The sequence below is a fragment of the Castanea sativa genome, chromosome 11 (genome assembly GCF_040712315.1).
Source record: "Castanea sativa cultivar Marrone di Chiusa Pesio chromosome 11, ASM4071231v1".
Taxonomy (NCBI): Eukaryota; Viridiplantae; Streptophyta; class Magnoliopsida; order Fagales; family Fagaceae; genus Castanea; species Castanea sativa.
This window is the reverse complement of record NC_134023.1, coordinates 1,443,402-1,515,490: the sequence shown is the minus strand read 5'-3', so window position 1 is coordinate 1,515,490 and position 72,089 is coordinate 1,443,402. Positions and strand designations below refer to the sequence as shown.

At 33.4% G+C, this 72,089-nt stretch overlaps 5 protein-coding genes and 1 pseudogene across 6 annotated transcripts; 5 read left to right on the top strand and 1 right to left on the bottom strand.

Moving 5' to 3' along the window:
• The first annotated feature begins 9,276 nt into the window (after nt 1-9,276).
• On the top strand, nt 9,277-12,384 carry LOC142615534 (putative serine/threonine-protein kinase PIX13). Its single transcript, XM_075788271.1, has 5 exons — nt 9,277-9,301; nt 9,391-10,109; nt 10,708-10,843; nt 10,964-11,106; nt 11,383-12,384. Exons 1-5 carry the CDS (start codon nt 9,277-9,279, stop codon nt 11,569-11,571), a joined length of 1,212 nt encoding a protein of 403 aa, XP_075644386.1. The 3' UTR covers nt 11,572-12,384.
• An 11,839-nt stretch (nt 12,385-24,223) lies between these two features.
• On the top strand, nt 24,224-28,580 carry LOC142618079 (uncharacterized). The gene is made up of 3 exons (XM_075791046.1): nt 24,224-24,507; nt 27,827-27,889; nt 27,998-28,580. The coding sequence occupies exons 1-3, from the start codon at nt 24,483-24,485 to the stop codon at nt 28,564-28,566; spliced, it is 657 nt and encodes a 218-aa protein (XP_075647161.1). The 5' UTR covers nt 24,224-24,482; the 3' UTR covers nt 28,567-28,580.
• Nucleotides 28,581-29,409: 829 nt separating this feature from the next.
• LOC142615532 (calmodulin-binding receptor-like cytoplasmic kinase 2) lies at nt 29,410-32,672 on the top strand. Its single transcript, XM_075788269.1, has 7 exons — nt 29,410-29,425; nt 29,510-29,830; nt 30,661-30,905; nt 31,037-31,205; nt 31,289-31,378; nt 31,500-31,801; nt 32,067-32,672. The coding sequence occupies exons 1-7, from the start codon at nt 29,410-29,412 to the stop codon at nt 32,319-32,321; spliced, it is 1,398 nt and encodes a 465-aa protein (XP_075644384.1). The 3' UTR covers nt 32,322-32,672.
• A 564-nt stretch (nt 32,673-33,236) lies between these two features.
• Nucleotides 33,237-39,248, bottom strand: LOC142615156 (uncharacterized). 2 transcript variants are annotated; one of them, XR_012840674.1, is made up of 5 exons: nt 38,920-39,248; nt 38,647-38,820; nt 36,753-36,923; nt 33,652-33,708; nt 33,237-33,559 (listed from the first exon to the last, which is right to left on the bottom strand). XR_012840674.1 is itself a non-coding variant. In XM_075787859.1 (5 exons), exons 2-5 carry the CDS (start codon nt 38,770-38,772, stop codon nt 33,440-33,442), a joined length of 441 nt encoding a protein of 146 aa, XP_075643974.1. In that variant the 5' UTR covers nt 38,773-38,820; nt 38,920-39,248; the 3' UTR covers nt 33,237-33,439. The 2 variants fall into 2 exon arrangements, 1 of the variants encoding a protein (XP_075643974.1); XM_075787859.1 differs by having other exon boundaries at nt 36,753-36,890.
• Nucleotides 39,249-50,808: 11,560 nt separating this feature from the next.
• LOC142615530 (serine/threonine-protein kinase-like protein CCR4) lies at nt 50,809-51,570 on the top strand. The gene has a single exon (XM_075788265.1). The coding sequence runs from the start codon at nt 50,809-50,811 to the stop codon at nt 51,568-51,570; it is 762 nt and encodes a 253-aa protein (XP_075644380.1).
• Nucleotides 51,571-56,985: 5,415 nt separating this feature from the next.
• On the top strand, nt 56,986-60,276 carry LOC142617992 (uncharacterized; annotated as a pseudogene).
• Nucleotides 60,277-72,089: the final 11,813 nt, after the last annotated feature.

Genomic DNA, 72,089 nt, shown 5'->3' with positions numbered 1-72,089 from the left:
CATCAAGACTTCATAATTGGGGGAAGATGACGATCGGAGTGACTACTAAAGTTCGATTAGTTCAATGCCCCGAATGTCGGCAAGTTCTGCCAGAGTTGGCAGACTTTCCTTTATATCAACTAGAAGGTTGCCCGCGCGTTGCGCGGATAATGCTGTAAACTTTTATATAAAATGGTTTTTGAAATTTTTGTACATATATTATAACATAAATGGTGGATATTTTCATTGCTAAGATCACCTGCAATTATAGTAGAAATTTCAGAGCATGTAGGCATCTTTTGTTGTCTACCATCAGTTGATCGTAAAACAATTAATTGCAAGCATATATTATGTATATCAAACTCCTTGAACTTGTCCCTTGTCATACGAAATGTCTAACTAAGGCATTGACCCTATGAAGCATCTTCAGTTGATCGTAAACCAATTAATTGCAAGCATACATTATGCATATCAAACTCCTTGAACCTATCTATTGTCATACGAAATGTCTAACTAAGGCATTGACCCTAAGAAGCATCTTCAATAATATTTTAAATATAGTAGTGCTAAGGTTGCATAGTGATTCATGTCTAGGCAAAGCAACAAACACACTTTGATATTTAACAATAAATAAATAAAGCAAGTAGTTTCAATGATGGTTGAGGTAGACATGATTCAACATATTTAACAATTTTTTAACCACCGCACACCCTTGGTGCGATACTCACTCCACAAGTATAAGTACTTATGGGGTGTGGGAGGCAAGGGTCGGGGTTCAAGTCTCTAGGAGGGACCTTCACACACATATACACTTAGATTAGGCTAGAATAGAAATTCTATCTTTTATAAAAAAATAAATAAAATAAATAAAACAATTTTTTAACAAAGGTGTACCAATATAATATATTTAACAATTTTTTAATACCATTTTGAGTTTATATAGATTCTAGGCTAACCTTCAAATAATGGAGACACCACATAATTTTTTTCTACCCACTTAGTTCTTAATTTGTACATTTAGGGTTCTATTGTTTCTTTCTTTGTTCTTATTTTTAACAATTGAGTTTCTATCATTTAGTAGGACATAGAATATGTGTAGATTGTGGTGATTATTTTAAAAACTTGCTACCAAATAATACTTAACCCCTCAATAGGTAAAAGAAAATTATTCACCTAAAAATAATAACTTCTTTCTTACCCGTAGCTAATTTAATTTGTTTCACTTATGTCAATTAGGCTAGAATAGAAATTCTATCTTCTATAAAAAAATAAATAAATAAATAAAACAATTTTTTAACAAAGGTGTACCAGTATAATATATTTAACAATTTTTTAATACCATTTTGAGTTTATATAGATTCTAGGCTAACCTTCAAATAATGGAGACACCACATAATTTTTTTCTGCCCACTTAGTTCTTAATTTGTACCTTTAGGGTTCTATTGTTTCTTTCTTTGTTCTTATTTTTGACAATTGAGTTTCTATCATATAGTAGGACATAGAATATGTGTAGATTGTGGTGATTATTTTAAAATTTTGATACCAAATAATACTTAACCCTCAATAGGTAAAAGAAAATTATTCACCTAAAAATAATAACTTATTTCTTACCCGTAGCTAATTTAATTTGTTTCACTTATGTCAATTATATAGGCTGCTACATCATACAACCAAATAAAAATTATAAATTTTCTGTCAAGCATTTTATCAAATACTATGGATTCAAAATAAAATATATGATTACTCTTGGGCTCTTTGCACTTTGAATCCCACAAAAGTTTTGCCTCCATTGGCGCTTTGAATGTGACCCAATCCATAGAGATACATGTATTTGTGCTCCGACTACATGTGGCTTGGAGGAGCTTGATTTATTGATTAAGCTTCTTCCTCATTGATCTTTCTACCTGCCCAACAAAACCAAATTAGTTACTCAACCTGTCTTTGCCTTAGGGTCTAAATATTACTCAATTTAACTAATTTTCTTAATCACATCCTCATGTAACATATTTAAATCACTCACCAAAAGCCAAATCATAAATTACAAAAACAGTATGGCTCAGTAAAAATCTCAGCCAGTAAACAGTTCAAATGAAAAGAAACAAACCACCATCTAGTTCGATTATCAAAAACCCATTACCAAACAACAACAAAGAATGAACAAATTGAGTATTAGTATTTTGTACCTCTTAGATATTGAAGAAGGGTTTGATAAATTAGGGGCTGGTGGCATTTTCTCCTTGTGTTTAGTGACTTTAGTCCCCGGCCAAAACATGGTAAAGTTGAAGCTTCAATCTACCCGAGTCTATCTTCCCTTAAACATTGCAAACCGTAAACTTAGTATCCCAAATAAAATATTGAAAAAAAAAATTGAAAGAAAGAAACAAAGAGAGAGAGTTGGCAATATTTATTTATTTACAGACACTAAGAAATGAGCTTTTATCCATGAACTCAAAGAGGAATCGTTGATCCATCAATATATAATTTTCAAAAGAAATAGGTACAATAGTGTGCGTTTAATTGAAAGGGGAAGTGAAAGAGTTTTTTGTTTGTGTTTTTGCTAGAAGAAATGAAGAGTTAAGAAAGAGAATGAATGAAATTTAAAAATTTTAAGATGGGTTTGATCTCAACAAAAATTACTTGGAAAGTATAATATTATTGTAAAGGTGTAATAGTGCAAAGCTTGGTCTCACTTTGCCAGGTGCTTATACATATTGTGCATTTAAATTTGAACGGGGAAGTGAAAGTTTTTTATTTGTCCGGAAGAAGTGAATAGTTTTTTTTTTTTTATGGAAAGAAGTGAAGAGTTAGGAGAGAGGAAGAAGTGAATTGATTTTTGATGAAGCAATAAGTGCTAAACATAAAAGCTACATTGTTTTAATTTTTGAAGTTGGAAAACATTATTTCATAATAAAGAGGATTGCAAAGAACTCATATAGAGTGCCACATGGCAGAACCTTATGCACTCTCACATGAGGTCTCTGCTTTTATATATATATTGATGTGGCGGATGTGGCACAATTCTCCAAGGTAATAATCTACGAAATGTAAGATCAATTTCGACAAACTCTAAGAATGTAGATTGGTTTTATAATTGTCATGATTCATGAAACAGATGCATGGATTAGAAATCAGAAATTTAGTTTTATTACATTGGGAAATTTCTAGAACTGGTGGCCGTAAGTTGTAACCCTCCACTATCTCAATGGCGTGCAAATTTTTTTTTTTTTTTTTCTCAAATGAAAATAAGTTAACAGACATTTTTAATATAAAAGATAAAAATAGTGGACCACTGGACCCTTTACCACTAGTGCTGACTTTTGATGACAATTATTACTTATCCATAAGTTTGAAGTCACGACTTACATTTTATATGGATTTTAGAGTTGTGTATTAATTTCTTCTAATCCTCTTCCCGCATGCAGCAAAAATTCGAAAAAGTGATCCAAAAAGCATAGATTCTGGCTTACATGAAACAGATGCTGCTCAGACAAATGAAGTGGATCTTGTTGTTGAAGATAAAGAATCCAACAGCTCTAACAAAGAAATTCTTACTTCCTTGGGAGAATGTTCCCTGGACCAAAACAATGAGAGGGATCAAAAACAATCGGGGGATTGCATCAGCGAGCAGCTTGGAGGTATAAATTTATCAAATGAAGATCAAAATGATGAGAGGAATCAAAGCCAGTCTGAGGATTGTTATGGTGAGCAACTTGGGGGTGTAAACTTATCCCATAACTACCAAAGCAGTGACATTGATAAAATTGAATCATGTGACAACTCAGACCCTGGTAGTCTAATTCGTGAAGAAACAAGTACATCACTAGTGGAGGATTCATTCCTCCCATCAACCAGGCCTCTAGTCGTCAGATATGGAATGGAACAAATACAATTCCAGACTTCACTAAGGAGCTTCCCATTTTATCACTCTTCCCAACTGACAAGTCTGGCATTGATGCCAATCCAGAATCCAAGGAAACACCTCCAAGATTCAATCATTATTCCAATTCCATTGTGTCATTATTCCCACCTGCTACTTCTCCAAATCCTTCCATACTCTCCTCATTTCCGCAAGTATTTCCACCACCTAATGGACAAGCAGCTCTTTCCATTCCGTTACACTTCCCACCTACCATGTCTGATACTAGTTCAGAATCTAACGAAACACCTAATGGACAAACAACTCTTTCCATTCCATTACACTTCCCACCCACCATGTCTGATACTAGTTCAGAATCTAATTAAACATTTAATGGAAAACAAATCTTTCCAACCCATTACTCTTTCCTGCCTACGAGTCTGAGACAGAGACAGATGATAGTACTAATTCAGAATCTAATGAAACATTTCGCACTATTACCTCAAGACAGATGGTAGTAAAAGGTAGTCACTGGCAGCCGTTATTAAAACAAATGATGCCACAAGCCCAGATGTCCTGCAATATGCAACAAGCACAAGCAGCCCAGACAACTAATACCACCTCCTCTGCACCTTCTGCAAGTGGGTATAGTCATCAAAGAAACCTCCGTGAACAGCTGCAGCTGCTGCAGCATCAACAGATGCAGGTGCTGCGGCAGATGCTGCAGCAGCAGCTGAAGATTCAAATCCCTGCTGATGATTCAAATCCAGAAGTCGTTTGAGAGTTCTAAGCAACAAGCACAAGCAGCACAGTCAACTAATATCACGTCCTCAAATGGGATGTGGTCGTTCAATACCCTAGGCATACTTACTAACATCAGCACTTCTGATCCTCCAAGCAGGGATGGCCAAACATAAAGGTGAACTGACCCGAAACTTTTGGGTATTATCCGACATATCATGAGTAAAAACAATCGGGTGGGTCAGGTTTGGGTAAAAACCATATGCAACTACTTTGGTTGTGGCAGTAATTTCTGGGTTGTTGCTGGTGATTTGGTGGCTACATTTGATCATGTTGTGGGTTTGTGGTGTGTGGATCTCTCTCTCATTTTCTTTTTCCTTTGCTTATTGGCCAAATCTTTCCCATCTTCTTTCTTCTGTCCTTTTCTCTCTCATCTTTTTTGAAAAGGTATTTGGTATCAAATGTTATTATCTTAGCAGTATCAAAATTCAATAAATATAAGACATGTCAGCAAAAAATAACTAACCTACTAATAATTGAAAGACATGTGTAGTGGATAGTTATTTTGTACATATGTCTCTCGTTTATTGGATTTTGATATGAATGTAGTATCATTTGATATAAAATACATTTTCCATCTTTCTTTCCATGAATTAATGACTAGATTTGGGTTTGGCCAAATTTTTGTGGTGAATTTAGTGCGGTTGGGTAATTGGGTTAATTCAAGAGAAAAAAATATAATACATCTATCAATTAATAATTATATCATGTGCATATGTAATAAAAATCAACAATAAGATATGAGAAATTTACATGCTATAAATTATATTATTCAAGAGCCTCACAAGAAATTTGGATTCTCTCCTAGCAAGTTAAGATTAACAATAGCTTTTTTTTTTTTTTTTTTTTTCCCCTCTTCTCACACCCTTTGCAAGTGTTGCCTTGATAATATTTATAATATTCAGAAAGGATATGACCAGCCATAAAATCTTTTCTATCATAATAACAATTTATGTAGCAGATATGTTACATTCATTAATAAATAACTTCATTAATTAGATTCATTAATGAAGAAGTTCATTAACGTGTCATTACTTTTGTAACTCCATACTAACGCATTGTTTCATCTATCGTTTATATCTAGCATCACTATAATGACAACACCTCTTATACGACACAAGTGCATGAATCTCATTATGGAAGGACTATAGATATTATTATGTACTAACAATTGAAAGACTAACCCTTATTGTCTTTCATAGTCTGAGCAATTTTAACTTACACCTCCTTTCCATCATGGTCAAATAATGTACCTATAGGAATAGGCTACATCATGATGGATATGGTCAAGTCAAGGACTATAACAAAATGATTCATAATCTTAGGGTCTGTTTGAGATCCACTTATTTTGTTGAAACTGAAAACTTTTGTTAAAAGTAAAAAATTTAGTACAGTAGGACTCATGAATAGTACCAAAAAATTCAGTAAGGCTCATAAATAGTAGTAAAAATAAGCTAAGTAGTAAAATAAGTTGGCAAAAAATAAGCTATCGAAATGCAACCTTAGTCTACAAAATCAAGTAGACATATATCAATATACCAATATTTTGCACCATAAAAATATTGCAAAATTTCACAAGAAATTTTGAATAATAAATTATTGATAATAAAGACATCATAAAATATCATGTTGGGCCATATTATTCTAACACAAAATACCCCTAAAATGTTGAAGATGGCCCAAATACTACGAAAAACTCAAAAATGAATAAGTAAAAAATGTGAAATATTCACTCACACACACATCACCCTAGTGTCACACATTTCAAATACATACCACATATTTTGCCAATAAAACTTCCAATGGTTCGTGTAAGTGGGTCTCGAATGCTAAGGGTTTGGTAGAAACTCACAACCTGTAACAATAAGCATAACATTAATGTTTTTACCTTCTTCTTTTTTTATGCTGACATTAAAACCAAGGCAAAAATACATTTTTTGGTCTCTATGTTTTGACTTGAATTCCATTTTGGTCACTACTTTATAATTTTACTGCATTTAGTTCATAAAATAAAAAAGCGTTCTAGTTTTGGTCCTTACTGTTATCTTACAAATAGAAATAATCTATGTGGCATTTAAAAACTTCCATGTCAGACCATAATTAGTATTTTTTTTTTCTCTTGAACCAAATAAAATAAGAAATTTTTTTTAGATAAATAACATTCACAAATCAAAAACAATAATTGTAACAAAAAAAACTAATGCTATTATACATAATAATTACTAAGAAAATTCAATGATACTACATACTAGTCTAAAACTTATAAAAATATAAAGGAAAAATGGTTAATACCTTTTCATATTTTTGAAAGACGCCATATAATATTGCTTCCACAATATGCGAAAGATTCAATTCTTTTATACTAGCAATGTTGAGGGGTTCTACAACCAGCGGCATTTTGAACTACAAAACTTGTCCGACAAAATCCCTAATAGTTTCATTTTGTTCCAAATGTTAAGAGGTTATTAAATTGGACAATTGAAAATTGGTGGACAAAATGTTGATATCCCCAGACCGCATTGGGTATGTTGTAATTTACCTTATAAAGATGCAAGTGAAATGACATTGCTCACCCTCTAAATAACATTGCTTATCCTCTAAAACGTCGCACTCTAAAATGCGAAAAATGATCCAAATACTGCTAAAACCTCAAAAAAGAGTAAGTAAAAAGATTAAAAGACTCACACACACATCACCCTAGTGCCATTCATTTCAAATACATACCACATCTTTCTCCAAGAAGACTTCCAAGGTTTCTAGCAAGTGAGATCTAAATGCCAAAAGAACCGGTATCCACAAAACCGATAGAAACAACTTGTAAAAATAACCATAACCATAACATTTTATATTTTATATATTTTTTAATGTTAACACTAAAGCCAAATCTCCACCTAACAATATATTGATGTGCTTTATACAACTCTTATAACATATTCAGCAACATATCCAATGAATTTTTAGACACAGGCAAATAGTTTTAACAACATCCAAAGTTTGTATCAAATATTTTTGGAAATCATAGTTGCTTGAATTAAAATTTTTTTGAAATATCTGTCATCATCCAAGTCTACAAATTTGTTAATGGACTTCATAATTCTCTCTTGGGCCTTCCCTTTTAAAAGTTTCTTTGCCTTTTGGATTAAATGACAACTATTTATTTGCCTTTGCATTTGCTAGTTCTCTCTTTGAAGTTGAGCAATGACCATAGTTGAGTCATCTCTAGATGACTCAACTTAATGTGTTTTTGAAACTTTTAACCCTTTCACATATAGCTTTGACTATAGTGAAAAGTTATTTATTGTTAGATTGAGTTCCATGGAAAGTTGATTCTGAAGGGAAGTGGAAGATTTTTTATGGGTTTCAAATAACTTGTGAGCATGAAAGAGTGGTACAAGAATTGGGGATTTTTTAATATTGTTATTTTCATAGCATTAATTGTTGAATGTTTTTTTTATCTACCCTAAAAGTTGCAACCTTCAAAAGATCTCTTTCGGGAAGAGTACACGTATATATTGTTTCTTAGTCTATTGGAATAATTGAAATATTTATTTGAATTTCTGTGTATTTGAGGTAGTGGGATGTTATAAGTCCTTCGAACTAGTAGTGTCTCTCATTTTAAACAAGTTCAAGCATATGTTGAAAATATGCTTACAATTAATAAAATGGAAAAGAAAAAATATCTATTATATATCACGTCACTTTTGGCACTTGATTTGTTGGCGCTTGAACCTTCCTATCATGTATCATTCATAGCCTAGTTTTATTGTCAATATTCAGTATTTTTTGTGGTACATTTGTTTAAAATGTATGAATTGGTGGAGGCAGACCATTTTCTACTCAATTTGTTTTTGTTTTTGTTTTTTTTTTTTTTTTTTTTTTTTTTTTTTTTTTTTTTTTTTTTGTGTGCAAGATAGTAAAAAGATGTAAATATTCTAATAAGTTAACCAAAAAAGGCTAATCCAAACCACTTGCACACGAGCATTATGTCATGATAGTGATAGTAAACTTTTTGTTACCAATATGAAACTTAATAGGAACAAACTCATAATCAATTAATTAGTAGCAACTGATAGTATATAAATAATTGTAAACTTGTAATAATCAGTTAATTGGGAAAAGCTAGCAGAGCTTACGAACTTGGGAAAATTAAATCCCGTGGACCTAGCTAGCAGAGCTTATGAACTTGGGCTGATTCAGTACATGGGAAAAGTCAAGGATAAGCCCCATGAAAGCTCAGTGCCTAACTCAATCCAAATGAGCATTAGGACCACAAGACCAATTGTTGAGATAGATTTGCTAAGACCCACAAAGAACTCAGAACAATCCAAATGATGTAAGGCCCTATTGTATAGCAATTAAGCCATAGCAAGATATGAAAACTGTCGGGAAGTAGATGAGCGGAAGACTCAAAGTCACAGTTTTGACAAATAGAGCTACCAAACGCACTTTGTCGCTACTAAAAAACTGTTTAGCGCAAGGAAACTACCTCTTCTGGAAAGTGAACTTGGCCGTTGGTCTAGTCAGTCAAGCGGAAAGGAACGCGAAAGTCCATGAGAAAGTATCTTCGCTGAAGCTTCCAAATTTTTCATACGTAATTCTTTCGCTCTCAATCTCCCAAATTTTTTCTGTCCAATACCAGTATGAGGAAGCATCAAGTTGATTCAGGTAAGTTTCAAAAATTTGAGTCAGACAAGAAAATTGTAGTGACTGAATACTATATAATTTCAACTTTAAACATTTCTGTATTTCGTAATTTTTGGTTGCAAAATTTGTTGCCAACAACTCGGACGGTGGTAGTACTGTAAGGGAAGAAAGAAGTGAATTACTAGTAGAGTACTCTGTTTTCCCATCAGCCAACTCAGAGTCCGGCAGTTTTAGCTTGACAAGGAATGGAACAAATCCAGACTCCCCTATTTCCATTCCATCAATCTTCCCAGCCATTAACACAGATAGTGAAAATGATGGCAGTTCAGAATCCAACGAAACATCTCCAACGTTCTCTCATAATTCCAATTCCGTAGTGTCATTCTTCCCACCAGCCTGGTCTGCAACAGACAGTCCCGAAAATTATGAGATAATAATTACAAATCCTTCCATTCCATTAATATTCCCACCCACCATTTCTGAGACTGAGACCGACAATAGTTGTTCAGAGTCTAACGAATCACCTCGTGCACAATTCTCTTGTTCCATAGTGTCACTATTCCCACCAGCCAGGTCTCAATCAGACAGTAGTAGCTCCAAAAATGATGAAATAATACTTGGTCAGATCTCGCCCACCCCAAACTTGAGGATCTTCAGTTTTACAGAATTAAAGGTTGCAACCAAGAATTTTAGACCTGATACAGTACTTGGTGAAGGAGGATTTGGGCAGGTCTTTAAGGGTTTGCTCAAGGATAAATGGCAATCCAAGAGTGGAAATTGGATGGTAATTGCTGTCAAAAAATTGAGCCCCGAGAGCGTGGAGTGGCAGGTAATTCTACCCAACTTGCTAGGGAAGAATATATAGTTGTGAAGTTTATGTGTTTTGAATTCCTTTAGAGTGGACATTGCAAACAATCCCATATTTCATGATGATAACTAAATTGAACCCTTTGATATATTATATCCAAAAAAAAAACCTTGGATATGTTATATTGCTGTGTCTTAAAGAAAAAAAAAATTGCAGAGAAAAAAAAAAAAAAAGAGAGGAAATAATGTACCCAGTTGTGATTTGGTTTACTTTGGCTGAACTGCAGCTTCCTCATTGCTACTAAGTCTGGGGTAGACAATGCTATTCTGGTTAAGAATGATTAGTGCAAATGGTGCCTAACATAACTAAATTTAGTGGAGATCAAGGCTTTATAGACAATTAATTAACTGATGTTGTGAATGCTTGTTCTTTATTAAATTTAGCCACAGTTCTTGTTTTTCTAAACCCCCCCCCCCCCCCCACACACACACACACACACACACACACACACATGCATTATTTGGAGTTTGGTTAGATGTTTCACTAATTTGATTTTTAACATTACATTCAAACAATTTTAAATATGTATGCTTATCTCAGTGCTAATTTATTGGTGTAGTCAGAGGTGAATTTCTTAGGAAGGCTCTCTCATCCTAACCTAATCAGGCTGTTAGGCTACTGCTGGGAGAACAGAGAGTTACTCCTCATTTATGAATACATGCAAAATGGCAGCCTAGAAAACCATCTTTTTGGAAGTAAGAGCTTAAAACATAATTGAATTCTATTACTTTCCATATGTGCAGGGAATGTGCTGTGAATGTGATTCAAATATAAAAGTTCATTTGGTTCACCATACACATCTTTTATTTATGCAGAGTGGTCAGCTGTTCAGCCACTTCCATGGGATATACGGCTTAAGATTGCAATTGGAGCAGCTCGGGGCCTGGCATTTTTGCACACATCTGATATAAAAATTATTTATGGAGATTTTAAGGCCTCCAATATACTGCTGGATGGGGTGAATTTCTATTGAAAAGTGAATAGCTATCAAACTACAAGAGATACACTAAGGAATGAAATATTGCTACTGTCCCTAGCCCATTGATTATTATATCATCTTTTCATCTTGTTCACATTTTCAACCTTTATGTACACCCATTTTTCCCTTTGTGAACCCACCTCTCACAATTGATCCACCACGTCATGGAATTAAGGAGTTTAAAAATTCCTTGCTCACAAAAAGAATGTCTCACAAATAAATTTTGAACTTGTCTAACTTTTGGTTTTATTGCAGTCCTATACTGCCAAGATATCAGACTTTGGCTTGGCAAAGTTGGGTCCATCAGCTAGTCAATCACATGTGACAACACAAGCAATGGGAACGTATGGTTATGCAGCTCTAGGGTATGTTCCCACAGGTATTATTTCTGCCAAAACTTTTGGACTTTTGGTGCTCTTAAGGCCAAATGAGGGTGAGGCTTAAGCTTGACCTAAATTTTGGCAAACATCAGCTACTTAACCCTGAATGTCTTAAAAGCTGTGCCTTGCCAATATGTTATGCTGATTATACAGGGCCTCTGTTCGTCAAGAGCGACGTGTATGGTTTTGGTGTTGTTTTAGTTGAGCTACTAACAGGTTTACCGGCACTTGATACAAATCATCCAAGTCGGAAACATAATCTGGTGGATTGGATCAAACCATATCTATCAGAAATAAGAAAGTTGAAACAAATCATGGACCCCCGGTTGGAGGGAAAATATCCACCCAAGGCTGCATTCCATATATCTCAGCTTGCTCTAAAGTGCCTTGCAGCTGAACCTAAGCTCCGAGCATCAATGAAAGAAGTTTTAGAAAAATTGGAATGGTTTGAAGATGCCAGTCAAAGACCAAGGGAGCCTAGAAATTATGCTAGTCATCCTATGGTTCATTGACAATGCCAGCAGCCTTTGCACCATCATCCTCCACTTCATCCTAGACTGGATGGAAATCCAGCCTACCAAAATTCATCCCGAGTAAGGTGACTTTGATACATCTGCTACATGCAAGCATAATTCTTCGCTTGTATGCTGATTGTTACTCATGAAAAACAACAATTCCCACTTTATTTTTTAACTTTCATTAATGTGATCTTTTGTAAGTTACAATGAGTATTATTATTTTACTGGTGACTTGTATGTACTGAATGAGTATTTAGCTGCGGGATTGTAATTGTATAGAAGGTCTGGTGAGTTGTGCTTAACAGCTTAAGGATGTGTTACAAAGTTATTAGCTTTGTTCCCGAAGCCTACATATTATATATTGGGATCCATTAGTTTGAATATGAAGAATTCTTTCTGCTCAAGTTTCTCATTCTGGTGAGTTTTGACATTTTATAGCTTGTAATTATTAAAGTAGTGAAGAAAAGAAACTTGATTAGCATCATCTTATCAGTAATGTGAAAAATATACTTGTATGTTTATATAATCTTTTCAATGTTTTCATACAACCATGTGGAGGATTGAGGAGCAGTGTTGTGCTTGTGGACCTTTTTGGTTCTGGTGACGATTCATTTTTGTCAAAGAGACATCAAGATCTCATTCTTTCTGAGTGCATGTCATGCATCTGAATTTTTAGTTGATAAACTAGTAAAACCCATCTGATATCACAGCTCCCGTGTTTAAATTGAAGAGCATCACAGGGTAGTTTTATTTAATGGATTCTTATATCGGATAGAGGTGTGTTAATTTCTTATACGCTATCAGCAATAGAATGGGTTAAACAATTCAAAGAACCCAATACAGGGAATGCAAATTGAGGTTGCATTTGGATTTGAGGATTTAAAAAAAAATTGCTACTATAATTCAACAGCACATAAAAGATTTGAGTTTAGAACATTTTTCTCAAACAAAAGCACTAGTGAGTTGTGATATTATGGATTTAAAACGCCATTATACACCTACCTATTTTAAATTCTAAATTTGTATTTCTATATATATAAGCTAAAACGTAACATTTAATATTGTGTTAAGCTATGATTTTTCTTATAACATTAGTGTTGTCTTATTCCATGATAAAAAGTGTTGTAATTGCATAAATTTGTTTCCTTGCATTTTTGTGAGATTTTATTTTATTGGATTTAGTATTAAATTGGTGAAGACACAAGCTTAATTGAAGATCAAGTGGATTTCGCGAGAAGTTTGCAAGAAGCTAACCCACAAAGTAGCCACGTGAGAAGCATAGGACTGGAAACTAAAGAGTCGTGCCAAGCTGTCAGTTTCACGAGTGTTTTGTAGGTAAGGTCTTCTCACGAGATACTTGTGAAACATTCTTCCTAGAGGATTTTTAAGTGTGACTTTTTTACGCTTTATCCATACTATGTATACCCTTATTACCCACAGAAATTGTAAGGAGGTCATTCAGAAAGAAAAACCCTAGATAGGTTTTTTACAATACACACACCCATCTTTTAGAAAGAGAGAGCTACTTATCCTTAGTGAGAAATCATTCTAGCCTCTTCTCATTCCCCCTCCCATTGTCATACCTTGAAAGGAGATTTGTATCCAAACACAATCCACACATTTTCAAAGTGTAGAGAGTGTTTTGGAGCTTGGGAAGCTTTTGGGATTTGCCAAAAGAAGCCGGTGAGGCTGTGAATGCAATCAGGCGTATTACAGGATTCGGAGAGCTAAAGAAGACAAGGCTTCGAGAAGTCAGTTGATAGCAAGAGCTTAGAGGGCTCAAGTACATGGGGTAGACTAGGCTTGGAGGGTCTTTTGTTATTCGTGTACTCTAACTTTTTTTTCTAGTAGATCGATTACCGCTTGGAGAGCGGAGGAGAGGTTTTTCACCGAGTTCTTCGGTTTCCTCTTCAATAACACGTCTTAGTGTTATCTTGTAATTACATCTCTCTTCCTTTACTCTTGTACTTTACTTTTATTGTTTGTTGTTTATGTTTATGCACTAGCGTAATATCGGTACATTGCGCGCATTTACTCTTGTTTCTGCACTTTGATTAAGTAAGAGTAAAAACAATCTAGCCGTAATTTTTAATTAGGGTTCCAAACAAGCTCTTGTGTTTTACACAAATTTGAGCTTTCATATTGCTATGCTCTTGTTGAGCCACATTATACTTTTTTTTCTTTTTCTTTTTAAATCATTTTTCTCTTTATGATTTTTAATTTTTTTTTTACATAAAATAATTTAAAACAGATTATGGACACACATTATTATTCATTAGATACATATATTTGACTATTTAACTACCAAAATTGATCTCAACTTTTCATTTTCTTCTTTCAAAATTTGAAGTAATTGTTAAAATTGATTAATTCATTATTTTTGTCAATGGATAAAATTAACATTTCAAGTATCCAAACCAAAATTTAGCACCCAAATCTCCAACCCAGAGATGGCTTGAGCGTCTCTTCATTTATCTATCATTATAGTGTTTCTTCTTCCAAAATTTCAATTTTTCACAACATTATCTCTCTCTCTCACTCATACATTGATTATTTATTTAAGTTTTACAATGTTATATATACCAATGCACATTTTAGATATTTGGACATATGTGAATCATGTTAAGAACATATGTTATTTAGAATTAGCTAATCCTTTGACAAAACGCACTTTACTTATAATTGGGTAGATCTAAGATGTGTTTAATACTTCAAAGAACAAAAGTTCAAGTCTAGTATCAAAGCCATGAAGATTAGACTAAGAAACAAGTGAAAAAAAATTGTTCATTAAAGCTGGACAGATTCTCGATAGTTGCCAACAAATAATATCTATTGAGGATTAATGAATCTTGACAGATAGCTCGTCAGATATATTTATCGAGCTCTCGACAAATAGCTCTACAATTGTATTTATCGAGAATTACAAAATTCAGATTTTCAGATCTGATTTTCGGCCTATGTTGACATGTATGTGTAAGGTTTCTTTCTCACAACCCTAGACATATATATGGCTTATTTTCAAGGCCGTCACATAAAAGAATACTAAGAGAACAAATGCAAAAAGTGACCAAATGCTTATTCTCTCTGAAAGAAGCTATTACGTCTGTGCGCATTAGGGTTTTGTAACCAAGTGCTTCTTAATCTTCATTGTTGATGAAGTGAAAAACTTTGTAGCCAACATCTTCTTCAAGTTGGTGAGTTAGTTACATACTGGAAGCCGTGATCATTGGTTAGTCACGTACTAGGATCCGTGCAAAAGGGTGACGTTCATATATTGAAGAATTTAGAGGTTCTGAAGCGGTAGAAGATTTCTGCTGTAAGTTCATCTACGGGGATTGTACAGTTTAAGGAAAAAGGTTTTGTACTAGAGCTAAAACTTCTTTTTATTATTGTAAATTGCTTTTCAGGAAGGTTTCCCTCCCAGATTTTTTACTATGAAAGCAATTTGTTTCATTAGTTTTTCTAGGTCATCATATCTTGTCTTATTTATTTTTCCGTTGTACATGATATTAATGTTTGGTTTTTTAACAAGGTTTATTCATAATCAATCTAATTAACAACTTGAGTTTAAAACTTGTTAATTCAATTAACCGGGGTCTAAATTTCCCAACATTAGATATAATCACCCATCATCTATAACAAAAAATTTAGCACAATACTAATTCTTTTTCCATATTTTTCAATCAAGCTTTAGTTTTCACTTTTCACCATTTTGATAAGACATCAAGTATCAAGTGTCTCTTCATTTATCTACCGTTATAGTACTTTCTCTTCCAAAATTTCAATTTTCACAACTTTATCTCTCTCTCTCTCTCTCACTCATATATTGATTATTTATTTAAGTTTTACAATGTTATATATACTAATATACATTCTAGATACAATCACTAGTCATTTACCAAAAAAAAAAGGCACAATACTAATTGTTCTCCATATTTTTCAATCAAATTTTAGTTTTCACTATTTTGAGAAGACCAATATTTTTGTTAGAAACTTTCAAAGTTAAGGCAACAATAAAAAGACCATTGTGGTAAACAAAACACACAACTAAAAAATGATTTTTTTTTTCTTTCGGTTTTCTTTCTTATTTAGTATTCTTGCATTTTTTTTTTTGAAATGATTTTGTTGTTTCCAAAATTTTCAAGTCGTCTAATATATTGCTAGATGCACTGTGGACTGCCAAGGTGTCTGATTTGGGCCATTTTGTGAAGTGTTTCGTAGTAGATGGGGTAGAGCATTTTTCTGATCTGGTAGAGATGGGAGCCTTGGATTACATGGACCCCGAGTACACAAGACATCTTAATTTGCAATTGAGAATGAAAACTGATGTGTACAACTGGAGGAGTATTGCTAGAAATGTTGTCCGGTACAGAGCTACATTGCCCAAAATTTCGCAGGGTTTTGGACCCAAAAGTACCACCACCTACCCCATTTGAAAGAAAGGCAGTGGCACATGTTGGGTCCCTAGCTTTGGATTGTGCAAGTCTAAATGGTCCAGATCGTCCCTCAATGAATGAGATTGTAATTAGCCTACAAAGAGCCTTGGATGCGTGGGTGGATCAAGATCCTGAAGAGTGTTCACTTAATGATTAGGTTAACAGTCGTTAACCTAAACATTAATGATTAGGCGTGGTTAAACTCCTATAACGCATCATGACTGTTTGAACTTGAAATTGTGAATCAATCAGATGATGGGGAAACTAAATCGAGAGGATTGGCAGAATAACTTGGAGAATTGCAACAGAAAGATGACGCGAATGACCGTTATATTGCTGCTCTGAGATGAGAAACATTAGGTAGGAACCCATATGTGAGAAGGTCAATAGAGAAGAAAAGTAGAGAGTTATTGTCTGCTTAAAAATAATGGCAAGCTTCACAGTTCTTGGATATTATGTAGCGTTTTTTGGGCTGTGTTTGTTTGGGAATATTTCAGTATAAGAGAGTATTTGTGTGCTTAAAATTAATGGATATAAATAAATCTATTTATTTATTGCTATTAAAAATTTGCATATCAGGTGCTTTAGTCAAGCCAATTCTCTGCTGTTTGCTTGTTATTTGTAGTATGATCATGCTATTCATCAAACAAAGAAATCAATCATCAATATATATATATATATAAAACCAGAGACCTCATGTGAGAGTGCATGAGATCCTGCCATGTGACACTCTAATATTACATTTAACATTTCTTACCTTTTTTCATTAATTTTTTTAACCGTTACTCAATAGATCATAGTAACTCATTTTTACTATTATAAGCAGAGACCTCATGTGAGAGTGCATGAGATCCTGCCATGTGGCACTCTAATATTACATTTAACATTTCTTACATTTTTTCATTAATTTTTTTAACCGTTACTCAATAGATCATAGTAACTCATTTTTACTATTATAATATATATATAAAAGCAGAGACCTCATGTGAGAGTGCATGAGGTCCTGTCATGTGTCACTCTAATATTACATTTAACATTTCTTACCCTTTTTCATTAATTTTTTTAACCGTTATTCAATAGATCATAGTAACTCATTTTTACTATTATATAAAATTAGCATTTTTTACCTCTTTTTATTATATTTTTTTTTACTGTTACCTAATAGATCATAGTAAGTTCTTTTTACTATCCTACCACGTGACATTCTAATATTACATTTAACATTTTTTACCCTTTTTTCATTAAGTTTTTTTAACCGTTACCCAATAGATCATAGTAACGTATTTTTACCATTACATAAATTTAGCATTTTTTACTTCTTTTTATTAAGTTTTTTTTGCTGTTACCCAATAGATCATAGTAACTTCTTTTTATTATTATATAAAATATAGGCTGTTCTTGACAATTAGATCCATTAGACCAAAATTAATTCATTATAAAATAAACTTCCTTTTAAAAGTATACCAAACCTTATGAAAAACTCAAGTCAGTTCTTACCTTACATATTATGACCCAAGTTTGACCATTCCTACGTGTAAATCAAAGCAAAAACTCTTACCTTCTTACAAACTTTATTCTTCCTCCCCCATGTATAGGTGATACTTCTAGAAAATTTCATCGTCATGAAATCATGTCTTCATTTTTTCCCAATTTCAATTCAATATGCGTTTGTCTATTAATAATGTTCTATACAATTTATGCAGACAAATTCTCTGTCATTGACCAGTGCAACAAAAATATATATAAATTTTAAGATCCTTGAGGTTGCTGAAATAATTAACAAGTGCATATTTCTAAAATTTATAATAACAAAAAAGTCTAATAATTATCATATATTATCTTACAAAATGCCATTAACTTAATATTTTCTTTAAAAATATTCAATGATAGGAATGGTAAAAAACATGATCCTATACAAGAAATACAAAAAATACATGTAAAAAAAAATTTCATAGGAGGATTTATCTTTAAATATTATAAAGACAATAGTAAAGATAAAATGCATTGAATAAGATCTTACGAAACAGGTTTGTTAATCATTTCAATTTATACTCATCATTTACGTAAAAAAATAATCATACATCATATTATTTATATTAAAAAAATAATGCATATTAATTTCAAAGTTCATTGCAAAATGTAAACTGCTAGGGTATTGCAATAATAAGTAATATTGATGCAACAATAGGTTAGTATTACATTTTATGTGTACTTTGTGAAAGGAATGTCAAACCACAAGCAAAATCATTTTGGTATGCAAAATGGTTTACAAAAATAAATCTTTTTATCCCAAAGTTAGAAGCACTCACATTAACTACATATCCTCCAAATATTTATAATATATTTATCTCATTATAACTACTATATATATACAATTGCAAACTACTTCAGATACATGATTCAAATTGAAGTTTTTGATGCAACTACCAAAACAAATTTTGTGATATTTGATTGAGATGCCGAGAAAATCCTAATTGAATCTACAAGATATTTTGCTAAAAAATAAACTAAGGTACAACTTATTTAAGTTATTGTAAAAATATTGATATTGGAGAACGAATTCCACGTGATTTGAAAAACAAATTAGGAAAAAAATGAATTTCTCTACTTCATTTGAATGAATTCAATCTAAAGGGTGGTTTTGAAAATTACATAATTGTTAAGATTTTTGATGCACCTTCAAATGATAAAAATGTATGGAAGAAAAAAAAATACACAATTCAATATGCTATATTAATTCTTTTTGCTGCACTATTCCAAAGTTCCAAAAATAAAAAATAAAAATATTTACAAAAAACTATAACATCTTGAAATTTTATATAAATGCAAATACTATAAAAAATCTTAGGGATAAAGTCTAAACTTTATAAGATTCAATTAAGAATCTCTCAATGCCAATTCATTAGTGATTAACACAAATGATGCAACAAAAGAAAAAAAAAATGATGAAAGCTCAAAAATTGAACAAATATGGACGGACTAAACTTCAAATGTTGAAAATAGAGAAACTGATGATGATAACAAGCATCACCATTCCTTAATAACAAATATTGAAGAAAAAAAAAATCATAATGAAGCTTTATATTACATCATATAATAAAAATCAATAATATAAAATGAATTAATATGCTTTTATCAATTTTAAATACAATATTGCTCCAAGTGGTTTTAATTATTGCTCATTACTTGAACAAAATAATTATAATAGATATATATGAGCAATTTATAATTCTTACTTTTTATGAGGATTTCATTACTACCAAAATTTTATATTAAATATGCTATAATATGTCTAATATTTTCCAAAAATAAATTTACATAAAACATTACAATAGTATCCGTGCATCACACGGAAACTTACTAGTTAAGTTTTAATTCTAGGCTTCAGAAAAATAGTCATGAAGGAAATTCAAGGCCGTATTGCTATAGGAACACTGAACGAAATTGTTTACATATCTTGTCCGACCATATCGAAATTGCTATAGGAGCAATTCTCTGCTGTTTACTTTTCTTTTTTCTTTTACCAGAAGGGGAACATATTCGTAGTATTGAATGGCCCATCTACTCATTTGGAATTAGATATTATGGACCAATAGACCATCTCTAGAACACAAGCTGTAGCTTCTCTGGCATTCTTGTAGCCAATTTTTGAGGTTTACCCCTATTCAAATAAGGGGGTTTATTTCATCAAAAAGTTAAATAAATAAATAAGGGGTTTATACAAATGTCACCCTTGAGTTTAAAGTGAGTGCCAGTTTGATCCTTGTATTTTTTTGTTCAATAAATAAATACTTGCACTTCAATTTTGTAATAAAAAATTAGCTCTTTCAACTAGTATTTTATTTTCTACTAATGTGTAGTCTCATGCATATGTACAAGTACAAATTTTTTTATAAAGTCACACTTATATGGTTTAGATTATACCTTTTTGGTGTTTTGGGAAGAGGTTCAAATTATATCTAATATTAATATACACTTTTTTAAAACCATATACTTTTAAAATATGTAATGGTTTCTCATATTATATATATATATATATATATATATATGATTTCAAATTTAATTGGTTTTAAGCTTTTTAATTTTTGCAGTTAATAAATTACTTGCCACAAAAATAAAAAAATAAAAAACTTTTTGAAATAGACGTATAGTGCAAAATTTAGAATCTAATTAAAATCTAATTGGATTTTCTCTGAGTTTTGAAAATAAATATATATATATATATATATATATATATATATATATATATATTACTAAAAGTTGAAGTGTAGCATTTAAAGTTGCTATGCTCACATTGAGCCACATCAGTAGCCATGTCATTCTCATCTTCTTTCCTAAATTTATCCTACAATTTTAAAATACTAATAAAACTGAAATTATTTTCAGCCTATCTTTACCATAAAGCCCACTTCTTCTAAATTTAATTCCACCAACCCACTTCTTCTAAATTTAATTTTAATTTAAAGCTCAAACCCAAGTCTTCTAAACTGAAAACCCTTAGAAAACCACGGTTACAACCTCTAGATTTCCTTCCCTTTTGTTTCTCACGTGTTCCTTCCCCTTCCCCTTCCCACCTTCTAATGACATCATTCACTTATTTTTTACATTTTCTTCACTCACTTTTATTTTCCCTATTAAAAAAAAACTCCTACCCTCCCTGTTCGTCCACATTTGCTGTTACACTTCTTCCAACCTTTCCCCTCCCTCTTTGCCTTTATATGTCCCCATTGTTATTCTATCATTTTCTCTTTCTTATATTTTGATTATTTTTCTCTCTATTTTATTTTGTATAAATTTGATATCACTTCTCTCATTCAATCCATATTTTTCCAACAAAAAAACTGTAAGTACTCTCTCTCTCTCTCTCTCGGTGGATTTTTGTTCTTTCTTATAACTTTGATTAAGCGTGATGGTTTTTTTTTTTTTTTTTTTAAGTACTAGCTATTGACCTGTGTGATGCATGGTATAGTTTAACAAAAATAATATTTTTTACTTTTATAAAGACACATTTTTTTTTAGAAAAAACTGTTTAAAAACAAATAAAATTTCACTTTACTTAAAAATTATATTTGTATGTAAACCTTTCAAAATTCATATCTTACTATCTTAGGCTAAAATAAACAGACAGATGTCAAAATATATGCTAAAATTTAAATTTTGGTTAGATCGCATACTTGAGTAGTTCATGCCTATTTGAAAACATTGAATATGGGCAGCAGGTAGTAAGTGGTCATAGTTTTATATCCACTTAGAATAGAAACTGACGTGACTTAGATTTAGCTCAAATAACACATTATCTTCTTGAATATGTGGATTTCTATGATGCATTGCTTTTCATACACGTTCTTCATACCACAATAATGCACCACAATATAGGCATTTGCATGATGGTTGGCCAAAGCCCAAAGTTGCATGGTTCATAATAATTTCCTGTATTATAATTAATGTAGAGTTTTAGATTGACATCCGATGTCTAAATAATTAACAAAAAATATGATTTAATGTAAAAATATGTTTATCACTAAGATGAAGCCTTTGTTTTTGTTGGTTGCTGGAAATTATAGGAAATTATAGCTGAATTGTTTGGTATATTATCTGCATAAACATGATTATGCAACTTTTTCTCAAAATAAAGCTACTATAAAACAATATATGTTGTCTTTATTGCAAAATAATTAGAAACATAAATGTTTATATAAAAATAAAAAAAAGTAGAAACACTTCTTATGCCAGTTGTATTTCTAACATTGTTGAGATCTTCTCTTCTAACTTGTAGTCACTTTTCAGTTTAAAATGAATAAAGAAAGTTAATTTTAGATACTATTGGACAATACAATTTTATATTTATTCATAATGAAAAGAAAAAAGTACCTACTATATCTTCTCTACTTTCTTATTTGCTTAAATTGACATTGTTGTTGGACATGCATATATTGGGGAATGTGGGTAGCAATTTGTTGCTTTTGAATTTATTTTTCAACTTTGCCTCTTTATCTTTTTAGCATTGTTTATAAATTCTACCAAAATAAAGAGAATTAGTGCAATACTTCTTGCAGACAAACTGAAGACTGAAGACCCCATTAAATTAAAATTTTAAATTCTAATAATATATTAATATTACCTAATTAAAACGTTAAACAAAGAGGAAAAAAAAAATTTAAGCTAACCTTCCTTGAAGCCTAAAAACTCATTTTGTCTGGATATTACCTTGCTTAATCTCAGTTAAAGTCTAAACCTATTTAATTTAATGGGTTTTGGTGGTGTAGAGCATGTATCAGGTATTTCATTAATTCATTCAACAATTTGAGTGAGAGTAATGATACAATACAATTAGAGATAGAGATGATTCCATTCAAATATTGTAAACAATCCAAATGACTCTAAAATTCAAGGGCCAATCATATATAAATTTAAGCAAATATTGTGATGCAAAGATGATACCTGAGTCTTTTCCAATTCCAGGCGGATGTGGTTTCAACTCTATAAGCGAAGAACAAAATAATAAATTAAATTACATTTAAGTGAAGAATGGAATGTGTAAGTGGAGGTTTTAGGGGTCACGAATAAACTAAAGTATTTTTTTCCATTATTTTTCTATTAGTTTTTTAACGATTTCACAATTTTCACTTTGGCTTCCAAAACATCCCTGAGAAAAATCATCAACCTTAAATAGAACTATAAGAAAGAAAAGAAATCCACTTGTACAAAGTGTTTGAGGGTTTAAAGGGAAAATGGTTCAAGTTGTAGGGTTAGTAGCATGTTGTAATTATTTCTCAAAAAAAAAATTCCACAAGAGAGAGAGAGAGATTTAGAAGAATATAGTTCACCTTAGAAAAATGTTAATCAAACATTCAAAAAAATAATAATATGATATATTTGCAGAGATAAAAAAATAAAAAATACTTATAGAAATATTTTTAAAAAAATACTTGAATTAATTGTTACTTTTTATATACTACATCTCATTATATAATATTTATATATTCTCACGTATTGCTAGGGTTTGCGACTAGTATATATAGAAATTAAAAACTAGTGCATTTAATCATCATTTATACACAGTTCGTTCTAAATCGTCAATACTTTTAATTTGGACATCCAATTGATGCAACTTTGGTACCGTTGTAAAGCTGATCTTATAAGCTTTCTAATAATACCTTATTTGCACAAACCCGAGGTCCAGAGGAGCCTTGAAGAGGTACCGAAATTTTGTGGAATTAATAAATGGCAGAAAATCATTAGAAAATGGGAAAACATGGAGAATTTTTTTTTTTTTTGATAAATAGTTAAAAATTTATGGATAACTTTCTTAAAAACAAATAAATCAGCAGCCAAAGCAGCTAAAAACAACACTAATTCCTCTATCCACATTTTAGAGACTACATATACAAATTGACTAAGTTGGATTCCTTGGACCAGCATGTGAGTTACCCAAGCCATCAGAGTGTCAATCTATGGTATGAACAGAACAACCCAATTGATGTAAAAGCCCTGAGAAATTATACAGTCTTTATGGTGGATCACATCATTTGTCCACCATTCTACGAAAAGATTCTCATTTGTTTAAAATTGCTAGCAATTGAGTTGTCCCAAGATGTAAATGCTCTCAGCAATTAAGGCCCTGTTTGACATATTAGTTCTAACACAATAATTTACATTTTAAACAACATTACACATTTTTTCACTCACACGCATATCAAAAATACTCAAATAATATTACTCAAATTCTCCTACCAAACGGGCCCTAAATTAGCCAAAGTCACATTTTGACTCACAAATAAAGCTACAAAACACACTTTTTGTCCCTAGTAGAAACTGTTCAGCGCAGGAAACTTCCTCTTTTGTCTTATATTTTATTTCTTCTTGGAAAGTACTCTCACGCGGAAACTGTGAGTATCTTTGCTGAATTCCATCCTAGAATTTCCAAATTCTTACTATAAATTATAAAATACCATTTTTATATGCAATTCTTTCTTCCTCCCAATTCAATTTCACAGAATATTTTGTCATAGATTGGTATCATGTGGAAGCACCAAAACGATCCAAGTAAGTTTCAAAGAACTTTGAGTAAGACAAGAAAATTTTAGTATCTGAATATATATATATATATATATATATATATATATATATATATATTTGCAATTTATCATTTCGTAGTTTTTTGTCAAGAAACAAAGCAATAAGCATTCAGCTGAATTTCTTGTACATTCTGCATAAAGGTCTATAGTTTAATTGTTAGTATTATTTACTATGCTACAGGTCGTATAGTGTACAGTTTTTGTTAGTAAGTAGTTATCATATGAAATGCTGTCATATTGTAAGTAACCAATCGGTTAAGTTCATTAGTTGTTCTCATAAATAAATAAAAAAAGGTTAAGTTCATTATTTAGTTAGTTACGTTCCACTTCCAATTTGATTACTTTGTTCTTAAGTATAAAAACAAAGTTGTAACTTCTTTTGCTAATTATGAGAATTAGATTTTTTTTTTTTTTTTTGGGTCAGATTTTGATTTATTGTAAGATCAGCAAGTCGAAAACACTTCCATTTAAATGGCTTCGACTTCAACTTCTTCATCCTCTTCACGAAGCTCATCCATCTTGGATGATCCTTCAAATCCTCTGTACTTGCACCACGGAGATAGCCATGGTGCCATGCTTGTGTATCAACCTCTTGTGGGAGAAAATTACCCAACTTGGGCAAGATCAATGCAAATGGCATTGATTGCCAAGAACAAGTTAGGGTTTATTGATGGCACATTGACTCTCTCATCTCCAATGGTCAAGACACCATCTGCAATTCAAGCTTGGATTCGCTGCAACAAAATAGTTGCTTCGTGGATCCTTAATTCCACAAACCACCACCACCACATCCCACCATGGTTACAAACCCATCACCACCAACCAACAGCAACCAAAAAATTCTCATAAAAAAAATAAACCAAAATAAACCAATCACTATTATAAACATTGCCACAAGCACCAAGAGAAAGAGTGAGAGAGAAAGAGAGATCGGCGAGGTGGAGAGAGGAGACGTCGGCAGCGAGATCGGCGAGACAGCTCAGGCGGAGAGATCGGCTTCAGGCGGCGAGATCAGCTTTTGAGGATGAGAGAGGAAGAGAATGAGAGTGAAGAGGGAGCTGTGGAGGACGACTATGGCTCCGGCGAGATTGACGGCTTTGGCGAGATCAGCGGCAAGAAACAGTACCCAATCACCCACTGCCGACCCACCCAGAAACGCAGAATCCGCCATCATCGCCGGCAAGAACCAACTCTTCTTTCGACGAATTCACCATCATCGCCGATTTATTCTCATCCAAACCAGAGAGAGCATTTTGGTCCGGTCAAGAAAGAAGACAAGCAACAGAGAGAGTGGAGAGAGAGATATCTGATGGGAGGAGAGGGAAAACGTTGAATTAAAAATTGAAAGGAGAGAGAAAAAGTTGAATAAAAAAATATTTTTTTTGTTTTAACACATCTGTCCATGTCGTCTCAAATATGAGATGGTATGTTGCAAAATTTTTTGAGATTTGGAACACGTTACTAAGTTTGAACAGTAGTGTTTAATGTGTCAAATGTTAAATATTTGGCATTTGGTACAATTAATAATAATGCTCTTAAAACATAAGAATTTTTTGTTTTTTTTACGTAATAACTTTTCATATCATTCTATATCAAATTATCTATTTTATATTATATTTTATTAAAATATTAATTTATAAATTTTTATTCTGGTCGCTCTCTGTTCATGGGTAAAGAAGTATTAAAAAAAAATTCATGTAAATAGTAAGAGCACCACCATTCATTTTTTTCAATTCTATCCTATTTTACCATTCAAAAAGTTACTTTATCAATTATATCATACCATTTTACAATTCTCCAATATCAAAACATTCTATTATTTTACCATTCTATTAAAATATTATTTTTTTAATCTTTCTTTATTATTTCTTTCCAACATTCATTTTTTTCAAATTTCAGCACTATTCCAACAGTAACTTTTTTCAATATGCAACCCACCTAGTATTCAAACGGACACAATTTTTTCCCAATGGATACATTTTCCTGCCAAATTTTTTTCAACAACCTACCATACATTTTTTTCAATATACATTTTTTTTCAACAATTTTTTTCAGCAACCGGCTTGGTGTGTGATGAAAGAGCTTAGCAATGGAGAGATAGAGAGCAAGTGCAGCGGAGAGACAGAGATCAGACACCACGGAGAGAGAAAGGACTGATATTTTACAATAGAATATTAATATAAAGTATACCATTGAGCTACAGTGCAATTCTATGTTTAGAATTGCACTGTAGCTCCATGGTATTTTTTTTTGCAATTCTTACAAAACCCAACATTCAATGGACTTGTCTTTTGGATCTCAATGCTATGCTATTCTATAATTTGGCATAGACAATGGGTTTAGCCCATTCACTGCTGGTGCTCTAACAGTGTATATTGGGTCATTTTTGGACTTAAATTAAATGTGCAAATTTGACACTTTATGCTATTTTAACACCTTGATCTGAGCGCTATAAGAATAATATAATTAACATTTAATTAAACAAAGAAAATAGTAGTAAGTCACTTTTTGTCATACTTTTGGGCTTTTGGCTAAAAAATTTGTTAAAAAGTGAAAAACTATTAATTTTTAGGTTGTAATCCTAAATCTTCCACTTAATATAAGATCATAACCTTAAACCTTTTTTTTTTTTTCTATAAACAATTATACTATATTATAGACTTTAATTGACTGTCTATTATTTTCCCATGAACTCATTATTCACAATCAATCAACTTTATTATAAAATTATAGGTCCATTTGAGATTTATTTATTTTGCTAAAATTGAAAACTTTTTACTAAAAGTATTATAAATAAAGGTAAAATTTAGCTAAAATAGTACAATGAAACCTTTGAATAATATCAAAAAATACAATAAGACTTATAAATAGTAGTAAGAATAAATTAAATAGTCAAATAAATCGGCAAAAATAATTTGTATGAAACATACAATATATACATATACATATACATATATATATATATATATATATATATATATATATATATAATTGCGTGAATCGATGCAAAATAAATTGTGAATCTAGAACTTTTCACTAGCACCTCGTCATAATATCTACTTCACCATGGACTGCTCCAACTTTTGATGGCACTTGTTTAAATATTAATGGAGGGGAAACTTCCTCTTCTTTCTTTTATTTCTTCTTTGAAAGCACCATCACGTGGAAATGTCAAATGTCAGTATTTTCGCCGAATTCTTTTTAAGACTTCCAAATTCTTATAAATAATTAATACCAACATACCATTTTGATATGCAACTCTCTCTCTCTCTTTCTCTCTCTCACAGTTATGTCAATCTCCCAAAATTATTTGTCCGAGGTCGGTCTGCAGAAGCACCAAGTTGATCTAGGTAATTAAGATTCAATGAATTTTGAGTTAGACAAGAAACTTTTAGCGACGGAATACTATATAATTCATTGCAATTTTTGCCATCTTTATTTGTAATTTTTGGTTGCAGGTTTTTTTGGCAACAACAACTCAGACCCTGGAAGTCCAACAGATGGTGAAGAAAGAAGTGAATCATTAGTAGAGTCAGTTTCCATTCCAGCACTCTTTCCAGCTAACAAGTCTGACACTGATGGTAGTTCCGAATCCAACGAAATACCTCCAATATTCTCTTACTGTCCCAATTCCATAGCGTCATTCTTCTCACCAGCAAGGTCTAGTGTTTCCGAAAATCCTTCCATACGGGCTAATGAACCAACCACTCTATCCATTTCATTGCTCTTCCCACCCACCATGTCTGAGACGGAAACAAATGATAGTTGTTCAGAATTTGATGAAGCAGTAGAAGCACGATTCTCTTATTCCATAGTGTCATTCTTCCCACCAGCCAAGTCTCAAACAAACAGTGTTTCCGAAAATGATGATATAAATTCCATACCAGCATCAGCAAGGCCTACAAGACGCATGATCCAAACAACAGACTTCAGAGGTAAATTCTCGTTCCTGATTTTAAACCTCCCTCCTCTAATAAAAAACACAAACAAGCTAAAGAGGGAACAATATACCTTAGTAGCTCCTTGAGTTTATCGTTGTAGTTTCAAATAGGAAGCTCATTAGCAAGGGAGCCACTAACAAATAGGAAGCTCATTAAAGAGGGAACAATATACATTAGATTCTGAGTCTTTAAATTCCTTAATGCCTTTACCTTAAACTTTTCTGCAACTATTCCTACACATTGCTGCACTCCATTCCCACAAACGCCTATGATTGTCTCCCACAAACCTCTTCAACATACCTAGAAGGTATGGAGCCACTAATAAACACTGCCCTCCTAAGCAAACTAGTCCCATTTGGAAGATTCACAGTTAAATACACCAAGTTCTCTTCCCCTAAAACCCTATAATTCTTGACTTTCCACCCATCAAAGGCAATCTAAAAGAACATAGAGTCCCTAATCCTAGCTTTAGACTCAACCTTAGCTTCCTCAAACTTAGCATCTAATGTACCACCCGTGAACTCTCTCCGAGAAACCCCTGGGCCCGGCAACCCAACTTGATTCAAGAAAACTCGGAACTTTGGGTGCTCCAAGCTAAACCATAGATGAGTTTACTACAATTTTCTCAAAATCTAATGTGGGGTGTTTTGGAAAGTGGTTAAGTAAAATAGAAAAAGTAGTTTCTTATACTAAAATAAACAAAAAATTTTACATAAGCTTATGCAAATGTTCTTAATCCTCTCTTGGGATAATTGATATTAGTTTTTTCTTTTAATTAATTTCTTCGGAAGAAGATGATAGTGTATATATTTTGCCAATGATTTATGAATTTCTTAATCAGAAGAAAAGAAATGAAATATGCAATGAATGTGTGTGTGTCTAAATATATAGATATGTGTGTGTGTATGTGTGTATATATATCATTGGCAATGAAATGCTCTTCTAGTGTGTAAAATTAAATTAAAAAAAAAAGTTTTAACTTTTGCTAATTAATGAGAATTAAATATTTTCTCATATTTTTGGTTGCAGAATTTGCTGCCAACAACAGCTCAGACCCTGGCAGTTGGATATGGAATGGAAAAAATCCAACTCCAGACTTCCCTATGCAGCTCTCTATTTCATCACTCTTCCCAGCCTACAACTCGGACACTGAAACTGATGCTAGTTCAGAATCCAACGAAATACCTCCAAATTTCTCTCTATATTCCAATTCCATAATGTCATTATTCCCACCAGCTAGGTCTCCAACAGACAGTGTTTCCGAAAATGATGAAATAAATCCGTCTGATCCTTCCATATCAGCATTATCAACGCCTAGAAGACGCACAATCCAGACAAGCAGCTTCGGAGGTAAATTCTAGTTCCTGAATTCAAACCTCCCTCCTCTGGTAAACAACAAAAATTTTCCATTCTCTCTCTAACTTCTACTACTATTTTCAAAAGAAATAGATTCCCAATTATGGTTGGTCTTGGATTTTCAAGATCTGAATCCGGAAGTTTGTATTGGTTGCTTGCTGAGAATACTGTGTGAACTGAGAAATGAAACTAACTTTTTTTTTTTAAATTCAAAACTAGTATGTTAATATGTTTATCACATAACCAAACTCTTTCAAATCATTTGTGCTAAGCTCTTTATTTATCAAATTTAAGTCCTTAACTATCAATTTATGAAAAGTCTCAAACTAGAAAGAGAGAGAGAAAGATAAATAGTTCAAGAATTTTCAATTTTAAGAAGTCCGGCCTCAGTATAATGGCAAGTGCTTTCCACCAAAAGTCCAAAAATAAAATAAATAAATAAATTTGTTTACCAATCACTTCTTCCAAACTCTGCAAAACTGAGAGTTGTGCATTAACCATTTAGGAACAATTTATTTAGTTGAAAATGAAAATTTTTGTTGAAAGTATAAAAAAAAAGTTAAAAGCTAGCTAAATACCCATAAATAATATTAAAAAGTGCAATATGAGTCATGAATAGTACCAAAAAAAAATTAAAAACATAAATTAACAAACTTTTTATCACATCTCAAACAAATTTAAAAGTACACCCTTTTTTTTTAATCTTTTCTTTTTTTGTTGTTGGTATATCCGATGAATGCTATAGATTTATGAGCGCTATGTTAAATCAATATTTATTTGTATCTGTGGGAGGAATTACAATGAACTACTTGTTGATTTCTTAGACATATTGGATGCTTCAAGAGCTGGTAGTGAGAGAAAACGTGTTTTGAATCGAGCGGTCCAAATCCGTGACAATGACTCAACACATGGACGGGAGGCTGAGAGTGTAAAGTTCAATATAGAGGAAATCCTCAAGGCCACGGGGAATTTCTCTCCCTCTTTTAAGATCGGGCAAGGTGGGTTTGCAACAGTCTTCAAGGGAAGACTCAAAGATGGAACCCTAGTTGCAGTAAAACGTGCTAAGAAGGTTTGGTGAAAGTTGTTTATGATAATTCCATTTTCTGGGTCTGACACAAGCTTAATGCGCTTCACATTTATTTAAGTCAACATATGTGTGACATAGAGCTTTGACAGGTACTTGTTTATCTTTCTTTGCAGAGTGTATATGATAAGCATTTAGAAGTGGAATTCCAGAGTGAGACTCGAACTCTAGCGAAGGTGAAACATTTGAATCTGGTCAAGTTTTATGGATATTTGGAGCACGGAGATGAAAGGATTGTTGTTGCGGAGTATGTTCCCAATGGAACCCTCAGAGAACATTTGGATTGTGAGTTCTTTTTGTGTGGCTTTACTTTCATTCACTGTGTGTGTGCTTTGAGTTCCTGAAATCTGATCGGAGAACTACTGCAGGTATTCGAGGCAATATTCTGAGCCTTGTTGTACGGCTAGATATTGCAATTGATGTGGCCCATGCCATCACCTATCTTCATATGTATACAGGTATACACCTTTGGGGTGACTTAATTCATTTGTCCTATCAAAATTAAAAAGTTGTTTGCCTTTGAGAAAGTAGAATCTATTTCGAGAGATCCAACAGGATTTTCTGTCGGTTCCCTTGCAGATCACCCTATCATTCATAGAGACATAAAATCTTCCAACATTCTCCTCAGCGAAAACTTTAGAGCCAAGATAGCCGACTTTGGTTTTGCTACACTGGCAGCTGACTATGATTCAAGTGTTACCCATGTGTCTACCCAAGTTAAAGGAACTGCTGGCTACTTGGACCCAGGGTACCTCAGAACCTATCAGCTTACTGAAAAAAGTGATGTGTATTCATTTGGTGTGTTATTGGTTGAACTAGTCACGGGCAGGCGTCCAATCGAACCAAAACGAGAACTGAAGGAGCGGATAACGGCAAAATGGGTATGATTCTGTTGAGACTTTTCTTTTGGTCACTATCAATTTTGAAATTTGATTAACAGTTTCCGGCTAAAACAGAGTAAAATAACTTCCATTACTGTTTAACAAAAATCCATATGATTATGTTCACACGTCCAACAAAGTATCTTACCTAGTCTTTGCAAAAAAATTTCAACTCTTCCCTTCTTTTAACTGGATAAGTTACATTTGAACATTTTCCAAAACTAAGAAAATTCTTTACCCTAATGCGACTTGATTTTAAGTTCAGGCCATGAAGAAGTTTGCTGATGGAGAAGCTATTTCAACCTTGGACCCAAAGCTGGCATGTGATGCTGCAAATAACTTAGCCGTTGATAAGATTCTTGAACTAGCCTTACAATGTTTGGCTCCACATAGACAGAATCGGCCTAGCATGAGGAGGAGTGCAGAAATCCTTTGGCAAATCCGTAAAGAGTACAGAGAGGCATTAGCTTCAGGTGTCAGTTCACTCTCATCCTATTCCATGAGCACTTCAATAAGATAACATTGAGAGAAATAGTATAAAGAGATCTCTAAGATGAGAGTAGTGAGCATCAACGAAGTCGAGTCTTCGAATCAAGATGGTTCGTGGTAGGATGAAGCCTATAATCTTCAAGAAGGTTCAACTGTTGCTAGAATATGGAAGGAATTTGTTTATAATTTGTCCATGAGATTTGGCTTGTGTATAAGAAATTTAGTTTGGGATGGGGAAGTTCTCTACTTTCACCCCAGCTTTGTGTGTATTTCTTTTTGTTGAATTGTTTTTATTGTTTTAATTCTTCTCGAAGGAATATGAAAACATTGGTAAGGGATATTAATTTGTATTTGAAATCATATTACAATAGCTAGAATCCTAGTTGTGTAATTCCTTTTTGGAAAGGTCCTGGTGTGGTTATAGAGGATTGGCGATGGTGGTGCCGGTGGAGGAGAAAGGATTGGGGCCGGTGGAGAGAGAGGTGGGTTAGGGAGAGAGAAAAGGGTGGGAGGAGAATGCTTTGTTTGGGTCTGATAGTCTATTTAATTGGTTATATGCTTCTCACATGACCAAAGAAAGTTACCAATTTTTTCATTGTGCCTAATCCAGTTTGTAGAAATACCTCCAAACTAGGTTATGTATAAACTTTGTCCTCATCCCTTGTTTAGACTAAAAAAAAGAAAGATCTCCCAAAAAACAGAAACTTTATCAATATGTTCTATGGTTTCAATCCGAAGTTCTTAACACCACATAATACATCATATTTAACATTCCAAATAATACTATACCAAGGAAGACAAAACCGAGCTGCAAAAGTGTGGTCACGAACATTTGATGGAGTTTATACCTGTCATTTTATGGAAAAATATCCTCCAATATTGGAACAGAACAATAGACATTTATGACACAATCATACAACACGCAAGGAAGACAAAACCATAGAAAATCTTTGATAAAATACATGACCATGAGCAATCTAGTTTAAAGTTAATTCTCCCCTCTACAGAATCATTAAAACAATTCTCTGGGCATGGTCACCCCAAGGGCAATCTAGTTTAAATTTAATTCTCTCCTCTACAGAATCATTAAAACAATTCTCTGGGCATGGTCACCCCAAGGGCAATCTAGTTTAAATTTAATTCTCTCCTCTACAGAATCATTAAAACAATTCTCTGGGCATGGTCACCCCAGAACAACCTGATGCGGTAACTGATTGGTTCCCGGCAAATGTGACATGTGTCCAATCTTTCCCCACATTCCACACATGTCTGCAATGAAATAATTGTTTCTCAAAATATTAGCAACACCATGTAAATGGGGGAGAGAATAACATCAAATCATTATTATCAGCCCAGCTCACCGTGTGCCCACAGAGAAAAGCCATGTTCCTTGCATTAGTGAAACAAATTTGGCATGCCTGGATTCAAATTGGACAGAAGTAAATACGTGATTTGAAACAGATAATAATTTTATAAATCCAGAAGGCAACAATGATGTGGACTTAGAACTAAATTGGACGAGTTAAGATGACCCTGTAAGAGATCCTTCAATGGTTTGGTTTAGACAGTCGTGTCACAGATGACAGAACTAAAACGGAGCTAGTAACCCAAGTGTTTAAAGAGTATGCAAGTTTTGACTGAGCAGGACCGATTGTTCAATCTCATTTCTAAATATTTTGCGTTCATTATAATCTAACAGTATATAGATAAAACGGAAGCATTGTCCCTTTCCTTAACAACCTTGCCAGCCCAGTGCTTTAATGGAGGTGTCAAGGCATGCAATGATTAAAATCTAATAAGCTGGTTACACAGTCAGGCGAAGCACACTATATATAGCAATACTAATACCCTTAACCTTACAATTTTCCCCATTTTTACCTTTTTATCTCCCCACTATTCTATACCTTAACCTTACAATTTTTCCATTCCTTCATCTTCCTTTTATTTTCACTATTTTTCTCCCCAATATATGTACTATAAAAATTTATTCTCTCTTCCATTCAAGTGAGTAGTGTTTATTATTAATTAAGTAATTAAATTAAATTAGGAGTAGTGAAGTATTTTTAAGTTGATTAAGGATATGTACTAATGTTAGAGCAAGTGGAGAAATCACAAGTGAGTTCCCTATCACAATAGGTTTGCATCAAGGATCAACGTTTAGCCCATATATTTTTGCACTAGTAATGGATGAGCTCATTAAATCAATTCAAGTGGAATTCCCTTAGTGTATAATTTTTGCAGATGATATAGTTTTAGTAAATAAAACTAAAAGTGGAGTTAATGCCAAGTTAGAAATTTGATGAAAGGCCAAAGAAACTAAAGGCCTTCATTTAAGTAGAGTAAAACGGAGTCCATGGAATGTAAGTACAATAAAAGTAGAAATAGAGACGGAGAAGCAATAAGACTTGATATCCAAGAGATACTAAAAAGCAAGAGTTTTCGATATCTTGGGTCAATAATTCATCAGGATGAAGAGGTTAAGGAGGATGTGAATCATCGGATAAGAGCAGAGTGGATGATGCGAAGAAGCGCATCAGGAGCTTTTAGTGATCATAGAAAACCTATTAAGTTAAATGGAAAATTTTATAAGACTACTATACAATCAACTATGCTAAGTTGCATATCCATAAAATGAGTGTAGCAGAAATGAGAATGTTACGATAAAGGTAGCCCCTATTGATGAAAAGATAAGGGAGAGTAGCTTGAGATTTTTTGATCTTAAAGCAAAGCAATTATGCATGGTAAGAAAGAGTGAATTGATCCAAGATCCAAGTTGAAGGAACAATAAAAAGGTAGAGGAACAGAGGAAGACCAAACATAACAATAGTAGAAGTGTATTTTTGACATCTCTGGAAATTTGTACAGTATTGATTGAGTCTAGGTCATGGATTTTTTTTGTTTTCAACATCCAAATTTAGTCACAAGTTACTACATAAATTAGTAAGAAGTTTTGGGAATATGGGCTTTGGATGTGGAAGAAGAGGTTGGGTTTAAGAAGAATCATAACCCAGGTACTTTGGGAGTCAACTGCCATGGTGGGGAGTTTTCTAGGCCAATCTGAGAGGGACCAACAATTTGGCCAATTGGGCAGTAGATGAAGGTGTATTAAATTCCCAAGTTCAATCAATGATATAATCAGGCTAGAATCTAGATTATAAATATTTAAACAGATATGGTACACTAACAAAATGGAATATTCAAGTCATGATTTCCCTATAATTTTTTAAGACTTTACTTTTAAAATTTGATATTAAAATTACAAATTTGATCTAAATCGCATCAGAGTTTAAGAATTTGCCATTGCTAAGTGAGAATATCTCATGAGATAGTCTCATTACCACCCTCTCACGTTAAGTGGGAGAGGTGGACACGTGGACACGTTGGGAGTTGGGATTGAGGAGAGACTACAAAAGGGCATGGCTATTTGTAAAGTGGAACAAATTAAAGGTTTATGAAATTTTTCTTTTTCTTTTTCCTTTTTGAAGGATTTTAAATTATTTAATTTGATCCATTTTCCACAAGGTTAACCATTAGGGATGGGTATGGAAAAAAAATTATTAATTTATGCAAATTTTTTTTTTGAGGGGAAAACAAAGAACTTCTGGATCATATTTTGGGATTGCAGCTAAGGCAATGAGTTAACCAGGCCCTACTCAGGGAGGCGATATCTTTTGATTCCATTCCATGGAGCTCGCTCTTGAGATAATTAGTCCATAAAGTAGGAACCTAGGAGGACAAGGGGATCCTTGATTGAGACTAGGCTCAAGGACACATTTGTTGTCCTAGATATTAGCTCAAACAATGATAACATCAGGCTATAATCATGGTTATACAGATATGGTATACTAACAAAATGGTTATCTTCAACTCATGAGCTTCCTGCATCACATCATCAGTACAACCATCATATCTTGGTGGTAAATCCCAATTGATGGAACTATCAAGAAGGACATATTGATTGCCCTTGATTTTAGCTCAATCAATGATATATTCAGGCTAGAATCAAGGTAATACATATTTAAACAGATATGGTAAACTAACAAAATCGTATCTTCAACTCATGATTTCAATAAGTCTTTTAATATTTTACATTTATAGTTTGATATCAAAAATCACAATTTTGTTCTAAATCACAATGATGTTTATTATTCTAAATAGGTTCCAGGATGCAATAAGTTGTAACCATGTAGGGACCAACAATTTGGTCAATTGGGCAGTGGATGAAGAGGTGTGTTAAATTACCAAGTTCAATCAATGATACAATCAGGCTAGAATTACACTAACAAAATGGTATCTTCAAGTCATGATTTCCCAAAAATCTTTTAAGACTTTACTTTTAAAATTTGATATTAAAATTATGAATTTGATCTAAATCACATCAGTATTTACTATTAAAAAAAAAAAAATCTAGAATTCAATAATTATATTCCATGTAGGTTTGAATTCAATTAAAGTTTCTTACCAGTGGCAAACCAGCTACATAATCCTCCACCATCTCATCTGCATCATCATCTGCATCATCTGATTCATCTGGAGTTGCATCATATCTTGGTGGTGAATCCCAATTGATGGAACTATCAAGAAGGACATATTGATTGTCCTTGATTTTAGTTCAATCAATGATATATTCAGGCTAGAATCAAGGTAATACATATTTAAACAGATATGGTAAACTAACAAAATCGTATCTTCAACTCATGATTTCAATAAGTCTTTTAATATTTTACATTTATAGTTTGATATCAAAAATCACAATTTTGTTCTAAATCACAATGATGTTTATTATTCTAAATAGATTCCAGGATGCAATAAGTTGTAACCATGTAGGGACCAACAATTTGGTCAATTGGGCAGTGGATGAAGAGGTGTGTTAAATTACCAAGTTCAATCAATGATACAATCAGGCTAGAATTACACTAACAAAATGGTATCTTCAAGTCATGATTTCCCTAAAATCTTTTAAGACTTTACTTTTAAAATTTGATATTAAAATTATGAATTTGATCTAAATCACATCAATGTTTACTATTAAAAAAAAAAAATCTAGAATTCAATAATTAAATTCCATGTAGGTTTGAATTCAATTAAGGGCCTGTTTGGATAAGCTGTTTCGAAATGTGCATTTTAAAAACTAGCATTTTTAAAACGTGCGTTTTAAAAACTCCATTTTAAAAACCACAAATAAACGTTTGGTAAAAATGTGAAAATATGTGTTGTCTATTTTTAAAGTCATATTAAACGTTTGGATAAGCTGTTTTAAAAATAGCTGTTTTAAGTGTAAATTCCAAAAAATGACTTAACTATATTGTTAAAGTTACCTTAATTTTTTTGTAATCGAAAACCGTTTCGGAATTATTACTAAAATATATATATATATTTATATATTATTATTACTATTATATAAAATAATACATTTAATATAGTTTTCTACTAAAAAAAGTGGGATTATTATTTAAAAAAAACATTTATTTATGATTTTTTTTTTGTAAATAAAACTCACATTTTGGGTAATTGTACACAAGTGAGCTTCCAAGAAGCTTCCTATTCACCACTGTTTCAATTGTTCCCATTTTTTTCAACTTCCTAAATAAACTAATATTAACAATTTTTTAGAATATTATAAGATTAAAATGTATATAAATAATTAAAGATAAAAAAAAGCTGAAATTTATTTTTAAAAAAAGCTAGATCACGTGTGGAGGAGGGCAGGGGGCCAATAAGTCAACATAAAAAGTTGAATTGTAGCTTCCCTTTCAAGTACTAGTTAGGTAGCCCACGTGAAGGCTCACAAAACTAAAAAGAAGACTGTAGAAGAAGATAGCCACAACAAGAATAAGAAAGAAGAGTTGCAGAGGATGAAACGCACAGAAAAATTGAAGAAGAAGAAAAAGAAGACTGCTGTGATGAGATGCATTTCTTCAGGTGATCGGTGCTGTGAAAAGATGGGTTGATTGGGTTTGATTTCAATACTGGCTGGAATTGGTATACCGGCCGAAACTCACCGAAATCGACCAGAATGATAGGAACGGCCCGGAATCAACTGGAATTCAACCTGAGGTGGAACAAGGGGCTGCTTCGTGCCGGTGAAGTGACTGGTATGGGGATAATATAGCCAGCTATTTGGGGGTATTTTTGGTTTTTTGAACGAAACAAATAGCGGTGTGAAAACGTTCTATTTGCTCCCTATAGAAAATACAATTAGATTCTGCTTCTTTGAAACCGCGGATTTGTGCGATTTTTAAACGTGATTTTGCTGAAACAGCTTCTCCAAACGATTGTATATATTGCGTTTTGTATCAAACCGCGCGTTTTTGTCCAGAAAAACGCCTATCCAAATGGGCTCTAAAGTTTCTTACCAGTGGCAAATCAGCTACATAATCCTGCACCATCTCATCTGCATCATCATCTGCATCATCTGATTCATGTGGAGTTGCATCATATCTTGGTGGTGAATCCCAATTGATGGAACCATCTTGCGACATCTGATTGCTGATTGATGCGATAATTCATCAATTTGCGACTCCAGATCGCTGAGGTTGGAGAGATTTGATAAACTCATCAAGATCTAATTTGAACTATGAAGAAATTAAAGCAACGATAAGTAACATTTTTTGAAATGGAATTCTTACCCGTCGTTTAAAACCCTTCCAGGAATCCCAGTTAGCTTAAATTTCTGTAGTGAAAATACTGAAAACAGTTGTTAAAGACACTCTTTACTCAATAAGGCAAGGAGAAATTGGTAAAGTGAAAGGGGGTGCCGGTGGTTTTAGATGGTGAGTTGCTATTTTTTCTTTGTTTTTGCCGATGGGTTTGAGTTGGGTATGCTGGTAGCAGTGACGATGGGGTTAAAGGGAGAGGCAAAGAGCAACCGTGGAGGTTGAGAGAGTGGTGGAGGCGCAATTAGGGTTGAGAGAGTGGAGTGTTAGTGAGAGAGGCAAAGAAGTTCGATTGGAGAGAGAGAGAGAGAGCGAGAGAGTTTTACTAAAAAATTTGGAAAGCTGAAATGAAAAGAGAAGTGAGCATGAGGATTGCCAGCCTGGATTGGTGAGGTGTCAAAGGAATGAACTGTTGGATTAAAAGAAAGACTGAGATTTGTGTTAATGCACTGGATTTCAAACCATCAATTTTGGGCATTGTACCCAGTGGGTTTCGCAACAAAAATCTATAACAAAACAAAAATGATCTCAGACCTCACATTATTGAATTATTTTTTGGGAAATGTTAAATTTAATGGAGAAATGATAAAATAATTCTCTCTTTTTTTTTTACAGTTTTTTTATATTTCTCACGAAAGTTGTGTTAAATCTTTCTTAATATAGTTTATAAATAATTACCAAACACTCATTAACATGGCCATTTTTTTATTAGGTGCTAGTAATTGATTCGCGAGTAGCAAATAATATAATCTAATCACACGTGAAATTTATATCAAATTGTGTAAAAAGATTGTAAAAAAAAAGGCAAATTACAACTTACCCACTTATTGTTTGACCAAAATTTAAGTTTCCTCTTTGTGGTTTGAAATTTGACACTTTACCCACTTGAGGTTAGTTCAATTGAAGTTATGTAACCCACCTCTGTAAAAAAATGGCTAAATATGTAATTTTGCTCAACTTTTTTTGTCTCTCTTCTCCAAAAACACAAAAAACATTATAAAAAAAAAAAAAAAAGATCAAGTAAGATCAAAACGATCTAGTGAAACACTTGCATCATAAGATTTCAAACTTAAATTTCGGTTAAACTTAAGGTAGGTAAAGTACCAAATTTCAAACTGCGGGTAGAGAACTTAAATTTCAGCCTATATTAATGTGATGATTCTATAATATGGGAGGGATTTAGATCACCGTGCAATTGGATGTAACAAGTATTTTTACTCGTTTCCTACTAGTAAATAACTATCAATGTGATAATTCGATAATATAGAAAGGATTTGGCTTGCCATGTAATTTGTACTTTTAATGTGACAGAGAAAAATTAAAGAGGTAAAAAATTCATAATTGATAATTCACTCCTTTGTAACCTTCAATCTTGTAAAGTTAACGATAAAAGGTAACGATTCATAAAGCATTTGATGCAGAACAATATGTCCAAATTATTTCTGTGGTACGTGAATATTTATAGAATGTTATTTTTTTGGTACATATGTTTTGTGATTCAGGAAAGGTATTTTATCTCTTAATCAATATATTCCCAGGAACAATACAATATCTTTAGATTTAAACATCGAACTAATTCTTGAAAGGGATAAGGATAGTGTTTTTTCCAATTTTTGACTTGAAAAGTTCCTCCAAATCTATAGAAACATTGAGGGAGGCTTCAATCACCAAAGGAGATAATGCTTGCCATATTGATGCCTTACTAGCTAAATCCTCGAAGGCAGACCTGCAGAACATTTAAAAAAGGAAGAGAGAGATGTTAAAAAATATTTTGACAAATTTAACCAAAAGAAAAAAAAAATTGCCATTCAATTTTAAATTAGTATGATTGGATTAGTTATCTCATTCAATAGGCAGGATAAGTGAATTGTGTTTATTGTTTTAATTCTTCTTGAAGGAATCTGAGAACATTGGGAAGGGATATTAATTTTTACTAGTAAGTTTTCTGGGTGATGCACGGATACTGTTGTAATGTTTTATGTAAATTAGTTTTTGAAAAATATTAGACATATATTATAGTATATTTATTATAAAACTTTGTTAGTAATGAGTTAATCATAAAAAGTAACAATTATAAATTGCTCACATATATCTATTATAATTATTTTGTTCAAGTAATGAGTAATAATTAAAACAACTTGGAGTAATATTGAATAATAAAAGTTGATAAAAGCATATTAATTCTTTCTATATTATAGACTATTATTATATGATGCAATAAACAGCTTCATTACGAAATCTTTTTTTTTTTTTCTTCAATCTTTGTTATTAAGGTATGGCAATGCTTATTATCATCATTAGTTTCTCTATCTTCAACGTTTGAAGTTTAGTCTGTTTATATTTGTTCAATTTTTGAGCTTGCATCATTTTTTTTCTTTTGTTGCATCATTTGTGTTAATCACTAATGAATTGGTAATGAGAGATTCTTAATTGGATCTTACAAAGTTTGGACTTTGTCGCTAAGATTTTTCATAGTATTTGCATTTATATTAAATTTCAATGATGTTACAGTTTTTTGTAAATATTTTTATTTTTTATTTTTGTTAATTTTGGAATAGTGCAGCAAAAAGTATTAATAGAGCATATTAAATCGTGTATTTTTTTTTCTTCCATACATTTTTATCATTTGAAGGTTCTTCGAATATCTTAGCAACTATGTAATTTTCAAAACCATCATTTAGATTGAATTCATTCAAATGTAGTAGAGAAATCCATTTTTTTCCTAATTTTTTTTTTTCAAATAACATGGAATTTGTTCTCCAATATTAATATTTTTACAATAATTTAAATAAGTTATACCTCAATTTATTTTTCAGCAAAATATCTTGTACATTCAATTAGAATTTTCTCGGAATCTCAATCAAATATCACAAAATTTGTTTTGATAGTTGCATCAAAAACTTCAATTTGAATTATGTATCTGAAGTAGTTTGCAATTGTATATATATAGTAGTTATAGTGAGATAAATATATTATAAATATTTGGAGAGTATGTAGTTAATGTGAATGCCTCTAACTTTGGGATAGAAAGATTTATTTTTGTTTCACATTTTGCATACCAAAATGATTTTGCTTGTGGTTTGACATTCCTTTCACAAAGTACGCATAAAATGTAATACCAACTTATTGTTGTATCAACATTACTTATTATTGCAATACCCTAGCAGTTCACATCTTGCAATGAACTTTGAAATTAATATGTATTATTTTTTTTAATGTAAATAATACGATGTATGATTTTTTTTTTTTACGTAAATGATGAGTATAACTTGAAATGATTAACAAACCTGTTTCGTAGGATCTCATTCAATGCATTTTATCTTTACTATTGTCTTCATAATATTTAAAGATAAATCCTCCTATGAAAATATTTTTGCATGTATTTTTGGTATTTCTTGTATAAGATCATGTTTTTTACCATTCCTATCATTGATTTTTTTTAAAGAAAATATTAAGTTAATGGCATTTTGTGAGATAGTATATGATATTTATTAGACTTTTTGGTTATTATAAATTTTAGAAATATGCACTTGTCAATTATTTCAGCAACCTCAGGGATCTTAAGATTTATATATATTTTTGTTGCACTGGTCTATGATAGAGAATTAGTCTGCATAAATTGCATAAAACATTATTAATAGACAAAAGCATATTGAATTGAAATTAGGGAAAAATGAAGACATGATTTCATGAGGATGAGATTTTCTAGAAGCATCACCTATACGTGGGGGAGGAAGAAGAGAGTTTGTAAGAGGGTAAGAGTTTTTGCTTTGATTTACATGTGGGAAGGGTCCAACTTGGGTCATAATATGTAAGGTAAGAATTGACTTGAGTTTTTCATAAAGTTTGATCTACTATGAAAAAGTTTTTCATAGTGAATTAATTTTGGTCTAATGGGTCTAATTATTAAGAATAGCTCATATTTTATATAATAGTAAAAAGAAGTTACTATGATCTATTGGGTAACAGTAAAAAAAAATTAATAAAAAGAGGTAAAAAATGTTAAATTTATATAATAGTAAAAATAAGTTACTATGATCTATTGGGTAATAGTTAAAAAAACTTAATGAAAAAAGGTAAAAAAAAGTTAAATACAATATTAGAGTGCCACGTGGCAGGATAGTAAAAAGAAGTTACTATAATCTATTGGGTAATAGTAAAAAAAAACTTAATAAAAAGAGGTAAAAAAATGCTAAATTTATATAATAGTAAAAATAAGTTACTATGATTTATTGGGTAACGATTAAAAAAACTTAATGAAAAAATGTAAAAAATGTTAAATGCAATATTAAATTGCCACGTGGTGGGACCTCATGCACTCTTACATGAGGTTTCCGCTTTTATATATAAAACTAGTCGCAAACCTGTGCGTTGCGCATGATAATTATTTTTATGATGGTTTTATTAGATTTTTTTATACAATTCAAACTAATTTAATAAAGAGTAATGTATTTTGTAATTATATTTATATTTATTATAAAAATAATCATAAATGAAATATAGGAAAAATCATAAATCATAAATTTAATAATTTTTGTTGTACTAAAATGAAAAAAATACAATTTTTCTTAGAAATTCAAAAGGCAAGTTAACGAAAATATTTACTTTTTTAATAAAAGTTATTTATAACATTTTGTGAATCATTAAAAAGAATATTAAAATTTGGAAATTATTCTTTTAGTTTTAAACAAACTTTCTCAAACTTATTTTTTCTGCCTACAATCCAAAACACTGAAAAAATTAACTAAAAAAATTAATAAAACTTAACTATGATTAATTGGACCAATTAGGAAAACAATTTGTTGTTTACAATCTACTAAGGTTATTTTCTTTGCAGAAATTGTAATTTTTTCCACCCAAAACAGATTATCAAATAAACAATTATTAGTAAAATCTAAGAATTAAATTTCTATATATGTATTGTTATATAATAATAATAATAATAATTAAAGTAAAATTGTAAAAGATAAAATTTGTTTCTCATCCAATAATTTTTTTTTAACCAACCTTTGCTTTTCTCTAAATAAATGGTATTATAGAGTACTTCTAATATAATTATTAAGAGTACTTTGTCCACCACAAATGATTAAAAAATAATATAAAAAAATTAAAGTCTCATAGTTTAACATCTAAATTGAGCACTATAAAAATCATATTATCAAATTACAATTACTACAAAATTAAATTATCCAACTCATGCTATGTAGTAGAATAATATTATATTTTTATATGCTATATTTAATCATTTATAACGCAATAGGATAACATTTAACAATCAAAGAGAAAAAAAAAAAAAAACACACAACAATTAAAAACAACAAAAGTGAATCGCATTAACCTAAAGTAGATTAAAGAATATAAAAAATTATTAACCTAAAGCGAATATTAAATAAAAAAAAAAAAAAATCCACCCAAAAATTGAGAGAGAGAGAGAGAGAGAGAGAGAGAGAGAGAGAGAGAGAGAACCTTGTTTTTGTAAGGGAAAACTATGCATAGAATGAAAGAGATAGTGACAAATTTATAGTAAAAGGGTGTGAATAAGAAGAGAAAAAAATAGAGGAAGATGAGGGAAAAGATGAAGAGCGATATTAATGTAGAGAGTAGTGGAGAGATGAGAAGGTGAGGGAAAAAGAAAGGTTGGAAAAGTAGTGGGGAGATGAAAAAGATAAGGGAGAGAGAAAGGTTGGAGAGGTGTAAATATGAAATAAAAAAATATTAAAAATAATTATAAGAAAATGGAAAGAAAAAGATAATGACGTGGGCTCTGATGTGGCTCAACATGAGTGCAACAACATTAAACGCTACCCTTCAGTTTTTAGTAATATATATATATATATATATATATATATATATATATATATATTGATTTGAAATCATATTACTATGGCTAGAATCTTAATTGTGTAATTCCCTTTTGGAATGGTCCTGGTGTGGTTATAAAGGATCGGCGATGGTGGTGCCGGTGGAGGGGAAAGTATTGAGACCGGTGGAGAGAGAGGTGGGTTAGGGAGAGAGAGAAAAGGGTGGGAGGAGAATGCTTTGTTTGGGTCTGACAGTCTATTTAATTGGTTGTAGGCTTCTCACATATCCAAAGAAAGTTAACAATATTTTCATTGTGCCTAATCCAGTTTGTAGGTTATGTATAAACTCTGTCCTTATCCCGTGTTTAGACTAAAGAAAAGAAAGATCTCCCAAACAACCGAAACCTTATCAATATGTTCTTTGGTTGCAATCCGAAGTTCTGAACACCACATAATATATCATATTTAACATTCCAAATAATACTATACCAAGGAAGACAAAACCGAGCTGCCACTGTGTGGCCACGAACATTTGATGGCGTTTATACCTGTCATTTTATAGAAAAATATCCTCCAATAATGGAACAGAACAATAGAAATTTATGATACAATCATAGAACACGCAAGGAAGACTAAACCATAGACAATCTTTGATAAAAACACCTGACCATGTTCAATCTAGTTTAAATTTAATTCTCTCCTCTACACATTCATTAAAACAATTCTCTGGGCATGGTCACCCCAAGAACAACCTGATACGGCAATTGATTGGTTCCCGGCGAATGTGACATTTGTCCAATGTTTCCCCACATTCCACACATGTCTGCAATGAAATAATAGTTTCTCAAAATATTAGCAATACCACGTAAATGAGGGAGAGAATAAGATCAAATTATTATTATCAGCCCAGCTCACCGTGTGCCCGCAGAGAAAAGCCATGCCCCTTGTATTAGTGACACAAATGGGGCATACTTGGACGGAAGTGAATTTGTGACCTGAAACAGATAATAATTTGATAAACCCAAAAGGCAACAATGTAGTGGACTTGAAACTAAATTGGACGAGTTAACATGACCCTGTAAGAGAGCCTTCAACAGTTTGGTTTAGACCATCCAGTGGCAGAGCTGGGAATTCAGTTTAGGGGTAATGTTGAAAGCAAAATTAATATTAAAAAAAATTGGTATTAATAGCAAACTATATACACAAATATATATTAAAGTAATTTGGAGATTAATCTAATTAAATAGAGTTTAAACAATCAATTTTATTTCTTAAAATAAATTATTGTAAAAGTGTTAAGAGTATAACAATGTACTAGCAATTTTGTATCCTCACTACCTTGAATGCTATTAAAAAATAATGTTGAATTCAACATTTTTTCTCTATTCTTTTAAGTAGTTAAAATTTGAATTATAGCAAAAACAAGATTAAAAAAAATTAAAAACTAAAAAATAAGAAAAAGAGTGTAAGCTATGGTTTTAGTGTTATATATGAATATAAGTAAGCCATTTTTTGTTTATAAAAAATAATGATAACGTAGAACCTACCAAGAGGAGAGTTGGTATTTTCACAAGTTGATACTGAGAATTATAGAATTGGTAGACAATAAAGTAGTGTAAGTGGTGGGCCGAAATGAAAATTAAACCTTCAACAATTGTGAAATTTATTGTAAGAAATACTGTATATACTATATAGTATTGCTCTAACAATTGTGAAATTTGTTGTGATTTTTTTTTTTTGTAAATTCATTATTTATTGTTAGTAGTTTGGAAACTTTTCAAAAGGACAATACTTTTAGTCTTATGTGGGGCCATTGAACTTTGTTTTCATTGGAAAAAAGAAGAAAATGTGTTATGTATTTATACAGGACATGATTGCTTTCTTTTAAAAGTAGGGAAGTCTTCTTATTTATACTAGGTGCAAAGTTGAGATAGAAAAATTTTGTCAAGGGGCAAATTGCTTTATAGGTATATTATATAGGAGTTTTTTTTTGGGGGGGGGGGGGCACTTGCCCCCTCTCGCCCTCCCTTGGCTTGGCTAGGGAGACCATCATGTCACAGATGACAGAACTAATACGGAATTAGTAACCTAAGTGTTTGAACAGTCTGCAAGTTTTGACTGAGCAGGATCAATTGTTCAATCTCATTTCTAAACATTTTGCATTCATTATAATCTAATAGTATATAGATAAAACGGAAGCATTGTCCCTTTCCTTATCAACCTTGCCAGGCCACTTCTTTAATGGAGGTGTCAAGGCATGCAATGATTAGAGTCCGTTAGGTAATGTTGTTTAAGCGTTGTGAAAATACGTGTAGGTGAAAAAATATTGTAAAAATATATGTTGTGTTGTTTAAATAACATAAACAAACACGCCCTTAAAATATAAAAAGCTGGTTACACACTTAAGCAAAGCACACTATATAATAGCAATATTCATACCCTTCACTAAATTTGTAGGGTATTGATTGAGTCTAGGTCATGGATTTGTTTGTTTCTCAACATCCAAATTTAGTCACAAGCGACCACAGAATATGGTAAGAAGTTTTGAGAATCCGAGCTTTGGATGTGGAAGAAGAGGTTAGGTTTATGAAGCATCTAAACCCAGGTACTTGGGGAGTCAACTGCCATGGTGGGGAATTTTCTATCCCAATCTGAGGGACCAAAAATTTGGCCAATTGGGCAGTAGATGAAGAGGTGTATTAAATTCCCAAGTTCAATCAGTGATATTATTAGGCTAGAATCAAGATTATAAATATTTAAACAGATATGGTACACTAACAAAATGGTATCTTCAAGTCATGATTTCCCTAAAATCTTTTAGGACTTCAAAAGTCAAAGGCTCAAAATTTTGGCGTCATATAAAATGAGATAAAGAATAATTCCAAATTCGTTCACATCATATGACTTAAACATGTCCTTGCAGCAGTGTATTTAAATATCAATAAGAAGCACGTGTAAGAGTTAGTTATACACACGTGTTGGTGTAGTTAGGGTAGGATCTTTCTCTGTTCTGTTATTCTGTTAGTTTGTTATGCTCTAGATTCATCTTCTCATAGCTATATAAATAGCTGGTTGTAATTAGTTTCTAATTAATGAAATCATTCTTTATTCAATCATTCAGATTTCATAAATTTGTCTTTTGCAGTTGTATATACTAATTATATATAAAATATATAATATGATATGATATTATAGTCAATCTCTGGCATAAACATTCTGCTAAAAATATTAATAAATCTCCGGTAATAAATAAATAAACAAATCTCTGGTATAAACAGAACAAGATGTGAATGCTCTCAGCAAGTAAATTAGCCAAAGATGCAAAAGTCACAATTCTGGACTCACAAAAAGAGCCCAAATTGGCCACATACCACTTTTCGTGGAAATTATTTGTAATATACCCTTGTTTGCGTAATAAGTAGGAAAATACCACTTTTTTGAAACTCGAGTTCATGAAACTCGAGTTTGTTGTGTAAATTGAGTTTTAAAAACTCGAGTATTATAAAAAAAAAACTTGTGTTGACGTGAATTTTTTTATTGAAAAAATGCCATAGGGGAGAGAGAGAGAGAGAGAGATAGGTGGGCTATAATGAGAAAATACACTGGTTTGGTTGAAGGGTCTCGAAACTCCAATACAGAGAATATCAGGCAGAAGTGGATCACTAGTAGAGTACTCATTTTTCCCATCAGCCATGTCAGAGTCATCAGGCAGTTTCACTTGTATATGGAATGGAACAAATCCAAACTCCCATATTTCCATTCCATTAATTTTCCCAGCCAACCACTCAGATAGTGAAAGTGATAGTATTCCAGGATCCAACGAAACATATCCAAAATTCTCTCTTAATTCCAATTCCATAGTGTCATTCTTCCCACCAGCCAGGTCTCCAACAGAGAGTACCGAAAATTATGAGATAATAATTACTAATCCTTCCATTATTAAAACCAGTGGCGGCTCCAGGAATTTTTCTTAGGGTGTTCCTAAAAATTTTTCCCAAAATTTTTTTTTTGGTACATAGTTTTCTTATCAAATATTTGTCCATAATTCTAGCAAAAGAATAAACAATAAACTATAAGTTCATTTGAAATATTAATAAAATTATTAATTATTGTTGTTTAGTTGTTTATTTAATTTTTTTACTTTTATAAACTATAATTTGTTATATTGTTGTTTCATTAATTATAAAATTATTAATTATTGTTTAGCCTAGAGTAACATAATTTAATTTGTTTATCTTTTATAATATATTAGTTAATTAAATTATTAATTATTATTTATTAGTTACTTCCTCCAATTAATTATTAGTTAATTAAATGGTTTTTTATTAATTATTAGTTAATTAAATGATTATTCATTAATTATTAGTTGCACTATTGCAAACAGCCACACCCCATTCACCCCAATTCAACAGGACCCAATGCCCTGACTCCAATCACAAGACTAGAGCCAATCAGATAAAGCTAATTAATTGTATTTCACAAAAAGACTCCACACCAACCCAGACAACTAATTTATCTCACCACACCAACATCAATACCAACGGATAACTTCAAAAACAGTGCAAATATTAATAAAACTTTATAAAGCATACTAACCAAAAGGCAAAAGCAGACAAATGACAATCACAAAAAAAAAAAAAAAACAATAACAGTTCTCAGTTCAAAGTCTTAAAAGAGAGAGAGACTGAGACAGAGAGACAGAGGGAGAGTCCGAGAGTCTCATTTTGTTCACTTTCATTCTTCCCTCTTCACTCTTCAGATAAAGAGAGCAGAGAGACTGAGACAGAGTCACATAGATGAAATACCTGAGGGGCGGCACCGTCGGGCACAGTGGCGAGGCGAGGCGAGGCGAGGAACTCAACTGAGGAAGACCAATCGGGCACAGTGCCGTGGCGAGGCGAGGCGAGGCGAGGAACTGAGGAAGACCGATCGGGCAGCAGGGCAGCACGTCGAGATGTAGCTTCCGTTTGAATGGGAGATCGAGTTTGAGCTGGCCCGATCTGGCGATCTCCTACTCCGTCATCCGTTCCGACGTTCCGTTGGTTGTTGCGCCTGTGAAATTTTTTGCGTCTGTCTGTGAAGTGTGTAGTGTTTGGCCTGATCTGATTTCAGTATATTAGGTTAGGTTTTTTTTTTTTTTTTTTTTTTTGAGAATCTGTGGGTTATTGGGTTTGCTACCATCTGTTGGGCTTGATGTTGGGCTTGCTTGTTTTTTTTCGAGAATCCGTGGGCTTGCCGCTTGCTTTGTTACACTTTTTTCTTTTTTTCTTTTTGGCTTTTTTTTTTTTGCTGAACAAATAAATTTTTTTTTAGGGTGTTCCTACCCTTGATTGAGGGTGTTCCTAAATCTTTTTTTAAGGTAAACAATTTTTTTTTTTTAATTATTATATATATATAAAAAAAAATTTCAGTTCAGGGTGTTCCCAGGAACACCCTGAAATGTACGTGGCGCCGCCACTGATTAAAACCTCCTCATTTTCACACTTCTTTCCACTACCTAATGGACCAACAAGTTTTTCCATTCCATTAATCTTCGCACCCATCATGTCTGAGACTGAGACAGATGGTAGTTGTTTAGAGTCTAACCAATCACCTTTTGCACAATTCTCTAATTCCATAGTGTCACAGTTCCCACCAGCCAGGTCTCAAACAGACAGTAGTAGCTCCAAAAAATATGAAATAATAATTCCAACTGATCCTTCCATATCAGCAAGGCCTAACTGCAGAGTCCAAATAGCAACCTTCAAAGACTTGATTGAGTTTCTTAAGCCGAAGAGTAGTAATAGTTCAAAATCTAACCGAACATCTCAAAAATTCTCTCATTCCAAAAAAAAATCCGTATTGTTGTTCTTTTCCACAGCCAAGTCACTTACAAAAGATCTGAGCCTAGACGCACAATCATAACTACAAGCTTCAGAGACTTAACGGAATTTAGTTTGCAAATGCTACTTGAAGCCACTCACAACTTCTTGGATGATCACAAGATTGGAACAGGTAGTTTTAGCTCAGTCTACCGTGAGATGATGGCCAAGTAGTGGCTATTAAGCGTGCTCAACTATCAATGTCTACACCATACGTGACCAAGCTCGATGACAATAAAAATGCTAGAAAGAATGAATCCGAAGATTTGTCCCGCCTTAATCACAAGAATCTTGTTCGCTTATTGGGATTTTGTGAGGATCGTAACGTGCGCGTAGTGGTCTACGAATACATGGAAAATGGTACCCTCCATGACCATCTTCATAAGCTTCAAAGTACTCCTCTACTATCATGGGTTGCCCGGATTAAAGTGGCACTAGACGCAGCTAAAGGCATTGAGTATCTGCATGCATATGCAGTACCGCCAATCGTATACTGTGACATCAAATCTTCTAACATATTACTAAATGCCACGTGGACTGCCAAAGTATCTGATTTTGGCCCATCTTTTATGTCATACCTTTCAATTCTTGGGGCAGGCAGTGTGGACCCCGAGTATTATAAGCATCAATTGTTAACAACCAAAAGTGATGTGTACAGTTTTGGAGTAGTATTGCTAGAAATTTTGTCTGGATACAAGGCACTTCATAGAGATGAAAGTGGTGAGCCACGAAGTATAGTTGATTTTGTAGTGCCATACATTGCCCAAGATGAAATTCACAAGGTTTTGGACCCAGAAGTACCACCACCTATCCCGTTTGAATTAGCGGCAGTGGCATATGTTGGGAACCTAGCATTGCATTGTGTAAGTCTAGAAGGTCGAAATCGCCCCTCAATGACTGAGATTGTACGTAGCCTACAAAGAGCCTTGGATGCGTTGCAAAGTTGTAAAACAAACAAATAATTTATATATTAATGTAATTATCATATTTCTCCATAATCTCAAGTTTAGTTGTTGAGTAGTATTGCTGGTTGTCTGTTTTACAACTTTTGAGTCTTTAGTTGGATATGGTTATAGATTCAACTAGTCGCTAAACCATGCGATGCACTAGATAGTTATAAATGAATTAACTTTTTATATAACAAAGCACTTTATATTTATATATAGATATATATAAAATTAGAAATAACCATATTATGGGTCCGTTTAGATACAGCTTATTACTCAAAACTGAAAACTCTATAGTAAAATAATTTTTAAATGCGTGAATAGTGCTATAGGACCTATTTTTAATGAAAATTTGCTAAAAAATGAGGTTTGTGGGTCCCATGAACAGTACACGGGACCCACTGGTGTGCATTGTTCACACAGAAAAGTAAAAAATCATGGCTCAAAAAAAAAAAAAAAAACAAGCGCAGACGCAGACGCAAAACACGTTGTTGAAATGCAATCCAAACAATCACTATGTCATTTTTTATAAGATGAAACAAATACATACTACTAATTTTGCTCTCATACTATTCATTTCCACAAAAACAATTAATAGATTTTCACAACATTATGGAAGACATGACAAACATACTTATCACCTCCTAGACATCAAATTTCAAAATGAAACATAAATGATCCACATTTTCATTTGCATATTTTCAAATATCAAGATACTTTGATGTCAAACATGAATAAAAATATTTCTTTTAGCATTTACTCTATTTGTAGTTTGCATAGAAATCTCAACCATGTTACCACAATGCATTAAAAAAAAACATTATTCATCATGTAAAACTTCAGTTAAGTCCATATATTACCTTGGAGGGAGGCACATAATAGTTTCACATTTAACTTCATAGGATCTATACATTACTAAATATTTTGAAATTTTAAGTACAATCTAAATCAGTAGGAAACTGTCTAGAAATTAAATTGAATTAACCATTTTTTTAGAGAGAGAGCACCACTTATATTTTTCAATTGAGTACAAAATAAATTTAAATTCCTGGTCAATTACATTGATCATAACTCGATTCTTGATCATATTTAACAATAAAAGAGGAGTTACCAATAAATTATATATCTCATAATTTAAATCAAATTCAAATCTATAGAGGTGCAATTCATCCCTCTTAGTGGACTTTTTCTTCTAATGAAAACAGATGAAAGAAAAAATAGTATAATTCAAAAAATTTCACAAACTTCAATAACAAATCTAACAAACCTCAAAGTTCATGAACATCTTCTAACATAAAAAGAACACCAAAAACTGCCCTTAAGTACAGTACATAGGTATTATTCTTTAGGTTCCCTTCTTAAAATTCTGTCATATTGCTTTTTTCTCTTGGATAAAAATGTATTTTTTTAGTTAAGTAATCAGATGTCAGAATTTTAAAAGGGAATCTAAGAAACAATATTTAAGGTACAATACATAAGTTTTGTCCATTTCAATATATTCACTTCAAGGCTCAAGCATTGACTTTTTTGATTCTTTTTTTTTATTTAATCCCTTCTAAAAAGCCCTTTTTCTAAACCATATATCAATTATTATTTTTAAGCCCCACAATGTTAAACCACAAATAAACAAAAGCCTTTAATCTAAGCTACAATAAAAACCAAGCATTTGCCCAGAGAGAGGGAGAGAGTGAAGCATCTGTTGACATTTTTTAGAGGAGATGAGATGCGAGCATTTGTTCTTAAAGAGGTGCATCTAGCTCAAAAGCCTAGAGATAATTTTTCCTTGTGTGTTTTGGGTATATCAAGCTCAGAAGCCTCCTGCCCAATAACCATCGTAATTTTTGCTACATTGACGTTCTCCATCATTTACTAACTTGCACCAAGAAGCTGATATTTGATGAGAGGTGAGACCAGGAGAGTTTTTGTTGCATTTGTCATTAGCGAGTGTTTGAGGGTATTTTAAGGAATGACACCTAAAACATGTTTGCTTTGTGGATATGAGATCTTAAATTCCAAAATATTTGATTTGTGTTGTTGTTTAGGCATTTGGGCTGATTTGTATTTGTTTGGGCAATTTTTTTATTCAACTTTCATAGAATGATATCATAAATTCAAAAATGGCTAATTTGTGTTGTTGTTTGGGCTGATTTGTATTTGTTTAGGCAATTTTTTGGTTCAACCTTTAATGGACCAAAATTTTGAAATTATTAAAATTTAATAATGGACTTAAATTTTTATTTATGGTGTATCAAGTTTTCTACCCTCGTTGCTATTCTATTTGCTTCTTGTTTTGCGAACTTAGAGCCTTTTGTTTTCCTTGATTATGGTGTAGGAATTAGTAAATTACTACTTGTTGGGCTTTATCTTAGAAATTTTTTTAGTTTACATTGTACTTGCAATATAAACCTACAATGTAAACACATAAAAATAGTAAATATTGTATGCATTTGCAAAAAAGTGTAAAATATTTACCACTTTTTACAAATATGTATAAAATTTACTACCTTTTGTATCTACCATGTAAGTTTATAATTTACATTATAAGTACAAATCTATAAAAATGCATTAGCTTATTCCTATTGTTCGTTTTCTAGATTAGCTGCTCATGTTTGTAGTGACAAGTGGGTGCTAGAATGTGATTGTAGTTGTTGTTGAAGGTGTTTTCTACAAGGTTTTTAGACCTGGACCGTTTATTGAACCGTAAAAGAGAGAGGTTCAAGATTTTTGAGGTCGAACCGGGATCGAACCGTGATGATGTCCTAATTAATTTAATAATTAATTAAAGCCTAAATTTAGATCTTAAATTTATAAAACTAGAAAAATTGACTAATATATCTATACATGCGAGGGAAATTTAATGATTTTCAAGCATATATTTAATAATTAAATAAGAAAGTTAATAAAATAAAATAATAACCATAAAAACATTAAAATTTATGATTAATTTTCGAAGTAAAGTTGAATATCTTTGAAGGATTTTAATTATAATTTTGTTTTATTCCTTGTAAGAGATGAATAATTTAATTAAGTAGAATAAAATTGTGTTAAGTTGTTTTTATTTTAAAAAAAAATTGCTAAGGGGTTCAACCCTGGTTTTAGGGGATCACGAAATTGCCACTTTCCTATGCTATTGAGATATCAAGCACCTAGTTGTTGTTGAAGGAGTTTCCGATGCCCTTTGCGTCAGGATTTTAAGTTTAAATTTAAAATATTGCTTTTGTGAGGAGATATTTAATATTTTTGTTAATATTTTTAAATTTTGTGGAATTTGGATCATTTGGATATTTTGGAGATTATATTTACTGATTAAATATATACTTTTAGGGATCAATTGTGACTTGTTGTGTGACTTGAGTCATGACCCTTTTTTGATTGTTATTATTAATTATTATTATTATTTTGTTTAAAAAAAAGGGGGGGTTTCTTCAGGGTAAATTCAAGTCAATTGAATCAATAGCTCTACAACTTGAGTTTACCATGAAGCAACTCAACTTGTGCGTGCCGGAAGAGTCATGTTGTCCTTGTAGAGGGGAGACTTTGAATGGAAAATGGAAAATGGAAAATCTACTCTCGAAAGTCTTTTGGCCCTTGTTGTATGCAAGACTTGCAACTCAAATTCTTCATGTCACGTGGAATAGACTTAGAAGTTAGAAAACACATACAAAGGTCAATTACAATGATGCATGTGTTATTAAACATTAAGAGAGCCTAATCAATTAAATTTAATGTCCAACCTTAAATTTACATGTCACTAAATTAAACTTAATTGATATTCATCTTAAATTATAAAAAAAAATTAAGATAATTATCATCCCATGCAAATCTTGTTTGAACTATTTGAACATTTACAACTGAAATAATTAAATAGATGGCTAAATCATATCAAACTCCTTAAACAGCCCTATAAATATAGGTACACTCCTTTGAACATCAAAGCACTAAACTTTTGAAGAGCTACGATTAATACACAAAAGCCTAATTCTTTTTTTTCATGCGTTTGTTTCTAACTTATATCCTTGAAACTTTCAAATCTTGATAATAATAATAATAATAATAATAATAATAATAATAACAACTTTCAAATCAAACTAGTTTTGAAGAGAAGAATAAGAGAATATTCCTTTGCTAAAGGTTTTATATGAAAAGAAAATATGTTCTACTCTTAAGGATTCAATGATAAAGAATTGCCCATACTATTTTGTCAAGTTTTTTTTACTCAAATTTATTGTGTGCGATATTCTTAATGGTTAAAAATTTGAGAGATAGCCAATTCTTCCCCATTCCTATTTTTATACTCACTATGCCAAATTTAATGATTTTTATTTATGTACTTTGATAATTTTAAGGTTAAATTATTAATTTGTTTCTTTAACTATTGTGTCAAGATCACCATCAACCATTAATTATATGAATTAGTCTCCCTAAATTTTGAAGCCAAGTCAATTTTGTCCTTAAATTTCCCCATTTCGTTTAAATTTAACGAAATTAATTATTGTGAAAAATGAGACATGTTATATGGTTATTATGGAAAGTATAAAATTTCAAAATCAAATAAATTTAAATAGTTAATTTTGTTAAAATTTAAACATAAAGGAGAACCAAAAATGAAATTGATGATGAGGTTCTAAATTAACACACTTAATAGTTAATAGTATGGTCACCAAATTGAACTTTACTTAATAATTAGAGGACCCAAAATTACTTTAAATTTTAACAATTTAATGAGAATTTTTTGACAAATTATAATCACCTTAAGACTAGAATAGGAGGACATTCAGCAAAAAAAGGCAAAAAAAAAAATACTAGAATAGAACTAAAATAAGCATTCAATTCACACGGCTTTGCTGAGTTTTGAAATATCAATTAGCTTTAGATTTTACGAATCACATGACTATTAAAAACAATCTGTGAAACACACTTGACGTTTAAAGAATCGCCTGTTATGCAAATCCTCTGAGATTCAACTGCTAAAACATCAGAAGTCCCAACCACCTCATTATGTTGCTCTGTTTCCTTTCTATTGTCATGAGTAACAGTTTCACAATCTAGATTTTCTAGAGGGGTTTGTTTTTCAAATTCCTCGACTTTTTCAGGCCAAAAAAACATTAAGATGTTCGCACATAACTTTCTCTCTTTGTGGAAAATACAGAACGTGTGGGACACCCTCGGTGGAAAATTGCATTGAGGAAATTTCATGGAAGAGGGATCTCTACTTATATTGACTATAGTATTGTGGTTATTCAGGTAAGTCACGAGTCAATTGACACTTTATCGACTGCACTGTTTGTTGATAAAAAGATTCCACACGGCAATCGCATTTTTTTCCAAGCTCTCGTGGGTCCCACATGCAGCAGGAGACTTGACATTCAAGACCGCTCCCTCCATGCGACAATTGTATAAAGTCTAAATGAGCTATTTGCAATCGGAATAATCAATTATTTTGCTTAGTAAACTTGTATTGAACTAAAACGATCACCAATTATCCACTAAACATGCCATCCTCTGTTTCCATTTCCCTTGTGATATTAGTTTGGATTACTACTATCATAATCATAGACCATGTGGGTAGCGCGAATACTTCTACGGTTGCAAAACCTCAATCACCGCCACTAGCCCAAGAAGCAAAGGCTCTGAACCAGACTCTGCGTTGGTGGTGGTGGAGGAATGAAGAAACAACCTCAAATCATTGCAAGTGGGACGGTATCGTTTGCAATGATGGTGGAAGCGTGATAGAGATCAACTTAGACTATACCTTTTGGTATGAGAATCCCAACCTATGCAATTTCAACTTCAACTTCTCTTCATTCCCAAATTTGGTCCGATTCAAGCTAGCAGGAAAGGGGCTATACGGGAGTATCCCACCAGAGATTGGTAGTGTTTCTAAACTCACTTACCTTAACTTATCTTGGAATAGTCTTTCAGGTGAACTACCTCTCTCACTCACAAAACTCACTCAATTAGAGAAGCTTGATATTTCTTTCAATCAAATGAGCGGTCCAATTCCCTTACAATTGGGAAACCTGAGTAGCCTTGTTGAATTATACCTGGGTGGAAATTACTTCAGTGGAACAATCCCTTCGACTCTAGGTCTTTTGACTTATCTCACTCATCTTAATTTACAATTAAATCAAATCAGCGGTACTATCCCTTCTGAAATACATAATCTGAAGAATTTAATGAATCTGCATTTGGGTACAAACAATCTTCTTAGTCCAATTTCTTCAAAAATAGGAAAGCTGAAAAATCTAGTTTCTCTAAACCTTTCTAATAACATGCTCACTGGTCCACTTCCTCGTACTTTGGGTTGTTTGACAAACGTGACCCTTCTCTCTCTTGCTTCCAACCGAATCAATGGCTCCATTCCCCTAGGAATAGGAAACATGAGAAAGCTGAGAAACTTGGATCTCCATAATAATAGCCTTGCTGGCCTAATCCCTTCAACTCTTGGTCTATTGACTTATCTCACTCATCTTGATTTACAATTAAATCAAATCAACGGTACTATCCCTTCTGAAATTTATAATCTGAAGAATTTGATGGTTCTGCATTTGGGTACAAACAGTCTTTTTGGTCCAATTTCTTCAAAAATAGGAAAGCTGAAAAATCTAGTTTCTCCTGACCTTTCTAATAACATGCTCACTGGTCCACTTTTTCATACTTTGACAAACATAAGAAGCCTTGTTAAATTATACCTGGGTGGAAATTTCTTCAATGGTACAATCCTTACTGAAATTTGTAATATAAAAATTTTAATGACTCTGCATTTGGGTGAAAACAATCCTTTTGGTCCACTTCCGTATGAGGTTTCTCGGCTAACTAGATTACAATATCTTAATCCTTCCTCAAACAAACTTTCTGGAAGGATATCAACCAATTTGGAAAATCTCGTCCATCTTTCTGTCTTAGACCTCTCACTTAACAAGCTGAGTGGACCACTCCCAACTCAACTGATGAATTTACATGCTCTGGAGCAATTGCTTTTAAGCCACAACAACTTAACTGGAAGCATTCCTCGAGTGGCTTACCCATTTAAGTTAATTACTATTGATCTTAGTCATAATCTGTTAAGTGGAGAAATACCTCCTCAGCTTGGGAACTTGTACTTTTTACAGTACTTAAATCTTAGCCATAACAATTTCACCGGTAATATTCCTCCCAATCTTGTTTACAGGTATGAAATGGATCTGTCTTACAACTCATTGATTGGTCCACTCCCAGAGTGTTTTGATTTTTTTTTTGGGCCGGAAACAATTATGGGCAACAAGGATTTATGTTGTGAAAAAAATATCTCAGGCTTCCCTTATTGCTGTGGATCACCCCACTTTCCACCCTGCATTAATATTGGCTCCACAAGTACCAAAAACGTTGCAAAATGGATAAAGATTATTCTTCCCATTGTCATTTCCTTCATCTTCTTACTACTCGAAATTGTACTCCTTTCTCCCCAGTAGATAATCAAAAACACTCGTTCAGAGTGTAAAGCAAAGAGGAATGGGGATATATTCTCAATATGGAATTATGATGGAAATATTGCATTTGCAGATATCATTACAGCAACAGAAGACTTTGACATCAGATATTGCATTGGAACCGATGGTTATGGTAGAGTTTACAAAGCAATGCTACCAAGTGGAAAAGTGATTGCCCATAAAAAACTTCACCGTTTAGAATCTCTGGAGCCCACTTTTGACAAGAGTTTTAAAAATGAAGTCAAAGTGTTATCTGAAGCTCTTCATTGAAATATCGTGAAGCTTTATGGGTATTGTCTACATAATTGATGCATGTTTCTAGTTTATGAATACATGGGAAAAGGAAGCTTATTTTATGCCATAAGCAATGATGTTGAAGCAAAGGAATTGGATTGGAAGAAGCGGGTGAATATCATTAAAGGAATAGCAAATGCTTTATCATACTTGCATCATGATTGCATTCCAACAATTATCCATCAAGACTTAACCACAAGCACAATTTAATTGAATTCAAAATTGGAGGCTTTTGTTGCAAATTTTGGCATTGCTAGACCCCTAAACCTTGATTCCTCCAATTTAACCACACTTGCTGGCACTTATGGATACATTGCCCCTGGTGAATATTTAACTTCTACATGCACAAACACACTTTGTAAAAAAAATTAGATTAATCATGATCATATGTACACATATTTATTAGCTAAAGTTGCTACATAATTTTCATAGTATAGTAAGATATTCCTAGCAGGTTTCTTACTCCGAGTAGTTTAGTTGTGCTCACACTTTTTTGTGTTGTGTTTTAGAACTTGCCTACACCATGGTTGTGAACCAAAAATGTGATGTTTATAGCTTTGGTGTAGTGGTGCTTGAAACAACAATGGGAAGGCATCCAAGAGAGCTTATTTCCTCATTAGCATCATCGTCTGCTCAACATATCATGCCGAAAGATGTCTCAGACCCACGCCTTTCACCTCATATTAACCAAACAATTGCTCAGAATGTGGTTCTAGTTGTGATACTAGCATTGGCTTGCCTAAGTTCAAATCCTAAATCTCGCCCTACAATGAAACACGTGTCACAAGAAATTCTTGTTTGGAAGCCGCCACTGCCAAAGCCGTTTTATGAAATTTCAATGTGGGAGTCGATGAATCAAGAAATATATTTGGTAGACAAGAATTAGGAAAATTTTAGATAAGGTAAGTAATCTATTTTCTTTTGGATGCTATCTAAATATATTATAGCAAAATGGATTATGCCATCAAAACTAATTACATGATTACATTTTTGTAGACATGAAGGAAGCTGTACCGACCATTAGGACTAGTATTTTTTTTTTTTTAAAAGCTTCAAGATGCAACATAAATGAATAATAAAGCCTATAAAAAGTATAACAGTTTAATTCTTAATGACCAAGGACAATGGGTTTTAGGGGCGGAGGCACCTATAAGTTATAGGTGCCTATAACATTGTGGGCGAAAATTATTGAAATCCTTTGCAATGCTATATTGATATGAGGTAAAAAATAAATTGGGCTTCTAAAATTGTAATGATTGGCCCCCGAAAAAATTTAAGTCCAACTCCACAGTTGGTTTTACTTTTCTTTCCTTTGAAATCTTGTAATGTACAGTTAGTCAACCCTACATCACACTGTTAATTTCTCTACTCTCTAGGGGAACCCCACTCAAATAAAACAGAACCTTTTACCAAAACTTATAATAAATGCCTAGTTGGCTTGTGTCATTTCTTTTTATATTCTATAAATATACAAGAGTGCATTGTGTTATTTACGTATTTAATTGTTAAAGTGCAGTGCACATAGTGCACTGTTCGTACTTATTTTTGATCTTTTTTTCATCATGTCATTTTTTCTCTAGCTGATTATATCTTTTACTATTGGATCTAGTTGCTTGATAAGATTTTTTTTGGATAGGTAGTTGCCTGATAAGTGGTGCTAACATTAATTTGTTTTTAGATTTATTCTATTTTTTAAGATTCAAAAAGGAAATTGCTAAGAATTTCCATATAGAATTCATAATGGATGAATTTTATTTAATGAAGGATCAACGTTGAGCATACCTTTTATAGGAGATGCCAAGTTTATTTTATTTTTCTAAAAAATAAATTGTTATAGCAAATTAGGCCAATTTTGTACACAAATTTAAGTTTAGAAATATTGTTATATATTTTAAATTTGATCATCTTGTGTACAACATATTTATGAATAATGACAAACATACGAATATGTAACTTGGCCCCCCCAGGTAAAATATCCTGGCTACGCCCCTGATGGGTTTGTAGTTTTTTCTAAAAATGTTGTTGTCGCTTCATGCATGATTGATGGCAAAACTGTTGATGATTTTATAGCTAATCGGACTCTTAGAGCATTAGCATTAAGCGTTCTAAAAAAAATAAAAACTATTTTAACACATCAAAAAATCACTTTTTTTCTATTTTAACATTTCATTCTATAATTTCTTATTCCAGGTCTTTGGTGGCCCATCTTCAGTAGGTGCAATAGACAAAGCCATCCGTACTGGGAAGACAACACTAGCGCTGACCTTTTAGCTAAAACGGGTGGACTGTTGAATCATGATTTTGTTGTATATATCTATATTTATACCTCATACCATTGTTTCCCTTACTACACTAGGGTGCTGGAAAGTTGTATTTTCCCAGCAATGCAAATGTGTGACTTTTTTTCTTTCCAATAATTCTTTAATAAAACGCCCCTCCCCCTAATTAAATTAATGTCACTGCGAGCTTCTGTGCTTCAACCATGAGAGACGTGAGGTACCTAACAGCTTCATCTGCTGCAACAACAATATTCATTTTACTATTCCTCTCAGTGCCTTCAACAAGAAAGTTTCCATTAATATCAATGTCCCTGATAGGGGTATGTTTGACAAAAATTAATTTCCCCAGACATGTCATGCAAAGAAGCCAACAGTGCCTACGTGTTCGTCAGCTCTACGAAAGCAGACAGAAAGACCCAGGGCAACTGCAGCTAGAGCGACGACCCTACAATAAAAAGCCGACAGGCACTTCTGTAAACCAATGAGAAATCCTTGGACGAGGCAAAGAGGCCGATGAAGTAAGGAGGCTAACGGGTTCAGCCTGGTTTGGCTTGGTCCCCACGAATATCCATTCATGGAAACATCTCGTGTGACACGTAAGATAAAGCCCATTACTTACCCAAATCACTCTCATATGGATATGTACCCTAAAATCTTGGAAACCCTAAGTGCTAAACCTTCCCAGCAAGGAAAGATCCTTACTTTGAAGGCATTTCGATTCACCACTCACCACTATATAAGCACTAGGCCTCCACTCTTCTCAGGTATGCAGAAAATCCCTAGCTTTCTCACCATAGAGTTCTTAGAGATTTTTCATTTATGAACTTGACCTTCAGAGGGTTCTTGGCCGGTACCACACCGGTGCCTTTCTGTTTGGTCCATTTTTTGAGGATGCAAATTTTCCTTTGTCAAATGACTTCCTATTGTTCTTCATCTTAAGAAATTTCTGGAAGTTCTTTGCAAGAAACACCACCTCCTTTTCTGCATCGTCTTCATTGAAGGAATCACCCATTCTCTCATTTATAGTTTTAAGAGCAAGTGATTTGCTGGACTTCTGAGAGGGGAGTCCAAGCTCATAGGTTTGGAGAGATCCAATGAGTTCTTGAATCTTTATCTCATCCAAATCTTTACTCTCCTCTATGGCTGTGACCTTAGCTCGAAAGCTTTCAGGTAAGGATCTTAAGATCTTCCTCACCACCTTGGCATCTTCCATCTTCTCCCTAAGATTGAGCTTGACAATCACTATCTCGTTGAGTCTTCCAAAAAAAGAATCAAATGACTTATTGTCACTCATCTTTACTTCTTCAAACCGAGTAGTGAGCATTTGAAACTTAGTATCCTTAACCTTCTTGATACCTTCATAGGTTTTCTCAAGAATGGTCCACGCCTCTTTGGCAGTCTTCACTTGCAAAATCCTGTGAAACTTATTAGTAGAAACACCATAGAAAATAGTTAATAGCTTTGCTATTAGCGTTTGCCAAAGCAATAGTAGCCTTATCCCATTCAGATTTGGTTGTAGTGGGTCTTACATATCCATTCTCAACGGAATCTCACACTGTTTCATCAATAGCACAAAGAAAAGCACGCATACGTACTTTCCAAAAAGCATAGTTACTCCCATCAAAGAATGAAGGAGCATTGAGAGATTAAGATCTATCCATCTTACCTTGGTGTCTAGGATCACTCTAGAATAATGAAATCCGATAAGTGTACTCACCCTGATACCAATTGAAAGCTCGGATTTGTGTAAATACACAAGAGCTTGTTTAGACTCCCAAATTAAAATTGCGGCTAGATAGTTTTTACTCTAACTTATACTAAGTGCAAACAACTGTTATCACTACCCTAAGCCATATTCATCCATTATCAACAATAAAAGGAAAGCTTAAGAGAAAGGAAGAGAGACGCAATCACAAGATAATACAGAGACGTGTTATTGAAGAGGAAACCGAAGAACTTGGCGAAAAACCTCTCCGCGACCCTCCAAGTCGAAATCAATCCACTAGAGAATAAAGTTGGAGTACATGAATAACAAAAGACCCTCCAAGTATAGTCTACCCCATATACTTGAGCCCTCCAAGCCCCTGCTACCATCTGGCTTCTCGGAGCCTTGTCTTCTTTAGCTTTTTGGATCCCGCAATTCAGCCCGATTGCATCTGCCAATGAATGACTCCTTCCAATGCTTCCCAATAGATGTGGTAAGTGTTTGGGCTATCAACCTCTCAAGGATGCAGAGATTGAGAGGTAGGAGTTGAGGAAAACCACAAGGAAATGTGTAGATGATTATGGGTATAACAATTTCTAACACTCAAGTGTATTTTCTAGGGTTTTACTCTAAAAAGCACTCCTTACAATTTGTGGATAATGAGAGTATATAGTGTGGGTAAAGACTTGGTAATGCATAACATAATGACTCTGTACTTTTTATAATAACATGCTCAATGGTCCACTTTTTCATACTTTGACAAACCTGAGAAGCCCTGTTAAATTAAACCTGGGTGGAAATTTCTTCAATGGTACAATCCCTACTGAAATTTGTAATATAAAAGGTTTGATGACTCTGCATTTCTGTCTTAGACCTCTCACTTAACAAGTTGAGTGGACCACTCCCAACTCAACTTACGAATTTACATGCTTTGGAGCAATTGCTTTTAAGCCACAACAATTTAATTGGAAGTGTTAACGTATAGTATTATGGGCTTGGCCCAACTAGGTTACTTACTTGTATAGCACACATTGTACTACTTGTACTACACTCATATTTACTTGTACAGCACTCATATACCTCCTATATAAAGGCACTCATGTATATTATTTCAGTGAGAAATACAATACTATTGAATTCAGTATTTCTAACATGGTATCAGAGCCACTGCTCTGACCTTTTTCTTATCAGTCTTGTCTTTATTGGTGGAACTCCATTCTTAATATTGCTTCTGCTGTCACAACAACTGCCACAGCCTTTTGCCGTTGAACCTTCGAGTCTTCCAAACATCGTCCTCAGGTTCCGGACCTGTAGTAGCCGCCGTTGAGGAGTTCAAATGCTGCAAAGACCACTGCCTTCTTCGGCACTGCCGTGAATATTGCTCCAAAAAATTTTCCGAAGGTACCACGAAGATCGTCTTGCTCCGATCTACCTTTTCGTGGAAACCTCACAGTCATCGGAGGCTCCACGCGCCCTCACGCGCCGCCCAAAGCTTCTGCACTGAAGATCACGCGCCCACACGCCGAATCCTTGCCTCCACAGGCCGCCACGCGCCTCTACGCGCTGCCACGCGCCAGGCCTGCTCCTGCTGATGTCAGCCCTAGGTGACGTCATCACGCCACGTCATCGCTGACGTCATCCTCTAGCGCACTGCTGACGTCACCGCCACGTCACTGTTGACCGTTGACTTTTTTCGGAGTTGACATTTTGCAGTCCAGGTTCTCCTTACTCAGTTTTTCGCGTAGATTTCATTTTTGCAGTCTGTTTTTGCATATTGTGTCTCTAAATGGATAAAAAGGATATTTTTCTTTCTCGCCCCATCAATACTGTATTGGAGGGGACTAGGAATTACTTATCTTGGTCTCAAGCTATGCGCAGTTTTCTTAAGGGTCGCATGCTCTGGCATTATTGCACTGGTGCAATCACTATTCCTGTGAAGGGGGCAAGTGAAGAAGATATTGTCTTCCTCATTTTCATGATTGAATGGGATAGTCACAATCACATGATCCTCACATGGATTCGAAACACTTCCATTCCCTCCATCTCCAATTTGCTGGGCAGCTTTGATGATGCGAAATCAGCATGGGGTATGTTGGCCAAAAGATACTCTACCACTCACGGATCCATGAAATATCAATTAGTGGTTGAATTGCATCAACTCAGGCAAGAACCGGGGCAGTCCATCAATAACTACTATGACCAGCTTCACTTCATTTGGGACCAAATTGACCTTTCTGATCCAACTTGGGCATGCTCAAAAGATGCTGAACAATATGCTGCTATTAGAGATGAATTTCGTCTCTATGAGTTCTTAATGTCACTCCACAAGGATTATGAGCCCATTCGAGGTCATCTTCTTAATCGTAGTCCTCCTGCCTCTCTTGATACTGTTGTGAACGAGTTCGTAAGAGAAGAAGCTTGCCTCGCAACTCTTCGAGCCCAGGATAAGTTTAATGTTCTGGCCCTTACTCCTTCTGCTCCATCCATAGAGCAACCTCAGCACTCAGGTGATCATTCTGGCTCCAGCAATCGTCGCAGACAGACCAATAAAAAGTTCTACAACTATTGCAAGCGCCCTGGCCACACTATTGAGACTTGTTACTGTCGCAACAAATCTACTGCTGCAGTTGCTAACACTGAGTCTACTCCACCAATGCCTCCCATTTCAGTTGAGTCCCAGTCTTTTGGATCCACTATCAACCTCTCACCCACTGAACTACAAGAGATCATAGCTCAAGCTGTTCGTATAACTGGTAATGCATCTCTTTCCACTGCTCTCTCAGTTTTACCCAGTAAGTCTCAAACTTGGCTTTTTGATTCTGCCTGTTGCAATCACATGACACCTCACTCGTCCTTATTCTCCAAACTTGACCCTACTCCACATCCCCTAAATATTCACATAGCTGATGGTTCCACCATGCATAGGAATAGTCTTGGTTTTGTTTCAACCTCCAACCTTTCTGTTCCTGGAGTCTACTATGTTCCTGACCTATCCTATAATTTGTGTTCTGTGGGACAATAAGCTGAACTAGGTTATCGCCTTATTTTTTACTATTCTGGGTGTATTGTGCAGGATCCGAGGACGGGGCAAGAGCTTGGGACCGGCCCTAGAGTTGGGCGTATGTTTCCAGTGGACAATCTTCATCTTCCACCTGTTGCTCCAAAGGTTGTCGCTACGCTCGCCGCTGCAGTGTCTTCCTTACCCTCTCTCTCACTTTGGCACTCTCGTCTTGGTCATGCACCCTCTTCTCGGGTACAACAGTTAGCTTCTAAGGGTCTGTTAGGTTCTGTGTCCAAAGACAATTTTGATTGTACTTCATGCCAGTTAAGAAAACAGCCAGCTTTACCTTTTAATAATAGTGATTCTATTTCTAATAGCATTTTTGAGTTAATTCATTCTAATGTTTGGGGACCTTCTCCTATTGCTAGTATTGGTGAATCTCGATATTTTGTTGTTTTTATCGATGATTATTCTCATTACAGTTGGATATTCCCTATGAAATCTCGTTCTGAAATTTTGCCAATATACAGCAACTTTGCAAAAATGGTTGAAACCCAATTTTCCAAAAGAATAAAAAATTTTCGTTCTGATAATGCTCTTAAATACATTCAATATGCTTTTCAAGCTCTATTACACTCCAATGGCACTGTACATCATCTAACTTGTCCAGGTACCTCTCAACAAAATGGTCGAGCTGAACGAAAACTTCGTCATATTCTTGACACTGTTCGTACTCTTCTTCTTTCTACCAAGGTTCCTCCTCCATTCTAGGGTGAAGCTGCTCTTCATGATGTTCACACCATCAACTGCATTCCAAGCACTGTCATCCATAATAAGATATTGGCTACAATTGAAAAGGTCTTATCAATAAAATTTCCATTTATCCTCAAACTCCGTATGAACGCCTCTTTGGGTCACCCCCTGACTATCATCACCTTCGCTCTTTTGGATCTGCTTGTTTCGTTCTTCTTCAGCCTCATGAGCACAACAAACTTGAGCCTCGATCTAGACTTTGCTGTTTCCTTGGTTATGGCGAAACACAAAAAGGGTATCGATGTTATGATCCTGTCTCTCATCGCCTTCGTGTTTCTCGTAATGTTATCTTCTGGGAACACCGCTTGTTTGTTGAACTCTCTCATTTTCGTTCTTCCCTCACTACCTCATCTGTACTTGAAGTCTTTCTAAAGGAGTCTCATGTTCCTTCTCCAAATCCTCTTTATCCTTCTTTGGACTTCTCTATTCAAACACCAGATCCTTTTAATGTCTCTTCTGGACAGGTCGAAGATGAGCAGATTGATGACGAGCTACCCCAACTTGAGCCTAGGTCCCCCGCTCCTGCTCCGCCTGAAGATCCTCCACAAGACCTTCCACCTCCACAAGACATTCCGCCTCGTCACTCAACCCGGGTAAGATCCATTCCTACACATTTACTTGATTATCATTATTACACTGCACTTGCTACACTCCATGAGCCTCAAACCTATCGAGAGGCCTCCACTGACCCTTTATGGCAGATTGCAATGAAAGAGGAACTTGATGCATTAACCAAAAACCATACTTGGGACTTAGTTACTCTCCCTCCTAGACAGTCTGTGGTTGGTTGCAAATGGATCTACAAGATTAAGACTCGCTCAGATGGGTCCATTAAGCGCTATAAGACTCGTCTTGTTGCAAAAGGTTTTACACAGGAGTATGGGATTGATTATGAAGAGACCTTTGCTCTGGTTGCTCGCATCTCATCTGTTCGTGCCCTCCTAGCCATTGCTGCTGCTAGAAAATGGAATCTTTTTCAAATGGATGTTAAAAATGCATTCCTTAATGGGGACTTGAGTGAAGAAGTTTACATGCAACCTCCTCTAGGTCTCTCCATTGACTCCAACAAGGTTTGCCGCCTTCGACGAGCATTGTATGGTCTTAAACAAGCTCCTCGAGCCTGGTTTGCAAAATTTAGCTCTACTGTCTTTCGCTTGGGTTACACTGCCAGTCCTTATGATGCTGCCTTATTTCTTCGTCGTACTGATAAAGGCACCATTCTACTTCTCCTCTATGTGGATGATATGATCATAACTGGTGATGACCTTCGTGGCATACAAGAACTCAAGGATTTTCTTAGTCAGTAGTTTGAGATGAAAGATCTTGGCCACCTTAGCTATTTCTTGGGTCTTGAAATCACTCGTTCCTCAAATGGTCTTTATATTACTCAAGCCAAGTATGCTTCTGATCTTTTGTCTCGTGTTGGACTCACTAACAGCAAGACTGTTGACACCCCAGTTGAGCTTAATGCACATCTGACTCCCTCGGGGGGGAAACCATTGTCTAATCCTTCTCTTTACAGACGATTGGTTGGTAGCCTAGTCTATCTCACAATTACTCATCCAGACATTTCCTATGTTGTTCATCAGGTTAGCCAGTATTTGTCTGCTCCACGGTCGACTCACTATGCTGCTGTTCTGCGCATTCTTCGATACTTGAAGGGCACTCTCTTCCATGGCCTTTTCTACTCAGCTCAGTCTCCTCTTGTACTCCGTGCATTCTCTAATGCTGATTGGGTAGGAGATCCCACTAATCGTAGGTCCACCACTGGCTATTGTTTTCTCCTTGGCTCTTCCTTGATTTCTTGGCAAAGTAAGAAACAAACCTTTGTGGCCCGCTCCAGTACTGAAGCAGAATATCATGCTCTTGCTGATACCACATCTGAGCTTCTTTGGTTACGATGGCTTCTTACAGACTTAGGTGTGTCTACATCCTCTGCTACTCCTCTTTATTGTGATAATCAGAGTGTCATTCACATTGCTCACAATGATGTCTTCCATGAACGGACTAAATATATCGAGATTGATTGTCATTTTATCCGTTATCATCTTGTTCATGGTGCTCTCAAGCTCTTCTCCGTCTCCTTCAAAGATCAACTTGTAGACATCTTCACCAAGTCCCATCCTAAGGGACGCCTTCGTGATTTAGTTGACAACCTCAAGCTGGTCTCATATCCACCTTGAGTTTGAGGGGGGTTGTTAACGTATAGTATTGTGGGCTTGGCCCAACTAGGTTACTTATTTGTATAACACACACTGTACTACTTGTACTGCACTTATATTTACTTGTATAGCACTCATATGCCTCCTATATAAAGGCACTCATGTATATTATTTCAGTGAGAAATACAATACTATTGAATTCAGTATTTCTAACAGGAAGCATTCCTCGAGTGGCTTACCCATTTAAGTTAACTACTATTGACCTTAGTCATAATCTGTTAACTGGAGAAATACCTCCTTTGCTTGGGAACTTGAGCTGTTTACAGTACTTATACCTCAGCAATAACAATTTCACCGGTAATATTCCTCCCAATCTTATTTTCAGGCATCAAATGAATTTGTTTTACTACCCTTTGATTGGGCCACTCCCAAAGGATTTTAATTTCGTTTTTGGGCCGGAAACAATTGTGGGCAACAAGGATTTATGTTGTGAAAAAAATATCTCAAGCTTCCATTATTGCTTTGGATCACCTTACATTAATATTGGCTCCACAAGTACCAAAAACGTTACAAAATGGATAAAGATTATTCTTCCCATTGTCATTTCCTTCATCTTCTTATTACTTGGAATTGTGCTCCTTTCTTGCCAAAGATAATCGAAAACATTAGATATTGCATTGGAACTGGTGGTTATGGTAGTGTTTACAAAGCAATGCTACCAAGTGGAAAAGTGATTGCCCTTAAAAAACTTCACCATTTAGAATCTCAAGAGCTCGCTTTTGACAAGAGTTTTAGGAATGAAGCCAAAGTGTTATCTGAAGTTCGTCATTGTAATATCGTGAAGCTTTATGGGAATTGTCTACAAAATCGATGCATGGTGGTGGGTCCCTTTCGCTAATCATAACCCGCCACATGGGCGAGTTGTGGTACCAGCATAGCTTTATTGTTTTTGGCTAAATAGTTGCCACCCCTACCCCATAGGGCCCATACCTGAATGTGGAGTCATTATTATTAGTTCTGTTCCCTAATGTAATCAAGAGATGGAAGAATTTTGTTCATGATTCTATTAGTATTTTCTAATGTAATCAATAAATGGAAATCATGTTTTAGATCCTTAACAGAGAATTAGTCAATTATTTTCATGCAGTTATAGAATTATTTTGTACAAATTGTCTTCTGCATTACAATATAGAATTTAATGAGTCAAGTAATGATGAAGCTTCTGTGAACTTGTTATACATTGAGAGGTCCATAGAACTTTCATGGAAGTGTCTATAAAATTGTAGCGTGAAGGTACTTACAATAATTCCTTATATCTTAGGCTTTTCAATTATTTTCAAACACATTATAAAATTAAATTTAATTGTCCTTGGAAGGATAAAATTGTAGTATTTTATTGACCTATAGACTCTATACAACTATGTCCTTTTTTCTTTTCTTTTCTTTTTTTAATTTTTTATAGAAGGGTTAATTTGTTTGTCTAAAACATGCAAAATTTGTAAATTTGACCCAAATCCTAATAGTTTCATTTCAATCGATCCTTTAGGGGGTTGAATGTGGCAAAGTTTGTGGATTAATCTAAGGGATAAATTGCAATTTACCCTGAAGAAAATGATCGCTCTGTACCAGTAGCACTATCACTATCAATGTTGCCTTCTTAACGAAAGGACTACCATAGTCCCAACAACTACCACTTATCATCTTTCATCTTCTTTGATTTCTTCATTTTGCCAAGTTTTAAAACTATCACTTAATCTTGTTGTACCAACAAAGAATTTACCCTTTACTGCCACAATCTGAAACTCCCAATTCCATTTAAAACACTAATGATACTTTTGGATAACAGGATTTAGGCATGTGTATTTGGATTTGAGGGATTAAAATTCAAATACCTTGATTGGATAGTTTAAAAAAATGTCAAGAATTTGAATTTGATATATCTACAAAGGATTTTAAACATTGAAATTCTTGAATGAAATAACTTCTAAACCCATGAAATTTTAGAAATTCTTAAAGATATACTTGAATAGTTTTCAAATTTTATAATTTCAAATGATCATAGGTATAAAATGTATCCAAACAAGAAATTCTATAAATTATAGATTTGGAATCAAAGCATTTCATGTCCATTACTTAAAAATTCAAATCTAAATCCAAATTTAAGTATCCAAACACAATATTCTAAGTTGACCTTGGCAATAAAAGTGTTTACCGCTTTTGTTTCGTTAAACAAATCTAATACTAGTTGCTGAGGACTTGTTGTCTATCCAAGATAAGCTTACGCTTTGCCTTATAAGACCTGTAAAGTAGAGTCTAATACTGTTTTCTTATTAAGAATATGATTATATCATGTCATCTAAAAGCTTTAACCAGCGGGGGACCATTGCCTCGAAATATCCTTGAAAATGTGTTAATTATAATGTGCAAACATTATTGGATTTACCCGTACCTTTAGGGAATTCAACTTCTGATCAAATCAATTGACATGAAGTTTGAGACGTGGCCATTCAACAAACAATGGCTCAAACAAGAGAAGAACTGTAAAATACAACTTGTAACAATGTTCATGTACACAACATCGTGAAAGTGTGTGATTTAAAATATATCCACTTTAAAAGTGTGGGGTTTAATGTGTCCCAAATATGAAACTGTAATTTTTTTTAACTTGCTTTCTCCTTAATATTATCATTTTCCCATGAAATATCCTTAGTTTTAATTGCTGACTAGAATTCCAACTGATGGCGGCACTTAGCATTCAACCTAAGCCATTCAATATAGAGTTAAAGTAATGCTGGTATTCAATAAAGAATT

Excerpts from the sequence above, each read along its gene's own strand:
- LOC142615534 (XM_075788271.1), top strand. The coding sequence starts at position 9,277 with ATGAGGAAGCATCAAGTTGATTCAG. Across the intron at positions 10,110-10,707 it reads CCGAGAGCGTGGAGTGGCAG|TCAGAGGTGAATTTCTTAGG; the intron begins GTAATTCTACCC and ends TTATTGGTGTAG. Across the intron at positions 11,107-11,382 it reads CCAATATACTGCTGGATGGG|TCCTATACTGCCAAGATATC; the intron begins GTGAATTTCTAT and ends GTTTTATTGCAG.
- LOC142618079 (XM_075791046.1), top strand. The coding sequence starts at position 24,483 with ATGTGGAAGCACCAAAACGATCCAA. Across the intron at positions 24,508-27,826 it reads GAAGCACCAAAACGATCCAA|TTATGTCAATCTCCCAAAAT; the intron begins GTAAGTTTCAAA and ends TCTCTCTCACAG. Across the intron at positions 27,890-27,997 it reads GAAGCACCAAGTTGATCTAG|GTTTTTTTGGCAACAACAAC; the intron begins GTAATTAAGATT and ends TTTTGGTTGCAG.
- LOC142615532 (XM_075788269.1), top strand. Across the intron at positions 29,831-30,660 it reads CCAGACAAGCAGCTTCGGAG|ACATATTGGATGCTTCAAGA; the intron begins GTAAATTCTAGT and ends TTGATTTCTTAG. Across the intron at positions 30,906-31,036 it reads CAGTAAAACGTGCTAAGAAG|AGTGTATATGATAAGCATTT; the intron begins GTTTGGTGAAAG and ends CTTTCTTTGCAG.
- LOC142615156 (XM_075787859.1), bottom strand. The coding sequence starts at position 38,772 with ATGTCGCAAGATGGTTCCATCAATTGGGATTCACCACCAAGATATGAT. Across the intron at positions 36,891-38,646 it reads ATGTAGCTGATTTGCCACTG|GACAATCAATATGTCCTTCT; the intron begins GTAAGAAACTTT and ends ACTAAAATCAAG. Across the intron at positions 33,560-33,651 it reads CTTTTCTCTGTGGGCACACG|ACATGTGTGGAATGTGGGGA; the intron begins GTGAGCTGGGCT and ends ATTTCATTGCAG.
- LOC142615530 (XM_075788265.1), top strand. The coding sequence starts at position 50,809 with ATGTCTACACCATACGTGACCAAGCTCGATGACAATAAAAATGCTAGA.